Genomic DNA, 71,650 nt, shown 5'->3' on the forward strand with positions numbered 1-71,650 from the left:
ACATCCCCCCCAAGAAGCACAAACAGAGTCACTGCAGTCGAGAACTCCATTCGCAGAGGCAATTTTAAAACGTGTATCGCACAGTCGACTAATTAGAAAGACGTGTTGTTCCTTGAGCATGAACAGATATATAGGAGAAAGATAGCTGTGAGTGTGTTGATTTAGAGATGCTCAGTCTTAGTGGGATGGTGATCACTGTAGTATGTCCAAATCTCAGTAAAACGCCGGGAAAATAAAAACATAAAGGCTGTCCAGACAACTGCTTTGGGAGATTTATTTCTGTTTGTTTAATTTGCATATTTCAAACATTTAAAAAGACAGACAGAACAGACAGAGAAAACAAAATAGAAATAAATACATGTGCATATCTTAAGCTATGTCAGCGTTCTCTCATGCAGCTGACATGGCAAAAGTTTTTGAAGTTGTAGAAATCTTCATTTATATAGATGTCCAACCCCTTCAGGATTTTTGCTTTGGGAAACAGAAAGTTTCCTTACGTCTTTAGGAACTTCACTGCAATTTTCTGTGGTTAATTACTCATTGAAGCAAGTTTTCCCCAAACGAAACACGTTCTGTTTCAATATGCCGTTGACCTATTTTCATCTTCTCTATGAAGGTGGAGATGCACCAATCCAGCTGACGTATATGAACAGTGAAAGCAGGCCGTGCTGATCAAATATGATTCAAGATTTTGTTACTGTTTTGCTTATTTCTCACTTAAAATGTTTACAGAAACGCATTTTAGTGTACTGTTTAGCTGTAAAATGTTTGAGTTTGAATGAAAGTTGAGCCAAACCCAAGCACTGCCCATTAGCGAGTCAAACCACTCATTACATCCCAATCAAACTGTGTTGCTTGTGTTGCTGCATTGCATATTCCTCACCTCAATTCTCTCGCTGGCCAGGATGTTGAAAACAGTCGGCTAAAACCAGACTCCACTCTCCGCCAGCCGAAGCAAACCGTCCATCTTGCGTTCCTACATGCCCTCTAAAGTTCTCTTCTGTCTCAGCCCATTTCTCATTGGGAGATTAATCAACACGATTTCTGAAATCTCAAATGTTGTTTCGTCTTAATTGACCTCTGACAATAATTCCTTTTCTAGGAACAACCATATACTTGGTATGACTATTTTCCTGACAGGGAATCCTACATAGAGGAACACAAATATCCGTCACTAAATCATGCAAATGTATCCTTCATTGTGTCACTTGATGACACAGTATTCTCAAAACCACATTCCCATTAGTAATACAATGGGGGACAACTTCACACTGAATGCTATTTTGGCTGGTGGGAGTCAAGCCTAGCAAACTGTGTCAATCACCATTATAAAAGGAGGTGTTGAGTTAATCCTCTGCTCAGTGCAGCCAGGGGGAATTGGGTACAGATTTGTGCTCTCCATCTTGCTGACTAAAGGCTCTCATGCTAATCTCAGGGTGTTTTGGCCAAACATTGTTGCACAAAGCTACAAACCCATTAATTCCTGTTGTAGATGGGCCTGTGGGAAGCTGGGATCTCTGTGCAGAGTGTGTAAAATGAGGTCTCTGTCTTTTTTATAGAGTGCGATAGAGTTCCTCACCTCTTATTGCCATTCAATAGGATTAGTAGGTAAACCGGTTGGTGGTTACTTGTTTGGCCGTCCCCCCGTGGAGCCAATTCTCGCTCTCCCAAGATGTATGGCCACTCCAAAGCCTCAGGCTGAAATATAATCTTGAGCTCTACTGGGCAAATCACATGGGCTCTCTGGGAAACAATACACCAGGTACTGTATGGTGGGGAGGGCATGCAGGGGGGAATGCTCATAAGATAAAGTGGATGGTATGGACTGTAATAGATACATGGAAGGTTTTTGACAATTTCAGGATTGAAACAATATATCAACTCTGTCATATTGGCCTTGAAATGGGAGGAAGGATCGTATACTCATGGATCAAATGGAATTTGTTTACTATCAAACAGGGTAATAGCTTCCTGCAGTTGATACTAAAAGCAGCTCCCTCTGACAACACACCTTGAAAACTGCATTTAGTTCCACCCAGTGTGATACCGTAAATACTGCGAATGCCAAGAATAGAAACAGATAAGCACCGTCCCTGCAAAAAAAGAATTGATCTAATTACCTCAATGAATTAGTTTTAAAACAGCTGCAGAAAAGTTCTGCCAGCTAGCAAACTTGGTAGCAAAAGGCTTGTTAGAGCCACCTCCTCCTGTTTCCATTCACATATTTTATGCTCATTTTGAAATATTGCTTTAGAAAAGATGGAAATGGCAAAATTTGATATAAATCCTCAATTTGCACAAAAAAACAAAGCTGACACATAGCATGACACATGGCTAACACAACCTCTCCTTACTCTCCTCAGATTACAGCCATGCGTAGTCTATAGCACCAAGTTCTGACCAAACCACGCCCAGTTTAACCGCTCCAGTACTTTTTTTTGCAACATTTCAAGTGAATGGAGACTCAGCTATTGTTTGTCTGTTATTGTGTTTCCAAAGCAACATTAAAATGGTCTCTCAGCTCAAACTAAATATTTTTTCTTCAAACAAGTAAAATTAAATTTGAGCCCGTCCACCATAAAACCAGAAAATGCTAGCTAGCATGTGGTTCAGTGCATGTGAAAATGTCTTTTCTTTGTTTTATTAATTGCATCGACATAGATTGTATTATAGGGGTTGAAACTACAGTAGCCTTGGAACCAGACGACTCTGAAAAATCATGTTTCATTTACTCTGGCAGATATGTCTGGTCCGTCTCCCGTTCATTTCCAGCTGACCATCCGGCGATGTTAGCCTAGGTTTAAAGCATTAGCCTCTGGCGGCAATGGCCAATACTTCAGGTTTTCTGGCGTAGCCAACCGATATCAGGGCCAAGACTTCCTCTTCCGAGCGGCAGCCATTGTTTACCGTCTGATAAGCAACTTGGGATGCGAGAACGGAGTTGGAGTTGAGAGACGATAACTGCTTATGAATGCACATGAATAATAACAAAAAGCTAATGAAAAGCTAAATCTTTGTCAGATTATGGTGGATGGGTTCAGAGATTGAATTTCGGCAAATCTGTGCCTTTTGCTATCCACATGGACTGTTTACCTGCATGTGACCAAAGCCAACTCAAACGTGATTGGCCAATACTACTCGGCCTACAAACAGAAACCAGGCCGTTTCTGCTACCCTAATCTCGTCCTGTTACCTACAGATTCTACATTCCTTTGGAGAATCTTAAATTATGTTTAAACTATTCAACTTTAGTTTAAAGAGTATAAATCTTTATTATTTATTTGGATCCCCATAATCCAGGTTATAATTGAGAATGCACAACACAGATGGGATCAGACTTAAACAGCTAAGTCACAGCATCTGTGACTTCAACTAACAATAGCATTGTGATGCTTTTTAATTCACTCAGTAATGCACATTCAAACAATCACAGTGTAATATACCTCTTTGGACACTTTCCTCCTCCTCCTGTTGGGTCTTGTCTGTTTTTCTGTATAGGTTTCACATTGATCACTAACTCTTAAAAGGCTCGGAGGTGACAAACAGGTACAAACACTGAGCAACATATTTTCACAAATCACACCCCAAAGGAAGGCTTTACTTCCCTCTCAGATGAGCAGTGTGTTTTTAAGGTTTGCTATCTTACACCCAGACATCACAGGGAAACACTCTGTAGGGGGGTTAGCTACAGAAGAGAGAGATAAGTAAGAACAAAGCGCGCTGTCCCACGGTGTCAAAACAAGACCTCTCTTTTCACCCCTTTAGACGCCGCAGCCTTGAACCAGATACCAGATACTCCTCAGCCTCACAGAGATTAGGAACAGAGACTTCTTTAGACAAAACTATCACCTGCTTTGGCACCAGGCAGGGCCTTGAGGCATGTTGAGGATGTGTTTCTGTGAGTTTGCTAATATTTGGGCAAACATTTCTGGAATGCAGAGTCCTCTCACGGAAAAAAAATAAAATAAAATGGGCTGAGATTGCTGAGTTTGCAGCTCTCTGATAGCCTTACAAGAGCATCCTGACCTGCGAGCTCCATTGTATTAAACACGCAGACCAGTCTGGTAACTTGCGGTGGAGAAAATTTGAAGAAGTTTGCCAAGCGACCGAACCAATCAGCGTTGGTTTTGAGGTAAGTCGAAGTGTGATGCAGCGAGAAGAGACTGTTCAGTGTAAACAACATGGCGGCTTTCGCAGGTGAGATTAGTGCAGCTATCGAGCAAGCCGCTCGCTAAATTTTTTTTTCTCTTGGATCCTTGTGTTGGAAATATGAACCAGTCACCTGAAATTGTGCCTTTCATCCGTAAATTTGCGTTAAACAAATGGCAAATATCCTTAACCGACATTTTGTTTACTTTCCGAGCTTTGCCTCGATGCTGTTAGCACGTGATCCGCTTTGTTGATCTGATTGGTTGATTTGGCCAGTACGTTGGTGATAGTTTATCCAATCAGCAACCAGTATTTCCGCCCCTTCCCAAAAGATCTCCAGACGAGAATTCGCAGGTGGATATGCAGAGCAAATGCGAATTATGCAATCCATCTGGCCGAGTCAGGTTAGCTCTCTGATATTATGATAAACAAATTAAAGTCAAGTTATTAAAATTAAACTTTATAAGGTAACTTGGACTAAATGCTGTATCTGCACTTTTGTGAACTTTCCCTTCACGTTCTACTTCTGCAGGTTCTCAGTGATTTATTTTAGATACATAGGATCCCTTTGGTGGAAATCAGACCACACATACACATTAAGAAGTGTACAAGTTTGCTTCTGTTTTTATGCCAGGGGGAAAAAATCATTCTGTATGTTGCAGTTTTATTTTCTACCATCTTATATTTAATAAAAGGGAAATAGGAGGGTAAATGTGTGACAGTATTTGTTCCAGTTGAAGTTTGTTATAAAGTGAGTCATTTCATCATGTCTTTTATGGTTATTTCCATTCCCCCGCAGGGATCACGTCCACCGAAAGCATCTTACAGTTCTTTAATATCCATCAAGAGCACAGATATCAATACAGACATCTGTCGAGTCACAAGACTGAGACATTAACTGCGTGCTATTTAAAAACACTGAGCTGAGCTGTGGGGATTAAAGAATGAAGGTGTAACAGTGTGTGTGGAGAGCCACTGAGGAAACTATTTGATCTAAAAATACATTTTTAAAATAATGTTTTTCTTTTTTCAACAACTCTGTTTAATCTTGGCTCCACTGCCTCATTTTCTGCTGATTCACTCCACCTGCAGCGTCAATTAACCCAGTGTGGAGGTAACTTAAGTCCAATGGGTACTCCAGGTGTGGCTGATGAGCCAATCAGTGACAAGAGGAATAAAAGAGTCCCACGACCCTCACTCATGTTTGAATGCACTGACAAAAGTAAGAGGACTGAAGGAAGAGTCTATCACTTTGTAGTGTACAGATTCATTTCCATTTCACCAAATTAGCCAACTACAACCTCCAAACGCAAACGTGCGACCAGAGTTTTTAGAAAGAACCATTTTCAGAGGAGAATTTACCATTTGCATGTAAATGGAGGGCACAAATTGAGGGAAATGTCTCTGTTTTTTAAAATAACCTTGTACATGTAAATGGGGCCTTTAACTAAAAGCTCCTCTCTCATTGGCCAATACACAACAGTTAACTGGATTGGGGTTTGATGTGATGACCAAGGGGTATAAGCATACTTCAGTCAGGGAGAGTTTCATTATTCCTTGGTCATATTTATCCCACTTTCTAGTTAAATTTGAATCCTTTGTACATCATTTTTTTATGATCTACTGCACATGTGGTGTTTAAATAAAGAAAACCCTGACTCTTATGCTGTGCAGTCAAATGTCCATTAATCCAACAAAACTCCATTTTGAAGTGGAGAATTCAAAGTTCCCAATGATCTGAAATATGTCTGAATTTGGTGAACATGCACTAACAGGACTTCAGCACATTTGATATTTCCATTTGATGGTCTCATCTCATCTTCAGCCTCTTATCCGGGGTCAGGTCTCGGGGTCAGCAGCTTTAGCAGGGGACCCCAAACTTCTCTTTCCCGGGCCGCATTAACCAGCTCTAACTGGGGGATCCCGAGGCGTTCCCAGGCCAGTGTGGAGATATAATCTCTCCACCTGGTCCTGGGTCTTCCCCGAGGCCTCCTCCCAGCTGGACGTGCCTGGAACACCTCCCTAGGGAGGCGCCCAGGGTTCATCCTTACTAGATGATCCTGAACCACCTCAACTGGCTCCTTTCAACGCAAAGGAGCAGCGGCTCTACTCCGAGTTCCTCACGGATGCTGAACTTCTCCCCCTCTCTCTAAGGGAGACTCCAGCCCCCCCTCTGGAGAAAACCCATTTCGGCCGCTTGTACCCGCGACCTCGTTCTTTCGGTCATGATTTGATGGTGTTCTTTAAAAATAAGTCTCAATCCTCGATGAAAAACAAGAGCAAGATACAGAATATGAATAATACTGAGAGATGTTCAGTTGAAGCTTGACACCCTTAATAGGACATAAAAACTGAACTTGATATTTAAAGCTGTTAACCAGCTCCACGACATCTGATGTCACGTCGTCTTTAAATCTACTGCTGCCTCCAGTTGATTAAGATTTCTACACAAACTGAATTTCCGTGAAGCATACTCACCCGCCCACTTACTGTACATGTAGTGCCAATGAGTTTTGTACTCCTGCAATCTTCATGTGATGAATCAAGCTGCTTGTGTTAAAGATGCAGATGATGATGTTTTTCAGCCTATAGATACATGTAGAATGCAAATGGCAACATACTGTGATCACAAGGTTACATTCCTTAAATTCTGTGAAACATTGTGGTGTTTTTCACATGGGAGCCACCTACTTTATGTAAATGAGTTGATACGGGGAAGACTTGGAGTGTTGTTCGTGTATATTTGTTTCATTTATGATAATGTAATGTAGATTGTATAGTATGTGATTCCACTTGCCACAGTTGCAATAATTTGTTATCCGTTTACCCGTGTAGGCTATATTTATTGGCTCAAGGGCGTCCTTTCCCTAGAACGGCGGTCGGCGTCCTTTTTCCTATGAAGTGTCATTTTTGCATTTTACAATCGGTGTGCCATATCAGCGTCTACTGAGTCCTCCCGATCACTGTCATCAAACTTCACGACAGTTGTGTGGGGAATGGATTCTACTGTGCTGTTAGCACAATGTGAACATTGCAGTTCATAATTTAACAAGAAAAAAAATAAAGGTGATAGCCTATTTAAAGTCCCAGTCGACAACATTTGTTTGACCATATCCACTGAAGCCGACACTATGCTCCGATAGTGCAGTACAGCATAAATCATCCGGTCTTAGAGAAAAACCCTGCCTGTTCAGCGCAGGGACTATGTTCCACGCGGACTGTTTTTGCGGATGCACGCAACTACATCCGGAAAAGTAAGAGAATAAGTTTGGGATCATTTCACACTTAAAAAAGAAGCCAAAAATGTGTAATGCGTCCACTGCAAACTAGAATTGTTACACCACAACAGCACGGCACGATGATTCAGCGCCTGAGCTGAAAGCAGCCCGTTGTTATCACCACTTCACAAACCGCTGCTGTTACGGTTTAAGGAGTGTTGTTGCCGTAGTTACGGAGAAACAGGAAGAAAGTGCGTAACGTTAGCCACCCAAATGCCTCAATGTTTAGTTTTTCATGAACGTTAAACATAACGTTACATACCTGATCAGTCTTTACAGTTTTGTTTGAGTAAATGTGTCAGTGGCGTTTTGTACGTTGCTTGTTGTTACGGTAACAGGAAGAGAGCCACTCGCTCTTCCTGATATCTATCTCTAAATTATTTTCTTAATAAATGTATTTATCTTTTAAACCTGTCTCAGGGTGTCAGGTAGAATTTTATGCACCACTTTGAATTGTTTAAACTTATTATTGTGGTAAATTGCAAGTGTATTGCCATCGATGCACACACATCTCGTCTCTCTCTCTCTTTCCCTCATGCACACACACACACACACACACACACACCCACCCCTGTTAAGTAACCACACCAAATAGGCCTACCCCAGAAGCTCAAGCTATGCATACGCTAAATTATGATAGCAGTTGCTATCCATAAGTAAGTTAGCCAGCCTACTTCCATGTAGCGTGTACTCTATGCTGTTTATCGATAAGAGAAGAAACAGGCGCGGTCACAGAAATCTGGTGCACGTGTACTGACGAGCATTTGATGGGAGGGAGCGGAGGAGCTCAGTGGTAGCGGGCGAGGGGCGTGAGAGTTGTAAACATTCAACTCGATCTGCCAGACTTGCCGACTGCAGCTTTAAATGAGAAATAAATGAAAAATATTATCAATAAAAACAAAGGCCTTGTGGATAGAGACCTAAATAAAACTCTTGAATATGAATCTCACCGCAGCCTTCTTTAAATGTCCTAAGACACCAAACTTGTACCTGCGGCATCTTTTCAAAGCTGGTCTGTTTTACAGTGTCAGCTTAATGCCTGAAAAGGAAATGGAATGTAAAGTACGAAAACAAGGGCTATAATAAAACACAGAAGCCTTTCACAGCGATGAAAGATGGTGTTAAAAAGGACATTTTAATGTGAGGCCAGGCCGTGGGTGTGGGTTAGCTACCAGTGAAGAACAATGGAGGGTGTTTCCTGTTGGAATCAAAGCACCTCTGCTACCAGCTTCCTCTGATTGCTGGGGGAGTGTATCTGCAGCGTTTGAGTGTGTGAAATAGACTGAGGGTGGACTGCAGATGCCCCACTTTAATGTTGTAACGCTGCAGAGAGGCACTTCACACTGCCACTACGGTTACACACAGCGGGTGTATGGATGTACCTGAGAGGCAGCCGGACCGTCTCACCATCCAGATGCTTCCACATAATTGCTGCTAGGGGCCGTGAACCTATCGGCTCGCTCCCTGCCTCTGTGCGTAAATCAACAGGTGCTCCCTACGTCTGTCCTGACATCATATCCCAGAGCGCAGCACTCCAGCCAAATAAAGCAGAGTCAAGACAATGTGAGAGTGAGAGGTGAAAACCCACGTGTGGTGGTCATTAGCAGTTTGATTTCACAGGCAGAGTGCCACCATTTTGAGAGTTAGTTGGACTGGATAGCATGTGGAGCTCCTCTATTTTTGTGGTTTGTCCAACGTTTATACAGTTTTGAGACATTTTATAACAACTTGTTTTTGTTGTTACTGTTGAGGATCACGTTCCAATATTATGAACTCAAAACAGCAGAAATCTTTCAGATTTTAAGGATATAATCTGTCAGATTTTGATATAGTTAATTGTCTTTTGAAAGTGTCTTGTTTTATGAAAGCACTTGTACTTGCCCCTTTGCGTTGTATTAATCTGTGTGTCTGTGGTGACATTCCCTTTTTGAATGCGAAAAGGCCGCCATGTTGGTGACACTGCTGAAAGCAATTGAGTGTGTAGGGATTTAAGGACAGAATAGAAGTAGAGATGTTTAAATAAAATTTACAAAAGAGTAAAACCATTTTTAAAAAGTCAACACTCAAAGTGACCATGAACTTGACAAGATGGAGGGCTCTGATCAAACAGGGTCGCCTACAATTACACCTTACTGCCAAAGAGGGCGCTAGAAACAAGGTGTCTCAAATCTTATGGATTATGACTTTAAATCAACTTAGATTGTGGTAAAATAAAATAGACTGATTGCTTTTAGTTTCATTTGTTTTTTTCTCTTTTGCCGCATTCAGACCCGGTGTGATAGACCCGCTGAAATTGCAAGAAAAGTGAGTAACGCACTGCCTGATTATATTTGGATCATATTTGGAACGTCGCGCCAAACATGCCAATTGCTTCGTACATGCGATGACGAGGCCAACCTGTCTATATAAACATTTTTCACCCACTGTTTCTTTCTCACATCAACCATGGCTGAGATAGCTACCACTGCTGCATTGTACCTGTTGTGGAAGTCTGAGTCTCCTCCATTGTTGACAAGAAGTGCTTCTGCCAGTGGGGGAATCACAACGACACACTCGCACCCACTCCTCACCCCCTCTTCCCTTCTGATTGGCTGACACGCCACGCGATTCACCTGGAAAGTTCAATATTTTCAATTCGCGCGTTGGATGCGATGGACGCGAATATCGATCGATTTTCACATTGCAAGTAAAGCGCCGTCTGTCTTAGATCGCGTCTGTAGATTGACTTTGTATATAATCGTGCTGCTTCTCTCGCGTCTATCGCTTCCGGTTTGAACGCGGCATGAGTAAGTGAGATATCTTAAATCACCACTAGTAGTGCTATGGAGTAATGCCTTTTAAGAGTAGATCCCCATTTTGTATCTCATGCATGCACACAAGGACACACATGCGCATACAAGGTACATGGGGCTTAGTTATATACATTTAATCCTGACCAAAGACTTGCTAGTTAATTTGGTAATTTTTAAATCTTTGCAGCTCATTAATCCTTCACCATGGGTCTAAATGTTTTGATTCTTTGGGTGAATCAGTGAATGCACTGTTCGTTTCTATGGACCTTTTTTCTTTCTCCAACTCCTCTGAAGTACAATTTTCAATGAGCCCCAAGAGTTCATCTATTTTATCATATCCCTTATTGTTTTTCTATTGTAGGCTGCCAAATGTCTGCATGTGTGGTCTCTTTGCATCAGCTGCTATCGCTCTAGAAAGCATTATGCAATTGCAACACGTGCAATATACAGTAGTATGCAACTGGTGTCTTTTATTTATAATCTGTTTCGGTGTTTGTACACTGGCCGCATTGCAAGTATACAAAATGCATTGCAAGTATACAAAATGCAGTGTGTAGTGGACTGCAGCTTTTTGTATCAGGATAGCGAACACACACGAGTAAGCAACTTCACCTCTCTGTAAAATTGAAGGTGTTCCTTTATCAGGCTGCTCGATCAAGAGCTTTCGAACAAGGTTAATGTAAAAGTGAAAGCCAACTTCTCACTGAACAAATGGGCTTCTCTCCGGAGAGGATTAATTCATTAAGATTAGATTAATCTGTTTACTTGTCACGTTATCAGTTAGTGATTTTCATTCCAGCTTTACTTCTCCCCTCTGTCGTTGTGACAAACAGCTTTCGGGGCACTACAGTATAAGGAGATTTTATACGTTTACGTTTTCAACCTTATTGTTCACTAGCAGGCAGCTGGCTCATATTGTTCTACGGCCATGGGTGTTTGGCAATGTCAGTCCAATGTTTAAAGCCCAATGAGGCCAATGAGGAAGCGCTTACGTCTCCTGGACACTTGGCTTCGTCTACCGTAGATGGTTTTTCTCACTTTCTCCGAACTGTTTATCAAACTTCTCTAACCCTCCCCGACACTTTAGTGGCATGGTGTATCTAAAACGATATCAAATAATAAACTACTCAAAGGCCATTGAGACTTTACAGACACATTAATAGAAATGAAGCTTTTACGGAGGATCTCTTGAATGATATGTATGAAGTAAAAAAAAAGCTCAAGTGCAGTAATTGCTGTTTACTGTTGGCAGTGACCAATTTTGTGGAGCAATCAGCTTTTGCATCACGAAATAGCCCACTCTTTGTTTACTGTCTGCAGGGGGTGTTCATCTCCACTGTGAGATGGCTTCAGCAAAGTAATAATTACAATGAAAGGCTTTGACTGAAGTCCAAGGGAGTGGACGGGCAGATAATAAAGACGGTGATGTCATCGGTCCTGCGGGGGGTGGTGTTTACGACATACCACGTCTCCCTGGAGAGAGCTAATGTGACTGTCAGAGCTAATGGAAACTCTGAGCACATCACTGCATTTAAAAGGGGGGAAAAAACCCACATTCTTGCAGAGTTTCCAGGAAGAGAGAATAGATTTTTTTGTCAGGTGTCATCGTCAAGTGTGATGAAAGTCTTTTAACACATTCATGACGTTTGGTCCTTCAATTGTCCCTTGAAGGATATAAAGAATTTTTGATTTGAATGCCCCCGCTAGCTTTTTATTCACCCGGGCAATCTTTCTTTCTTTTCCTTTCTTTATGCCGTGACATCTGCTATTGCTGTGGTGTCACTGCACTTATTTTTATTCACATCTCCTGTCCTTTAAACAGTGTGGGCGGAACTGTGACTTTGGTGTAATGACGTTTTTAAGTTGAGTCAGAACCAGTGCCCTCGTCAGAACTGAGAATGAAAGGAAGTCTTATTTCTATATAATGATGCTCCATCTCGCAGGGAAAAGTATTTTCTTTCTGTGCCTCACTACACTAACCATGGGGCCTTATGGACAGAAATGCAACTTATTTTATTGTCTGTCTGACGGTTGGTTTGTCCAACACTTGTCCTCCGTGCCACATTAATACATTAAGAAACAGAACAGGACATCAGACCATCCAAATGGTCATTAACTCCACCTTGCTCAGTACTTTTAGCTTGGACTCCACCCTAAGCCGCTTATCTCTCATTTTCCAGCCTTTCAGAGTTGAACTTCTCGTCCTTGTGAGGTAATATAATTCCCTGTTGTACTTAGGTAATGTGCAGTTCAGCCCATTGTGTCAAGAACAAATGTCACAGTCCTGCTGCAGGAAATGCCATGACTGAAATAGGTTATTATTAAGGAGGATTTACACGTTCCATTTCCTCCATAACCAAACGCAGTAAGTACTGTGAATCCGCCCTGAAACAATCACCTTCACCTATGAGAATGAGCACAGCTGAAAGCATGTCAACTAGAGAGAGAGAGAGGATATTTGATCAGGAATGCAAAGGGCAAAGATCATCCGCAAATGAACATAAATCATCATGGCCTTTCTCAAACACAATGGGCATGTTGTTGACGTACTGTGATTGTCATCTGTGCTGATGTATATCCGGTGCAATCCAAACAGATAAAGTTAAAATAGTAATAGTAATCTGCACCAAAATAGAAAGTTCTAGCAAATACATCCACAATACATGCATAACTTTTGCAATGTTTAGTGCCCACAATACACGTTTTTGAACCCCTAAATCTTTTTTTTTTTTTTTTTACAGAGACCCTGACGTTCACTTCCTGTTTGGGTCTTAATCGTTCATGTTGTGTCCTTTTGGCTGGGCAAAAAAACTGACATCAGCCTTGACTACAAGTCTAACCTCAAAGCAAAAAAAAAAAATTCATGTCTTACTTTGTTGTTCTTCCTTCGTAGTATTTTCTGCATCTGTGGAAAGGAAGCAATCCGCTTTCTGTTTACACCACGTACATGCCCATTGTCTGTGATTGGTCATGTGATATGTGTTTTCAGGCATTTAAATATGGACGGAGAGATAATTTTGTGTTGTGCTAAAACGCTCAGGTGGATTGAGTTCTTTATTTTAACTCTTTAAGTCCCTTAGTTGCAAAATTACAACATCACATGTAGCCTAAAAGTGTAAAAAACAATCTGTAAATGTATATTTTTTAAAGACTACATTTACAAAGTCAGTGGGTCCTACTGTTTAATGTTAATAAGAGATCTGCATAGGCTAGACCGCAGGCTATTGTGTGAGATTAGTGCAATGTGTGTGTTTTATTGTTAATGTAACCTAAGAGTTAGCATGACATTAGTAGGTGTTGAGTTTTGGTTAGTGAGACATTTTTCTCATTTGAGTCTCAAACCCTTTCTACCCTAACCTGACTCCACCAGATGGAGTGAACTCTCGGTTGGAGATCTTTTGGGAAGAGGTGGAAATACCGGTTGCTGATTGGATAAATCATCTGTGTATCACCACCTATGTTAGTGATAGAAAGGCCAAATCAACCAAGTCAATCAGCTCAACGAAGTATATGACGTACTAAAAGAGCGTCGATGCAGAGTAAACACGTCAGTAACGGATATTTGCCGTTTCTGTAACGTGAATTTATGGACAAAAGGCACAATATCAGGTCATTCATTCATCTTCAACCGCTTATCCCGGGGGTCGGGGTCGCGGGGGTGCTGGAGCCGATCCCAGCTGACATCGGGCGCGAGGCGGGGTACACCCTGGACAGGACGCCAGACAACTATTCACACCTACGGATGATTTAGAGTCATCAATGAACCGAACACATGCATGTCTTTGGACTGTGGGAGGAAACCGGAGAACCCGGAGAAAACCCACGCAGACACGGGGAGAACATGCAAACTCCGCACAGAAAGGCCCAGGCCGGGATGCGAACCTGTAACCTTCTTGCACGGTCCAATTCCAACAGAAGGATCCAAGAGAAAAAAGCGTTAGCGAGCGGCTTGCTCCATAGCTGCGCTCATCTCATCTGCGGATGCTGCCATGTTGTTTACACTGAACAGTCTCTTCTCGTTGCGTCACACTTAAATCTGCCTCAAAACCGACACTGACTGGTCGGTCGCTTGGGCAAACGTCTCCAATTTTCTCTGCTGCAAGTTACCAGATTGATCTGCGAGGAAAACACAATGGAGCTTGTAACCTCAGGATGGTCTTGCAAGGCTATTTCTACCCTACTGCATCGTATAGATGTTGGAATTGTTTCTATGTGACCATCCAAAAACTTAAACAAACCATTGTTTTCCTTTTGTACTGAGGGGAAAGCAGCACAACACAGAAAAGAGAGCACTGCCAGTGATACGAGTTGTGATGTGATCACTACTCTGATTGATGACAGACCGTAGGAGAAAGACGAGCTAACCTGTATGATGGCATGTACGACCAGTTTAAAGATTAACAGGCCATTCTTCCTGCTGGTGTCTACAAACAGTCTGTGTCAGTTTCTGTCGTCAGTAAACATGAATTATTCATTTGCTTAAAAGCCCTTTACTTCCTGTCAATCATCTCCACAGGAAGAAAGGCTTACATTTTGATCTGCAGCATAGTTTCTCTCAAGTTTGAGGAAAAACAGTTGCAGTATATTTTTTATAAGTGAGTTTGCGAACCAAAAAGGTAAACATTTTTTCATGGACATTCTCAACAATTTTCTTTGAATACATTTGAGAGCAAACATATGATTAGTTTCAGTTTACATTCTGAAAATGAAGTTTCCCCTCTGATGAATACATCCTGTGTGTCACAGTTTAGTCTGAGCTGAGTCTTGAGACGCTTGAGACGCTGAGGCTATTGTGACCAGTCAGGGAACATTATATATGTAGAGAGATCATTTTACCACTGTATCTCTGTATCTCATTTTCTGTAAAAAAGTGTACTATGATTTCACAGAATAATGCATTCTGTAGAGGCTACCCTGGTGTGTGTGTGCGTGTGTATATAAATGGCTGATTTACAATGGGCCCCTCTCCAGACAACATATAGAGCCAGGCTCCATTGTGAGCATTGACCTCTTTCTCTGCACAAACACAGCACTTCCCTCGCTTCCTGTGCCGCCTGCTACCAGTCTCAAGGAGTTTGCCCACCCAAGTCTTCATTTTATTTCATCAGTATAAACAGTATGCATAGAAAGTTTGTTGCTTGTTATTACATTTTTTGTCCAGAGAGAAATATCTAAACAAGCACTGGATGGATTACCATTATATTCATTCAGTGGATGAATCCTACTGACGCCCCCACCACAGCGACTTCCTGGTTGATCAAATACAGAAGTGCCCAAAACTGCAGTTCTCTAAGTGTCCACTGGGGGCAGGTTTTATAATAACGCAATTTCTTATTGACCCCCATGTTAAACAGGCCGTTTTCACAGCATAATTAAACCAACGTTTAGGTCATATCTCCATGACAACACTGAGGGGTGTTGAATTTTTTTGTACAAGGCTAGTTATTATTTTATTGGAGGTTAAAGTTTATGAATAATTAGCGGTGCAGCCTCTTGAGTGACAGCTAGTCTCTGGCCCTCACTTCTCCTCGGAGGTGTATGTCAGCCAGATGAACGTATCTCCCTCCCCCAACGTCACATACGTGTCCTTTTTTGTTAAGAGAAAATTAGTTAAAGTCTGACATGATGGTGACTCCCGTAGGCGAGTACAATTGGATCACACTGACGGGTATGCTACGTCCATTTTTCATACAGTCTATGGTTGCCACACAATTTGGTACACATACAACTATACCCAGAACATAAACCCCAACAGTTGGTAATCCTATGGCATTTAATCTGCCCTATGAAGACTGCCATGAAATTTGATTCAGACGTTCATGTTCAGTCATGTCATGTTCATGACTGGATGAATGACCTAACTTTTCATCTAGCCACGTCATTGTGACAACATTAAGATGGTAATTGCTAAAGATCAGCATGTTGACATTTAGCTCAAAGCTCCACTTTGCCTACAGGCTCACAGATTCATTAGCATGGCTGTAGACTCTCGAGTCCTGTCCAGACACCATCGTATCCAGTGATTTGAGATGAATGCCTGGAAATTAAGTTTAAACTTCCTCAAGGGGATGTAATTATTATTCTTTGTTTTGGTAAGGACGATTACACACCTCTTGCACCAGTCATATCGATTATACTTACATCTGAAAGAACAACTACTCCCACTTGGCAAAAAATGACGGTCACAATTAGAGATTTTCACAATTTTGTACTGTATTTAAATGCACAGTGCGACAGTAATAGTACCACCAAGGATTCTCTACACTAAAGAACGCATTTCAGGCTGTGTCAATGAAATCAAATGGTGCACACTTCCTGTCTCCTGAATGGTCATGGCCTCATTGGAAATTGAACGCTGTGTGGATGGATAAAAAGGTTATATGTGCATAATTTATTTAGATTTTATTGACCTAACATCCACAGATAACAGCCATATTTAGCATTACTGAAGGTATTTATCTAAATTAGTGAATGTTGGCTTAGCTGTGCTGACAGATCTCGCGAGAGACGGAAACAGGTTTCAAATTAAAACGATTTTCTCCTGATTAGTCCATCTGACAAATTCCATTTTAGTGTCAAATTGTGATTTTTTAAAAAATGGTTTCCAATAAAGAATATCACATTCACTTCTCCCATTAAAATCAATTCTCTCAGTGAAGCAACACAAATGATACAGATACAGGAAATTGGTATGAGTTGCACCGTATTGCTTCTAAAACATCTCTGGCCCTTAAGTATATTGTAAAAACAAGTTTTTCAGGGTTTTTTTAAACTTCCTGGGGAAAATTTTGAAAACTGTTTGGAGTAACAGATAAACATTTACCTCTCTCTGACATTCACTACATTTCCCACAGGTTTAACACGTCTCCAGACAATAACAAACCATAAAAATGACCATGCAAATATGTGTGAGGCCCAGGTCTGTAGCCAACTCATTAGGTATCTTTCACATTCCTCCCACAAGGCCATAACTGCTGCCCTGTAAGCCGCTTTTGACAGGAAACATCACAGGAAGCCTCTACCCATGAGTGCACAGGAGGGACTGGAAAGAGACCCCAGCCTATCAAACCAGGCCAGGGCCTGCTCACTCGGTCGCCCAGAGCCGGAGGAATGCAGCTCTTTGTGTCAGAGTCAACAAAACCACAATCTCTTCTGTTAAATCCAATGCAGCCTCTCTGCCCGTCAAGATAAAGCAGCAGTGTGCAAAACAAAACACATTATCTGGACTTGACTGTTTATTTGAAACCGAGATGAAATCCATCACATCTCATCTCAGGAAAAAATATTGCATTTTTATGATAAACAGCGCTGTATTTAGAAAACAAATCTCTAACTCATGATTGACAGCATGGAGAAACTTTGGCTGCAGTGAATGTAACAGGAAACGAGGTTGCTGCTGAGCTTCTTTCCATGGGGACTGTTGCACCTTTTTAAAATACGGAGATGGGGACAACTGCCAAGGAGCTGAGTGTGCTCTCAGTTACCATGGCAACGCCTGGTGAAAGACACAATGGCTATGGTGTGAGGGTTTTACAAAGGGGTGTATGTGTGTGTTTTCTGTTTTTGTGTTTGCTTTTGCATATACTGGACTGCCTGTGTGCGTATGTGTCGTCTATGAACATCAGTGTATGCACACTAAGATACAAACACAATGACAATGACTGGACCCCTCCCAGGAAATTTGCCCCAAATCTTATTAATCTCACAAACAGAGCGGGGTCTTCAAAGTGCCAGCTCTGAAGGGGAAGTGCGTCTAGATTAGTGCTGTCATCTAGCCTTGGCACGGCACAGGAAACAAAAGAGCCTCTTGGCCAAAATCAAAGGCACGACAGATCTAAGAGAGCATGTTGGTCGTCAGTAGTCTGCCACTTCAAGCTGTCTGCACACCAAGCTTTTCTTTTTCAAAGTCTCCTTCTGAGAGACGCTATGAGAGAAATATGTCGATGTCTCTACGCTTCAATCAAGGAATGCTCGCATCATTTTTACGGCCAAGTTGCTGCAAATATGTTTGTTTTCTTTATTTGCTTCATCTTAGGCAGCTGATCCCAGCTGACGGGCGTGAGACGGGGTACACCCTGGACAGGACGCCAGTCTATCACAGGGCACATAGAGACAAACTGAGACCTACTACCATTCACATCTACGGGTGATTTAGAGTCATCAATGAACCTAACACACGCATGTCTTTGGACGAAGCCGGAGAACCTGGAGAAAACCCAAACAGACACAGGGAGAACGTGCAAACACGCAGAAGGGCCCAGCCAGGATTTGAACCAGGAACCCGGCTGGTGTGAGGCGACAGCGCTAACCACCACTCCACTTTGCCACCCCACATTTGTCTAATGAAACGACCTGATTAAAGGACAGACTTTCGATACTTTTCAATACTCATTCGTACACTTGGAACAGTGGAACAGAACACATCCCTGTAGCCATGAAACACTCAACCATGAAAAGAAATGAATAAAAGCCGTCCTCCCTTTTTATAGTGTTGGTTCAAATGAGTCAAACTACTTTAGAGAGTGGATCTTCCTTTATTGTATTTGCCTTTTTGAAGATCTAATTTTTAATGTATGTCCAGGGGACAGAGCGGACACTGCAGTGATCCTATTAGCTAGATTAACCTGACTGCACAGACTCTTCAAAGTTCAACTTACCAAATGAGGCTATCATACATGGATGGCAGTCGCTCAGTCTGTTGGGACATTGAAGGGGCCACCAGTTCAAGTCTCCAAGTACAGAGTGTGGACTGGTAACTGTAAAGGTGCCAAATCACCTCCTGGGCACTGCCAAAGTGCGCTTGAGCAAGAATCTAAACCCCCAACTGCTCACGAGCCGCCCCTCCTGACATGTCTCCATTAAAGCACGTGGATAGACCTGTTTGTGAATGTATTTCAATCGATTCAAGCAGTAGATTTAAAGTGTTATTTCTTCTTCTTTATCAAATGAATTGAATGAAAACTAGATTAGACTCCTCACTGGGGCTTTCATAAGAAGCATGTGAATTCAAGTCATGGAAATACACGTAAGCGACAAAACTGACGGCTCTCATGAGTAATCTATACGCATACAGCAGTTGTTTGTTCCCTCATGTTACAGGTGGTGGATTGTGACCCCCCAGCGAGTTTAATATCGTCACAACACGGCAAAGATAACAACTCCCCAGCTGATTACACACTGCGGTAAAGCAGTAAAGAAACTAATCAGAAATGAAGATGAGGGTGGAGAGAACGTCAGAGGAAGTGTTGAGGAGTGTAGAGGTCACGCCGCAGATCCGCGAGGTGAAGCGACAGAAACGGGTTCCATGTTTACATGAGTAGCTAATCAGAGCGCCACAGTCATTCAGTCGGGGAGAGGTGGGAGGCGACGGTCGGCTCCTCATCCTCCTCGGGGACCGCGGCGCTCAACTACCATCAAACACCATCATCTTCATGTAGCCCGCTGTGTTTAAAATTGACATCAAGGGACCTGTGTTTCACGGGAATGTAAAAGAGGTTAGCAGACGGCAGTGTGAATCATCGTTTTGGATTTATTTTCTCTTTATTTTCCTTTATACCTTAATTCTTCTTCTGGATGGTGATGTGAGGCATGCAGTGAGAGAAGAACACTTTGACAATTAAATAAAGCTGAAGAAACAAGAAAAAAAGGTTACAATTGAAGGAGCAGAGGTCCCAAATATGGGTTGAGATAATGCCACCCATAGTGCGTATTTTCCGCGCTCTAAGGCGCACCACATTATAAGGCGCACCTTCAATGAACGTCTTATTTTGAAACTTTTTTCATATATAAGGCGCACCGCATTATAAGGAGCATAGAACAGACGCTACAGTGGAGGCTGGGGTTACGTTCTGCATCCATTTGATGGAGCTGCGCTAAAGGGAACGTCAACAAAACAGTCAGGGGAGGTCGTCTTGTTGCTTCCTCCACTTCCGCACCATTGATTGGTTCATGTTAAACTCTCTGGCTGCTGCTCTATTCCCGTGTTCTACTGCTTGACTAATGGCCTTGAGTTTAAATTCTGCGTCGTAAGCGTGTCTCTTAACAGGAGCCATTTTGGGCTCTTTACACAAACACACACATGGAAATGAAACGGCACGCTTCACGCAGTCGTATATCTCAACATGCACCGCGCGTTACTTCTTCTATGGGGGAAAATAGAGTCGGCGGCTGCTCACCGTAGTTGCGAGACCCTGTTGTGGCTCAATATTGGTCCATATATAAGGAGCACCGGATTATAAGGAGCACTGTCGGCTTTTGAGACATATGAAGGTTTTTAGGTGCAACTTATAGTGCGGAAAATACGGTACTTAGATCCTCCCTGACTGCTAATCACCCATGCCTTTCAAACTCCACCCCTCCTGTGAAGAATTTCTGACAGAATGTCCAAACTGTGATAACTTCTCATTCTTTACAAAGCTCCTTCAGAGTCACGCAACACATGTAACTATTTTCACAGGCTGACTAGGACACCTTAAACTGAATTCAATTTGAGTAAAATTGGCATCAAGAACCTCTGAATGTTGGCTGAATGAGTCATCATTTGACGGAGAAGCAGGGAGACAAGTTACCATCCATCATTTAATACAAATCGACCCCCCCCCCTCCCCCGTCCCCCTCCAAATTAAACATATGCTCCACCCGGGCGCCATGGAAAATACTTTCTTTTTTCAATCAATGATGATGGCTTTTATGATACATGTAAGCCAGATAAATGTCTTCACTAAGTAGGGATTACATAGCAAGAGTGACCTTTTTAAAAGTCAACAATGCTAAACACTGTAGTTAACCTTTAAACTTGGAGGATATGCTGCCATTGATTGGGACTTTGTAAGTCTGCACAGCTGACTCACTGAATCCACAGCTTCAAGAGTGGAAGTTTTACGATCGCTCATAAAAAAAAGTTCAAAACATATACCAACGTTTTTTTAAATTCAAGATTCAAGAAGCTTTATTTATCCCGAGGGAAATTATTGTGCAACAGTTTCAATACATAGATGGGAAAGGATCAGAGTGACAATAAGCATAAAAACATAAATCGAATCAAAATAAAACTAACATAAAATAAATTGAACAACAACTAAGTGTGACAGAGTGCAACAGACATTGTGGTCAAATGTAGGTTTATACAATATACAACAATACGCAGCGTGCAGTTTAGCAGCATGTTGAAATAAGAAGTACAGACTAAATAAGTGAGAACCTTTATTGTATTTTAACGTCTTGTTTTCTCAGCTCAGGGTTGAAATACAGCAAACACAGAAGCGTGCATCAAAATAGAATAAGACGACGATCCTTTGTGAGTCAGCAATCTCACAAGATGAAACAACAGGACGCCCAACACATCCTCATACCTGTGGTTAAAGTTGTAAAATTGAACTACTCAAGATTACGCAACAAAAACATCTCGGGTTGGCTTAAAAATGAGTCACAGGCGCAACTAAACCAAAGTTGGTTAACTTAGGCAACGTTGACTTTTGATCTCAGAAGAACACTGGGTGAAGGAACCTCCCCATAGTGCAAACGAACAGCGACACAACTTTAGTACAAAACTAGCAGGTTTCAATGTATCGTCGAGGGCTGACTTTGCACTCAGTTGCACAGCTGGTGCAACCGGCTGCTGTCCTTCCTCCTTACCTGGACATTGGGGCTCTCATACTATGTCACCTCCATTTCTACTTAATTTCGTCCAACAGCGAACGCAAATATGGGTCGGGGTCTTTACGTGCTTCATGGACAATCGACGTCTCCTTTTTTTGGTGAGAACAGTATAGAATTCAATTCAATTTTATTTATAGTGCCAAATCATAACAAAAGTGATCTCAGGACACTTTACAGAGTAGGTAAAGACCACACTCTATGACTTATTTATGATTTACATAGACCCAACAATTCCCCCGTAGAGTACGGTGGCGTTGAAAACCTTCACTATAACAGACAGGAACGTCAGACAGACCCAGCTCTGTGGAGGACGGACATCTGTCTGCACCGGAGAGAGGAAGAGAAGGAGAGAGAAAAGACGGACAGATGGACAGAGAGAGACAAAGACACACTTCCAGTAACTATAATAATATCTATAGTAAGTGAATATGACTTATATGTTATGGCAGTTAATACAGCAGAATAGTAGGAACAAGCACAGCTGAGGTGATAGAATATAATAGCAGCAGGAAAGCAATAGAAAGCAAAGCAACATGTGCACATGACCAGCTATATTAAAAACAACCTCACACAGTAAGTCACATTTACTAAAGGTTATTTTAATGAGCCGAGATTTATAAAAAAAAAGAAAGTTGCTTTATGTTTTGAACGTACTTTAATAGTGAAGGCTTTATTATAAAAGCTTCCTCTGTGTTCTCATAGCCAGCTTCACCGGACATTGGCTGAATAACATTATATTATAGAAACTATGGCTCTATGTAAAGGGATAAATGAAACCGTCAAGGGCAAAGCCAGATTGTTTTGTCTCAAATGTTTATATATATTATGCATGAGTATCTTTCCCTGCTTTGTTTCGGCCTCTCTGTCCAAACCGACTGCTATGATTTATTTTTATTTTTTTAACCCTGGCGTCTTCTGACCGTCTATCAGAGTGGCGACGAGTGTCTCCACGTTCTTGTAATGGAAGGCTGCGTGAAAGAGGAGCGAGGAGCATCCGAGAACACCTGTAGAAAAGCAAACAGCCTCAAGCAGGGTTAATAAAGAGCTAAATTAAAATCCATGCCAAGATAAAAATGGCAGGGAGGGAGGTGGGGCGAGGGTTTAAGAGTGATCATTTGAAGCGTGTGCGTTAATTTGAACACATTATATTATGTACAATAATGTAAGAAACGGCACAACCCTTTCTCAAATTTCCCAACTTTAAAACAGCAGCAAGGGTTCCCCACCAACACACACACACACACACACACACACACTCTCACTTCTCCCTGTTTGCTCTCTCGTCGCTGCCTGGCAGCAGGGACAGTTTATTGCTCCTCGCGCTCTTTTATCAAATGATTCATGCCTCTTGGATGGGATGGCACTCCAAATGTGCTTTGATTGAGGCAATTTAGCCCAAGGCCCTTGAACTACTTTGACAAGTCGTGACTCGTCCAAGTTGAAAGCAAATGTGACTGAGGTTGTTTGATGGACCACTGCGTGAACTTCGTTTAACGTCGTTTAATGCCTTTTTTTGGGTCCCATTCTCCATCTCGACTCGCTGTCAACAAATTTAGTGCTGCGTTCTGAGTTTAGTAAATGTGGGTAGAGGAAGGTTGCATGAATTGAATTGAAGAATTGGAGAAAATTATTTTTGCCTTTGGCTTAATCATAAAATAATCAGATATGATTAAATGAAGTTTATTGTCAGGTGTGTTGTGGGAACGGATGAAGTGATCTTTGGCACGGCGCGGTGTGTGTCGCTCATAAAAAAAACACAACATGTGAAGAAACAAAGGAAGTGTTTGCATGCTTCTTGAGAATTTCCAACTCCACTAACAAGCTGCAGACTAAAGTTAGGAAATACAGTAGTTTGAACAAATAGTTTCTGGACTGAACATTAGCTTGGGCGGCACGGTGTTGTAGTGGTTAGCACTGTCGCCTCACAACAAGAGGGTTCCTGGTTTAATCTGTGTGGAGTTTGCATGTTCTCCCCGTGTCTGCATGGGTTCTGCGGCTTCCTCCCACAGTCCAAATACATGCACGTGTTAGATTAATTGATGACTCGGAATTGCCCGTAGAATGGTTGTCTGTCTCTGTCTCTGTGTGTAGAATGGCGTCCTGTCCAGGGTGTACCCCACCTCACGCCTTAGTTGAGATCCGCTCCAGCCCCTGTAACCCCGTCAGGCACGAGAAGGTTGCAGATGATGGATGGCTGGAACATTAGCTTGTCTCTTGTCTCACCGTCATCCATAAATCTCAATCATTTTTCATCAGATACTGATCAGCAGTTTCCCAAATGTCATGCAGCTTTTACGGAACCTAAATGTGTTTCGATTAATGGATCTTTCTGCAATAATCGTCATTTTAAACTTGAGTATTTTTAAAGAGCAAATATAAAAGCCAAAGATCTTGTTTAAATTTGAATCTCAGTTGTTAGATATGCTTATTTTACCCTTCCTGAACAGCACTGCCCAAACTTAGTATACCCATGAACAGGGACAATAATTATATTTAGTTAAACGTGTTAAAGGAACTGATTGTATGATTTTAAGACATAACATTTAAGGGTCAGACATTCTTTTCTTTTCAGTGCTGATAAGCCGATCGTAACAGAGTAAGATGGTGCTAAATAAAGGCTGCTCAAGTGGGTTGATTGCCAATTAGCTCTTGTCCCTCAGTGGTGGTGAAAGCTCCAACGAGATCAAACATGTTATTCCGTACAGAGGCCTTGACGTCACGTCTCCCTGACTCTCATCTAATTGTTTCCTATAAAGGTCTGTGCGGGGACACGCGGGTGCAGTTCAGGTTGAGAAAGACACATTTACCAATCCCTTAGAGATGAGCAATGCGTGTGGCATGAAATAATATTCTGTATAAATACTGTTTCAAATTCCAGCGTTTCATCGTCAGCACTGGAAACACAGCTGATAACAAATTATGGTTTACTCAAGTGGGCCAGTCGTCCTAACTGGGGGGGCTGAACAAAGACAGTTTCCAGTCAGTCTAATTGCCATTTTGGTCAGTGTAATTATTGTTGTCAGCAAACGCACTTGCGGGTTGGCGAGTCTTTGAATTGCTGATGTGCGGCAGAGAGGAGAAGTAAACATTACCTGCAGCCTCCGTGGAACTAGGGAGTGAAGTCACACGCTGCAGCAGGGGAACGCCAGTTTATAAGCTCAGACAAAAAGTAATGCAAATACCATACCGTGTGTTAGCGAACTGTTGTTTTAAAGGGGTCATATTCGCATTTTCAGGTTCATACTGTTGGAAGAATAAGAAAAAGAAGAATTCCTTTATTCGTCCCGCAATGGGGAAATTCAATCTTCACTCTATTTTTTCCTTTTGCACACACACACAGGCCCGAAATACACACACATGCACAAACAGGACCTATATACATGCAACTAAGGGAGAGATGTTAGAGTGAGGGGGCTGCCAGTGACCGGCGCCCCGAGCAGTTGGGGGTTCGGTGCCTTGCTCAACAGCACCTCAGCAGTGCCCAGGAGATGAACTGGCACCTCTCCAGCCACCAGTCCACACTCCATTCATGGTCCACACAGGGACTCGAACCAGCGACCCTCCGGTTCCCAGCCGAGTCACCTATGAACCGAGCTACTGCCGCCCAACTAGAACTGGGTTTCTACTAGAACTGTGGTTCTCCAACTTTGTGCACAACGTACCAACGCAGAAAATATCCGGCTCTCTCAAAGACCACCACTAAGACCAATTAGTGATGAAGCCTCTTGGATGAGAGGTGAAACGTCTTCCTAGACAAATAACCAAGTCCAGTTGCTTTTGACTGAAATTGCTTTGAGGGTAACGACGACCTGGGCAAATGAGAATATTCACAGGCCCACTAAGACCAATGTTAACATACAGTAGCTTAGGCCTGCACTGTTGCTACAGACAGGAAGCTTTATTCCTAATGAGGAGATCATTTATGGCTTACTCTCTTGCATCACAGTTTAGCTCGTAACCAATGAACGTGACAACTGATATTGAAATAACAATATTACAGGAGATGCTAAACTTGTTCTAAATTACATTTCATGGATCTTATAAGTTTAAGTAATTCCTTATTTATTTAGTAATTAACGTTTCCTCCTTTTATTATTATGGAGATTCCTTCACGTTCCACCGGAGAGAGCTTGAGTACCACAGTGTGAGAACCAGTGTAGAACATATTTCAGGCTGTTCTTATGCATTTTTCGTACATATAACAACAAAAAGTAACATGCAGTAGTTTGTGCATTCTCCACGTATTTATTAAAGGTGCATTCCACGTAATGAATGCAGGAGATATAGTATAAGACGGCAAAACTCTGCTTAAGGAGGCAGGATGGGGTGTTGGATGTGTCCCAAAACACGGGACTCCTGGATGAGCGCGGTTCATTTTGATACGGCTGGGTGCATTTCTCTGTGGTTTGAGTGTTTTGAGCTTTTTAAAAATCTTTATAAAGCCTGTAAACTGCTTCATAACCACATCTTTCTTACTTTAACCATATCGGAGTTTTAATTTAAAGGCCCAGACTCTTTCAGAGCCTCTAACACTGAATGGCGTTTTTTTAATTTTTTTATTGTTCTCTCGCCAAGGGTTGGAAATATACACCTTGTGCTTTGTTAAATGTCTTTTGGTGCCTCAGCTGCCTTAATATGAGAAAGTACAGGGATATCCTTCATCAGTTCATTTCATTACATATTATATTGACATTTGAGAACGGCAGGTGCCTGAACATGTCAATAAAATAATGAGGTGAAGTGAGCGTGACCCTGTTTTTCAAGCCCCTCCTTGAACAACAAGTATTCAACATTCCCTTTCTTTTTAAATTCTACAAAATGCCCCTTTATTCCAGCTTGGCGTGTACCTGTTTTAGAAACATGCTTGAAGTACCGTAATAAACCCCAGTTTCATCAACGAGTGTGAGGCACCAGTGCAAGATTGTTCACATTGTAAGATCTCTGGCCTTTCATGCTTGGTGGAGTTACTTAGTGGCTTGAAGCGGTGAAGGAGGACGAGAGAGGGGGGGGGGTTAAGCAATTAGTGTGTGAAATAGATACCCTCTGCTTTTGCAGCAGCCGGCCCCGCTTTGCCCCGAGTACAAAGTGCTAGTCTGTCAGCAGTGCCTTGACAAGAGGAGAGTGCTCGCTGTTGTTGGTGCTTGCCTGGCGACCATCTTGTCTGATTATATGCTGCAGTGACGGGAAGGGGGGTCTGTGCTAGCTGTGTCAGCTCTCTCTTGTGACTCAGATCTTTGAGGAATTTATAAAATTTGACACCGTGACTTGTTTTTCCTTGTGGTTTTACCATTAACACCTAGCAGTGTTTTTAACAACTTGGTGGAAATCGTTAAATCACGAGTGCTCGACAACGACAAACTCGACAACAGAGGGATTCACCTTCGTGACATTTACACAATTAGTGTTTATTAGGAGGGTTGAAATGTACATTTGACTTGATATTTCCTGTTTTTAGGCATGATTGACACAGATATAGCCCAGATACTTGTGTTTTTCATCCATAAACATGATTATTTTATTATTATTGACTCAGAGGGAAAACAGTCATAATAAAATCTCATCTGTGAAATACAATTACATGATAAATAAATATGCTTTTCTCAAATTGTGTTTACAAAGTGTGCTTGCGTAATAAGAGCAATCGCTAATATGTAACAGCAGTATATTTACAGTGTGGCCGAGAGGGATGTTACATTTTTAATAAATCTTATATTCTACATCCAAAACAGTGAACTATCTGTTTTAATATAAAACATTGTTAATAGACTCCAGTGTGTACAAAGACGTGCAGCTTCATAAATAGCTTGAACTTTGAGAAGTGAAAGCAGACTATGCATTCACCAGCAAGAAACAAAACAAGGCTTTTAAGAAACTAAGCCTGGTACACCTTAGATGTGTGTGTGTGTGTGTGTGTGTATGTTCAAAGGACTAACTGTAGCTGGGTCACACATAGGTCACGTTTTGGGCCTTGCATGTATTATCATTACATTGAAGTCACAGATTTAAGCATTAGTTTGCCTTTTATTAACCCAGGAAGTTTTTTAACAACACTTGCGGCTGGTTTTGAAGGTAATTCCAGGATCCTCAAAGACTCTTTGTTCCATCTGGATTAAAGAAAAATCTTGTTCACTGAACAAAAATGTGATTTTAAACCAGTTTCCCAAGTTGTGACTTATATCACAATCAAAAGTGATGCATCATCTTGCTCCCTTTGCACAACACAAGAAAAATATGCCAAAGAATCATAAGGGAAATAACTTTGTGGTCTGGATGAGATATACAATCAAGAAAAGTGGTATTTCACTACCAAAAACTGCAGCTTATTGAGCAATCTGTCCGTTTGGCAGCTTTCTTACAAACATACTGAAACTGATTTACTATCCCAATAATTGCTGTTTCAGCTTTAATTCAATTACCTTCATGTTTCATAAACGTTCACGAGGGATTTATCTTTAGGAAAAATAAACTGTGACGGTCGAATGTAATGATAAAACACGTGACCCAGGCACAAACTGGGGTTAAAGCAGAGGAATATAATTTGCAGGTTCAACTGGGTTGTTTTAAACGTCTGTGTCCAGGGGGGGAGGGAAGTCGAGACATGGTGACAGCGAGTCCTGACTGTGTGTGGAGCTAATCCCGGTGTCTGAGTCTGTGTCTGTAACGTCAAGAGGGGACAGGCTGTGCTTGAGTTTCACTGCCTGTGAGCTGCACTGAGTCTCACTTTTCAAAGGGACAGGACTGGACTTCTGCTCTTCCTCACTGTCCCCAATTTGCAGTGAACTCAGCTGGGCAGCCAGCTGCCAGCACTCCTGATCCTTGGAGACCAACGTAGCGTTGTAATACTTCAGCTGCTTATCTATTTCTGCAGCTTGGTTGTGAAGGGACACGCCGGTGAAGAGGCTGTGTTTCACTTCATCCTGCAACCTCTCGAGTTCAGCGGCGTAGAATGATTCGTCTGTGTCCAAGGGGATCCTGCAAGTAGCCGCAGCTCCTTCCTGTTCACTGTTCTCATACTGGCTCAGAGGGAAGTTGGCCCTCCTCAGCTCAGCGTCAATGTCCCGGGACAGCTGGAGGATGAGCTCCTGGTGCCTCTGAACCTGCAGCTCAAGCTGTTCGACTCCATCGCTGGTGTACAGGTACTCCTGCACCTGCTCTTCGCTGAGCACCTCTAAACTCTGACCACAAGCCAGAGGTAGTGAACTCTCGGACTCGGCTTCCTTCTGCTCTTGCAGCTCATTCCGCTCAATGTCCATATCCAGCTCCCTCATGCGCTGGATCTGCTCCCGGATGGTGTGGTCCTGGTTGAGAATAAGCTGCACCATCCGGTCGATCTCGTCGGCACCTGGGGAGCTCTTGCTTTCCTTGTGAAGCTTTTCAAGCTTTCGGAAAGCTTTCTTTACCATGCGCTTTTGCCTCTCCACCGGCAGTGAGTGGGTGTTCTGAGGATGACCGTGCTCCCATCGCTTTGGCTTGGCCCCCTTGGGCTTTCCGCCCTTCTTTGGGGGCTGAGGCACAAAATCGCTGGATTTGACCAGGGTAAACTGGATGAAGGGTCTCTGGTCACCCCAGGCATACCAGAGTCTCAGGATTCTGGTGAGAGGAGGCAACACTCTCTCAAAACCCTTCCACCGCTCAACGAGACAGAAGTCTTTGGGTTCCCCGTGCAGGAGACGCTTGCTCTCTGGGATGGACGTGTGATCATCCAGTAAGGCCTGAATCATATCTGCACATGTTGTGTGCTTCGTTACTCCACAGACAACCTTCTCCTCTTTGCAGACCGTAACCTGAATCTCCTTTCCTTCCACAGGGTCGGCATCTTTTGTCCTGGTGAAGACAGAAAAGTAAAGCTTATACAGCAATTGTGGCTTTGAAGTGAAACATTAGGAAGGTCTAAGCCCTTAACATAACACACAGTATATCCACAACACACAGAACTTGTGTGCAGACAAACAGTCACAAAAGTTTATAAACCGTTGTATAAAGTACACTTATGGGGTAATGTTGGTCAGTTGGTCCACAACTGTGGTCCCCACTGTACAAAATTTTGTGTGAATCCATCCAGTGATTAGAAACATCAGACATTCATGGTCCCCAGTGGATAAAGATTTCGGTACAATCCATACTTTACCTCTAATGCCATAAGCAGGTCTTACTTTTCACATATCCAGTCAAATATCTCAACATCTACTCGTTGGTTAATTACAGAATTTGTACAGACATTCATGAGCCCCTGAGGACAAATCACTACTGACTTTGGAAATGGTCTTGCATTACCTCCAGTGTGACTTAAGTTGACTTTGTGTCTACTATTGGATAGACAACGTGGTCTCATGGGAGGGCGTATAAATAGCACGCCACTTTTCATGACTTGCATGACTTTTCGCGTGCATGTCTACGCATATTAAGCTTTTTGCGTGTCATTTAACGCCCGTAGTTCCCCAGGGTTAGGGGTTAGGGGTCAGGGTCAGGGTTAGGGTTAGGGGTTAGGGTCAGGGCATTTCACGCCCGTTATTTCAGCCATCCTTCACATGAAATATTGATTTAAAAACAACCCTCTGACAGAAAGCTCCACCACTTCGTATTTCTCCGGAAAGTAGCGGAGAAATACGAACACGTGGGTTTTCCCTCAATGACATTTGTGCGTGAAATGACAACGCCATCTCTGCACTATACAAGTCAATTGAGACTACATGGCGTGAAATGACACGCAAAAAACATGACATGCGTTGAAATTATACGCGAGATGGCTTGAGAGAAATAGGGTGTCATTCACACGCCTTTTGGTGAGACCAGGCTGGGATAGATTGTCATTAAATCTGGTTCAAACACGTGTGCTCACAAAACGAATTATCACTAAAAAGGCACTCTGAGAGCACACACGAACTTTTTTAATGTAAGTAAAAATGATTTATGGATATGAGTCCTCCCTTGGCTCATGCTGCTCCTTTCTACCAAGTTTCATGGAAATTGGAGCATTAGTTTTTCCTTAATCCTGCTGAAAAACAGACAAACTAACAAACCATACTGAAAACATATCCACGATCCTTTGACTTTTTCATCTTGCACCATCATGAAGGTCAAATTTCACTCCCATCCATATGGTTTATGACTAGATATCTGCAAAACGGATTTCATTCCCATCAGCCCCTTCTGTACGTTGTTTTGTTCTAATTAGCAAATGTTAGCGTAACCAAAAAGCTTAACTAAGATGGCGAACATGCTCAACAATATACCTGCTACACAGTTCTCTATTGCAGCTCCCTCCCTAAAACTGCCGCTCACTCTCTACGTTCAAGAAATCCCTCAAATCACAACTACTTCCAACACCTAACAAACTTTTCTACTATTCCATTTCTGCTTTATTCCCCTTCCTCATGGATTATTTTATTTGTTTTTTGTTGTTGATCTTTATAAAGTGCTTTTGCGTATCCAGAAAAGCAGTATATACGTCCAATGTATTATTATTATTGGTCTTGTTTACCTTTCTTTAGACAGACAGTAGGGATATGACAGGAAATGAGCGGATACAGAAGCAGGATGGCGTGCAACAAAAGGTATCCTCTCTGGCTATCCACACCAGTGCTGTTGAGATTACATTTTCAGTGTCTTAAAATAATTATCCATTCATTTTCTTTTCAAGCAACTAAGTTTACAAAAGGTTTGGTTCACATACTTCACAAGTTTTACATCAGTAGTCAAAGAGCGTGATCACACTGTCCTCCCGGACCACGACCCGGACTTTAGGGTACTTGTCCCCCCTCCCTCTCCCCCCCGCGCCCCAGCCCCGTTTGTACTAACACTGCCTGGGCCTCGGCCAATGCTTCTTGCTGTCCATACGCCATCACGCCGTAGCACGTCACACGCATTGATCGCGTATGTGTGGCTTTGTTTACAAATCTTTCCACAGACCTCTGAGTTTTTGTGCGTCTTGTCGACTGTTTTTGAATATTTTCATCGACCAAATCTGCAGTAAACACAACGTGAACCTTTCACCACCATTGTTCTTGTTGTTGTTAAATATCCGCGCATGGTCCGTCCTTCTATTTACATGTCCGAACAGGCGGACATAACGCTACTGCCGTAGGGCTCGTGCTCGTACATGTGCAAACGGCTCCGCTAAAGCCCACCTATTTCAAGCGGGCCGTGGAGGGCCAGCTGGCCCCAGTTGAGCGCGGAGCGGGTGCGCTCACACTACTTAAAGGTACTAGACTTTAGCTGAAAAACCGGTTTTGGCCGCGGCCAAAAGGACAGTGTGATCACGCTGTCAAAGTACACTACACACACATACTCTCCTACTCATGCTTTAGAAGCCCTCTCACTATTCCAAGTAATATATTTTCTTAAAAAGATCCTTCTTTGATGGTTTTCCATTAGCTCAATGAGCAGAAAACTACATTCGCTCATTTCGTGGTCCCTGTCTTGATTCTATTAGACTGTTACTCATCGTCCATCTCATCACAGACGATCACTTAATGGTTCGTTCTGAGCTATTTCACCCCAAGGCCCTCGTTACCTTTTCATCTGGACCGTAAAACTTGACCTCTGATATTCCGATGATGATCAATTTTTTACATGCCTAATGGACTGCCGGTAATATCCAGTCATTAAATGATAGGCACCGGCATGAAGACATCCACAACATGATCAAGTAATCAAATAGATATCATTGCTAGACGTTTAAATTTGATTTCAAAGTGCAGACGGATGTATCATGTCATTATTTATATGAAAGATAAAATGTTTTGCAATCTTCTTCAATTTGTGTGATTACGTTTCGGTCTCGGTGAATTACTCAGATCAAAAGTTAAAGCCGACTCTGAGAGCATAAACAAAGCAGCAACATAGAATGGGCTTGCTCCTGTAATTTCAGACAGGGAACAGAGAAAGATTATCTATATAATATCAACAAGAGACACAAACTGGCCTCCTCCTCTTCCAGTGAACTGCAGACTAGATTCAAAACCCCAGACCAACATTCCTTAAGCCCCCAAAATCAAACAGACAGTGATAAATCCGAATAATGTGCTTTGTAATCCTGGATAATGTCAAGTTTCATCTACAGTCCATGACAGAGATTTCCCATGGAAAACTCTGGCATCAGTGAGGGAGGTTAGCTGTAGTTCAGCAGGCCGCTTTTTCAACTTAACTGACAGAAGTGGACGGAAACCACGTGTGTTGTGTTTAATCTATATTTCTATTCCTAAAGGTTTTCTTTTTCTTTTAGAGAGCTGCATTCAAGGACAGTCTTATCTACATAGACAACATGTTTGATTGAAATCCAATACTATACGTGTTAAGCCATGCTATCAAATGTAAGGTGTTGTTCTTCACCATGGTATGTAGTAATGGTTTCAGATACAAACCTTGCATCATGGAACTGCTGTGTTAATCTGACAAGATAACCTTGTCTGCATGCAGTCCACATTAACCACTGATTGGCACAAGTCAGGGTGGTAAAAATCCTCTGAAGATGAGACAGAAACATCTCACCTGCACACCAACATAAGCAAGTGAGATGTAGTTGTATGTAGTTAATTAATACCAGGACTTAAATCTTAAATGCTGTCTACAGTTTGCTGATTTTACAGTGTGATTCAACTGTGTTTTGGTTCCCACACGGCATGAAAACACACAACTGCGGCATTGTGTAAATTGGCAGTGAATAAGGTCTCAGGAATGCGATACGCATGCAACAATGCAAGAGGCTGGTTAATGGTTATGGAGACCCTTGGAGAGGAGTGAGGCAAAGCAAATACCTGAGCTATGTGCAAGCCAAACAAATCCAGCATGCCTCCGGCAATCAAAGACAACGACCACGGCGACTTTGACCTAAGAGTTTCAAGCTACCACCTACTCAGGAAACCCTGCCAATGCTACTGCTGCTCAGGAGAGATAAACAGTGGGTGGATACAGTAAAAAGTCAAACACAACAACTGTGAAACATGTTTGTCTCAAATAAATATTGAATATTTTTAGCTGTACAGTGTCAGAAATTAAAGAATTCAGAGCTCATGATTCACAACGTGGGGAGCTACAACCCCGAACAAGGTCACAAGATTAAACTAAAGGGCTCGTGAAATACTGGACAGTTCTACCTTGACATTAAACAAACTGAAGAGGTTATAAGGATGGATGAAAGAATAAGAGGTAGGAGGATAAACAGTATAGGGAAACGAAGAACATGAATACTACACAAACACTAACACTGGCCTCAACATGTGACAGATCTGCAATCATATCTGAACGTGCAGGTGAGTAAACACGCTCTACAGACAATCAGATATTTCAGAGAGGGTGACCCAAGCCCTCAGCTGTGCAGGAAGAGGGTACAGCGAGGCAGGGAAACACCTGTATTTGTCCTGGGCCACAATCACCAACGCTCACACAACATCCTGCCGACCACAGTTCAATGGACAGAGGGAGGAAGGGGAAAAATGGATTCCACACCAGTCGCTATGGTCTGTTTAACAATGTTAAAAATTAAGCAGACGTCCATGTTGAAATATGAAAACATTGAAAAGTCAGCTAGAGTAAGTGGCTAAATTTCCTGTCGCGAAAATAAACTTAAATGGCATCAAAACATGAAATAAAACACTCATACTTCAAGACAATGATTTACATGATACTGGAAAACCAGAAGGGTAACCGAAGTTAAAGTCTAATTTGGGTTTGAAAACTAAAATGGCAGCTATGTTGTTTATGTATTAGTATCTTAATGCCAGTTTAGGTTTTGAAGTGGCTCCAAGAATGCTTTATAAAATGGCTTCCATCTTAATGACTTGATGACTTTTTAATTGGCCGCTATAACTCAGCATAATAGTTTTGGTTTCACCGAGGCCTGAGTGAGAACGAGAATATTTCAGCTCTCTAAGCAGCACTTTCTACGTGTTTATAAGATAAGGTGTAGAAAAACACGGAGCACCTGTGACTTCACAAATAGAGTTGTGATGTGATGTGAGTAGTGACGTTTTGTAGCTCGGGGTTTTCTTGAAAGTTACTTTTGGGATTACCTGTAGAGAGCAACAACAATGACAGCCGACTGTAGCTGTGTTTTCATCTGTCAAGTGGAATTTATGTAAGCTTTTGAAATGCCACAAAATAAGGAATTTGCTAAAGGCTACGCAGCGCTGTGACCCGCCAGAGAACAGAGCAGACGAAGTAGAGGTCGCTAACAGGAAACACAACCTTCTGCAAGAGAAAAATACAGACAGGTCTTCAGGAATTAGTTACAGTTAGGCAAGTGTAAATTGTTCTTTCTTGTCAGCTAGTAATGGTCATGTGTCATGTGTCCAGAGACATGAACACGTTATGGGAATATCCGAGAAGACTGTTATCACTTATCGCTCCTTATCACTTATTTAGTTTGTACTTATTTTATTTCAATCTGCTGCTAAACTGCACGCTGCGTATTGTTGTATATTGTATAAACCTACGTTTAACCACAATGTCTGCTGCACTCTGTCACATTTAGTTATTGTTGACTTATTTTACGTTAGCTTTACTTTGATTTGATTTATGTTTTTATGCTTATTGTCACTCTGATCCTTTCCCATCTTTGTATTGAAGCTGTTGCACAATAATTTCCCTCGGAATAAATAAAGCTTCTTGAATCTGATCATATTAAATGTTCGCTTAGTCAGAACTACTTTGGCAAAGGTGTTTCCAGATCCTGTTTAGTGCATTATTTCAATAAAAGGCAAAAGACACCTCAGGTGAGCGTAAAAACTGTGAATCTTCAGAATGTTTATGGAAACACGGCTTCTGATACAGAATAATCAAGAAAACACAACCCGCACTTCTCTCCTCCATACCTCAGCACCTTCTTAAAGAGTAATCCCAGCACAAAATCATCCCATGGTCTTTTTTCAGCACTTACTTAAATCAAATAAGCCATCGAGACAGTTTTTTGTGTGTAACAACTATTAATGGAGAAACCCGGGAGTGACGTAACAGCCGGACGTGGCTAACACTGATGAGCTCAGGGCATTGGGGCTTCTTTAACCGCCAATACCGCTCAAAATAACACCAAACCTCTGCAGTAGCATGAGAAGAGTCCCTACACATAAAACAAAGCACCAATGGGCTCCTTCCCTTTGGATTGACTTTGGTAATTGACTTGAATGGATTTTACTATGAGAGGAGCTGGTACTGGGGCCAGTTGGTAAGTCTTTCAAAACATCTTTAAATGAGACAAATTTAACGTAGAAGAAAAAATGTTCTGTGTTTGGATTTCATGGAATATTTTCACTCTCGAGTTGTTTGTAGGTCGAAAGACTACGGAGCTGTATCACTGTCAATAGCTATTTTTTCTGGTGAGACCGGTAGGATCAGTGTCTGGGAGAACCAAAGCCCCAAACCCTCTCCAGTCATCTCTCTGCCAGGACAAACACAAATACTGCACGCACCATTGGACTGATCGCATCGTAGCCAATACATCCATAAGGGCTGTCACTTCGGGTGCCATTTTGATTTTCATATCTTTGGATTAAGCTGTGGTTCTAGACGCAACAAATGAGGGTGCCCTCATACTGTAGGTCCCAGCCGACAAAGCCGACACTGATATTGCAAAGAACTTCCGATAAGAGTTAGGACATATGATAATTAACAGAAAAATTCAAATGTAAAGTAATGGTGGATGCTGTGAAGTGAATAACACAGGATGCTCACACCTCAACCTTTCACACTTGAGTGAACCCAAGAAACCCGAGCAGACTGCCTTGACCTCAGTCTGAACTTGCGATACCAGGTAAGACTCCAGACATGCGGGAGGAAACGTGTAAATTATATGAATTTCCTGCACACGTTTCTGCGCTGGATGATTACGTTACAGCTCCACTATGGTGGCCTCACTCTCTTCCATTGTGATACTCATAATAACAGCCTTGTGGACAAGAACAATTCCCTCTGTGTAATAAATTTGCAAGCTGCAAGTCACCACAGAAGACTGCATGCAGGTGGTTTGAACAAGTCATAACAAATGACAGAATTATAGCTTTCCAGTGTCTCAGCGTGTTTCCCTCAGATCAATAGCGACATGATAAGGTGATGCAGTTATTTCCAACGGAAGAAAGCAGTGATGGCATATCCTGTAGCCATTGCTGTCAACAGTCTGATTTTCCGGCTGTGGTATGAGCCTTTCGATTCTGTTGGTGAGGAAATTACAGGTTACCCTTACACCTGAAAGACAAACAGGACTGAAATTGTATATTATAAGTGCAGCAACACCTCATGTAAACTATCATTCCTGATGGGAACTCTATTAAAAAGTTGGTGCCGCTGAATACATAAAACATATTTTCTTAGGGCGCACTCACACTGTCCTTCCGCACCGCGCCCCGGGCTTTAGGGTACTTGTCCCCCCCTCCTCTCCCCCCGCTGGCCAGGCCTGTTTGTATTCACACTACCTGGGCCTCGCGCAAATGCTTCTTGCCTGTCCATACGTCATCACGTCGTAACACGTCACACGCATTGATTGCAACATCACGATGCGTCGCTTTGATTACAAATCTTTCCATAGACCTCAGAGTTTTTGTGCGTCTTGTCGACTGTTTTTGAATATTTTCATCCGACCAAATCTGCAGTAAACACTCCACCTCCGCATCACACCAACGTGAACCTTTCGCCACCATTGTTGTCGTTGTGAAATGTCCGCGCATGGTCCGTCTTTTTTTTTTTTTCTATGTCGAACAGGTGCACATAAAATGCCGTAGGCCTCGTGCTCGTACATGTGCAAACGCGCTCTACAAAAGCCCACCTCTCTCAGACAGGCCCTGGACGGCCAGCTGGCCGCAGTTATGCACGGAGCGGTTGCACTCACACTGGTCAAACGCTCTAGGCTTGACCCGAAAAACCTGTTTTGGCCCAGTGTAGAAGGACAGTGTGAGTGCCCCCTTATTTACCTCTAGTTGTGGACATTCGTATCATTTTGGTAAATCCATCCCTCAGATTTCTCCTGCCCCCCCAAAACAGTAAAAGTAACTGGGAATTAGTTTGTGGTGCTCACAGCTATGACCTGGACCTGGGCACACTGAGTTTATTTAGGCATATGCTAACATGCTCAAAGTGCAGATAAAGCCGAGTTTTTGGGGCTGAATATCATTTTAACAGCATCAGTAAGAGTACTAGTATCCTTGAAGTGATAGTGATTTGAGTATTTTGTTGGCATGTGGGCATGTTGAACTGCCAACTTCATCAAATACACTGCACTCGACTTCACCACACCACCGATTATACGGGTTGTAGCTTCCGTGGTAGCGGGCCAATCACATGTCTTATTAAGTCAAAGAACACTTGAGGGGATTTTCTTTTTTTTCTAGATCTTGATACAAAAACGATTCAATGCCTGTATTGTTTGACTGGAGACGTTTTGAGGATTCTCATGTACCACAGTATTCATCATTCATTCATCTTCAACTGCTTGTCCCTATCGGGGTCATGGGGGGGGGGGGCTGGAGCCGATCCCAGCTGACACCAGGCCTGAGGCGCGGTACACCCTGGACAGGACGCCAGTCTATCGCAGGGCACATAACCACAGTATTGCACAAATAAAAATGTCCGTCATATGTTAGCTAATCTACTGTATGTTACATTTCATCCTGAGAGGAACAAGTGTGTTTGTACTCAATTTCACCGAAGAACACAAATGACAACATCAAGGTGACGCTACCAGAGGAAAAGTCAGGGGATCACCATTGTTGTTTTATGGCATCCATCCAATAGTTGCTGATATTTTTTAGGTGTTGACCAAAGTGGTGGACTGACTGCCATCGACAGAGGCACAAGGCCAGTGTGACATCATGTCTTTATTACCAGGTGGATCCGGGTAAACCCCAGACCTCAATGGGAGTTTTCATGAAACTACTTAAATAAAACCCTGTGAAAACTACACATGAGAGCCAAACCCTTTAAAATCAGTTGGGAGGAAATCTGCTGTGGGACGTCACATTACAGACGCACGGTGACCATTAATTTCCATATTAATGTTCAGGCTGTAAAACCATGCATTAGCATCTCCTGAACAAACTAAAGTGCGTCTGTTTTCAGACTGACCACCACGCAGCTCTCAGTTTACTTAAAGGTTTCATTTGTCCTGTCCGTCACAGAGATTATGAAACAATAGAATGCCATCACACCATTCAACTTAAGTCAAAACGAATTATTTCTTTCTCACACGCACAGATCTGTAGAAAGGGGAAGGTATATTAATAGTGCTGTATGTGTCTGGTTTGTAGAATAGTAAAAACGTACACTCAGTGGTGGACAGGAGACGCTTCCTCTCTCTTATCTGAGAGAGGATGAGGGATCAGTGAGGAAATAACATCACTTTTCTATCTCAATAGGTTGATCTCTGGGATGACTCCCACTCTGATAGGCATCTGTGAGCAGAGACACAACACACCCCTTCCCTTTTCTCCCCTTCCTCTGAGACACCACCCACCCCTCTTCTTCTTCCCCTCCCATGTCTGTGAATCACCAAATACACGTTTGCTCAGTGAGAATAAACGGCATACTCAAAATAACGATGATTTTATTGTTTTTTGCAGCAAAAATCGGGGCCAACCTAAGTATTGCAACTGCAAATTGGTCCTGCACACAATGGTGTCATGCTACTACACTTAAAGAGTGACATGTGTGGCTGGCTGGCAACTGTTTAATGTTACTTCCTTTTGAGGACCTGTATGTGCTGGTTCACTATAGCACGGCTGTTTGACGCACAGGACTCCTCGCTGACGCACTGTGATTCTTTTGATGATTAAAAAAAATGTCAACTGCAATGAACACAGCATCTATTCTGAAAGTTAGCCAAAGTTTTGTATGCTTTTAACAACTCCACATCTGCTTCATCTTGTCATTCTGTAGCAAACACTCGGCTCAGCGCGAGTCTCTGCGAATCAAGCGTTTGACATATCTACAGATCTAAACACTTGAGGTAATTATAGGTGCCCTGATGGTAATTACCACACACCATGAAAAAAACAAATAAAGACATCCACTGGAGACAGCCTCAGTCAGACTGTTTGAAGATATCAAAGATAATTAATCTCAGCTCTGTGTGTGATGTCAAAATACAGCCATTCTGCTGCGGGTGCCACTGTCAAAGAGGTTTACAGTAATTTAGTATAAAAGCTTCTTTTATTTCTGATCTTAATCCAAAGCCTTTTTTGCTGAGTTTGGTGGTAAAGGAGTCTCAATATGTTGAGGTAATGAAAACAGTTCTTTACCCATAATTAGCAGTCCCCCCCACCCCCAATAAGAATCCCGACTGCACCGTGTAAGGACTGGATCATGACCTAGATACACCAAAAGGGAAACTTTGTTTACCAACTCATCGCAACAAAAGTCTGCAGTCAACAATCCAACTAGAAGTTGTGGGCCATGAACAGAGGGTCGCTTGTGGCTCAGTAAATCTAATTTTCCCACCTTTTTTTCAAAGGCTGATGCTGGATCCCAGCTGCAACCAGGGGCACATCAAAAGGCCAAGCATATAGCCACTCAAGGAGATTGCTGAAGCAAATTATACCAGTGTTGGTGACAGGATCTCTTGACCTGAAGTACAAATGCTCTCTGACTCTGGTGTCCCAGATGTATTAAAAACAAACATTGTGTAGTATATACAGATCTGAAGAAGGTCTTTTAAACTGATGAACAGTACAGTTGACAGGGATGACACAATCACTAAAAATTAAAATAGTGGGGAATAACCTCCTTCATAACTTCCTTTGCCAGTTTCATTTAGTTACAAATGTGAAAATATAACCAAATGCATATAAAGAGTTGTTAAATGTTACATCCCCTTCTTCCTCCAAATGAGCACACACACACACATGCAATGCTGCCTTAAATATTGACCAATATACTTTTTAATCGACAATATTTTAACATATTAACCCTATGATGGCAACACACAAGAGTTAGGATTCCCCAATGTGGGTTTAGAACAATAATACATGTGTGTTAGACCCTGACAAAACAGATAAAACAACATATAAAAAAGGTGTCCTGTAATCTACTCTTTAGTTTATATTGTGGTTCTAATGGTGCGTTTGTGTGTAAGGTGTGTTTTATGTCCCATGGTGTCCCCACCACGCTGCTGTACTGAATATGTAGCTTTTTCTTTGATTGCTTCTGAACTGTAGTCTCCAGAGTCCTTTTAATAAAACTCTGATGCAGCCTAAAAACTTTACTTTGCCCCGTGCGCAGCTCACGCATTAATCCCATGCGCACTGCGTTGTGCGTAAATCTCTCTGCACAACAGTGCTTTCCACTAACAGAGCTCCGGAGAAGAAGAAGAAGAAGAAGAAGAAGAGGAGAAAAAACCCACTCAACAGGTTCCCTGTCAGGACACCTCACTCTCATCAAATTACCTGTTCTTCTGTCGAGCTTTCAGGAAGTTTTTTCCAAACGGAGCCATGACTCAGGAGCGCGCGAGGAAAATACAACCAGCAATCCGAAACGCGTTAGAGTCCCAGCATGGCAGGGCGTCGGACACTATGTGGAGTGTTTGTGAAAAGTTGAAGGTTGTTCCCACCGCAACTCTGTCCGCCCCATCCGACAAGCGGAGCGGAGGGCGGTGTTTCCCATGCAGACTGTGCTGACAGTTATTGGTGTGTCTCCGCCGCCTTCCACCTGCAGGCACAACCCGAGAAACACCACCGCCGAGACAATGCAGGAGAGAAGTAATGGCAGTTCGAACAAAGACGCAGTGTTCAGTGGAAACAGCAACACACTAACTCCAAATACCCCAAAGTAGGATACAGTCAGAATGAGGAACATTTATAAGAAAATCTGAATTTATAATCCCAGAAAATAGAGAAATCCCATAAGAATATGATGCACATATTTCCACGTATATCTAAAAATGGTAAATGGACTTCTATAGCGCCTTTCTAGTCAGAAGACTACTCAAGGCGCTTTAACAGTGTGTGTCATGTTCACACTGATGGCAGTGGACATCTACATACAATCTAATCTAATCATTCACACCACATTTACACACCCATGCACGACACAGGGAACAATTTGGGGTTCAGTGTCTTGCCCGAGGACACTTCTACGTGTGGACCAGGGGAGGTGGGGATCCAACCGCCAATCTCTCGAATGGAGGACAACCCACTGATCCACAGTCGCCCCAATGTCCACACAGTGCAGTAAATATAGAGTGTGTACATAACACGTTGGTTTTATGCATTCAAATACTTACATATACATATTTAAAAGTGCACCCATGAGGCCAAACTGATGTAAAGACACGATTACAGTGTCAGGGAGCTGCAGCACAGGACATGCATGGATCAATGTAACCTCTTTGGGTTAAGTTACTGGCTCACCCTGCTGGATTCAAATGACCAAGATGAAATGCCGACATGAGAGGAATGCAGCTTGCTTTAACTCCACTCTGACTGTTTTTCATGCTCCAAATGTATATTTTTGCAAACACGTGCTTTTGAAGCTGTTTCAACCGGGATATTTATTCTTTATCAAAAGGAAATCAGTCTCTCAGGAGCAATTAGTGTAAATACGGAGAGCTGAAACTAGGGCTTACACTGTACTGATGTTACTTTATTTGTTGACTTATCTATTTTTACTTTGGGGTTTTAAATCTAACTCAACATTAGTGTTTTTCAGCCGTGTTTTGTTATTTCATTTGAAGGCATCCACGTTAAGGATTGCTTTTATTTAGTGTTTTGAAATGGAAAAGATATAGAAATGAATAATTGCTTTAACGCAATGACCAATTAATCATAAGAGTCTATATTATTTAATTTATGTGATGGATTTCGGTTCATTTGAAGTCCAAACGACAACAATAGCACCTGGAACAGACAGCAGATAGAGCAGAATATGCAGTGAACTTTAAAGTATCTGATGTGACGTTTGCGTAATATCCATGTTTTGTTTGTCGTGCATATCAAAGTAAATGCACATCTGACATGTCGCTGTTTCCAGGATGGAAATATATCAGAGAGTGAAAAGTCAGATAAAAAACAAGAAGAGCCAGCACTGATGGAAGACCGTTGTACTTTCATTTAAGGGTCTGTTCAGTAAGAGAGAGATTCTCCCCTGTGGTGCAGGATCCAGTATCAGATGCAGACGCGATATCTAGTTTTGAATTTGGTAAAAAAAAAAAGGAACAATGGCTGTTTTCTTAACTGCTCTGTCGATTCAAGAGTCAACCTTGAACCTGAGCTTGAGCCAATAAGGACGAAGTGTCTTCAAAGTGCTCATAAAAGTGGAAATCTACAGTTTTGTAACGACTTGGCAAACGCCGTCTGCAGGTGAAGAACAATATGATCAAAGATCCAGAAGAGCTACTGAAGGTTCCTTGTGCTGAGATTTCTCTAATGTGGGTTTATTTCCAGAGAGGTGCTCTCTCATGACTGATAAAGTTTATCTAAAGGATGTTTTTTTTAAAGAAAAGCTGGTGCATAACTTCTACTGAGGAGGTTTAATATTGATACAATTCAACTTTTTAAATATAAATGCCTTTCCAGATATTAATAACTGACTACGATCGCTAGGATTCATGTCTTTAACAGGCACTCATTTGTTTTTAAAGCAATTATCAGTTGCTTTTAAAAGACACAATACATTATAAAAATTAAAAAAGCAGATGTAGGGGACATAGCTTCTTCCAATAGTGACATAGAGTGAATCGTTGTCAGGCGTCCTCCCACATCACCAGAACAAACCTCATGTGTGCATTCATGAGGTGAAATAACCAAATCTTCCAAAGCTTGACGCAAAACCCTTTTCGCCTCGTGGTGCCGATGTGACGTCTGCTGAAACGATGACAAAGGAGGGAAGGGACCGTACGACTGATGGGTGGATGGATGGATGGATGGATTGGGGCGGGGGGGCATTAGTGGGTGGGGGAAGGTGGGGGTGGAGATGAGGAGAGAGACCGGTCCTCTGACATCACATTGGCTCTTATAAACTGAGGGAATGGAGCCCACTGCACAACCAGAGGACTGTCAGGAAAGGGGGAGTGTGTTTGGAGCTGGAAGAGAAGAAGAGGAGCATCACTGCGAATCCCCCTCTCCAGCCTCTTTTTTTAGCAGAGTCTGACCTTTAGACCTTATGGACTAGATTCCTCCTCAGGTGAATTCTTCTGTGTGGGATCCTTTTTGTTTTTGTGTGTGTTTTCTCATCAAGATGCGGGCACAGCTGGTGTGTGTGCTTCTCCTCTGTTTCACATGCGGTGGACTTTGTACAGGTAAGCATTTATAGGTTTTTGCATTTATTCGTCGTGATATGATTTTAAGATCCAGCGCAGATTTTTAATTTCAGTGAGAAAATAAGGGAAAAGTCACGACACACACGTGAAGTATGACACAAAACTTACTGTGTGCAACAGGTGCATCGTTTGGAAGATGCTGCTGCAGGTGTTGAAAAACTGCATATTCTAAAAAAATGTTTTTGTAAATAATAATTTGAACGTCAAAGCTTCGTCATTACATTTTGGTTTTCCGAGTTTATTATTATATCTGAGGATTATATACTCGAATACCCTGGCTGTCAAATTGATTATTATTATTATTATTATTATTCTTAAACGTAGATACACATTTTTATCCACAGTTTTTTAACCTGACTTCAGGAGGCTAATAACTTTGAAAAATGAGTAAATTCCTTCTGGTAAAAATAACATTCATGCATGAAATGATGTTCTCCTTGTTTTTATTTCCTGTCGTGAGTTGTGACTTATTATATTATTATTATTATTCAGGATTTCATCTCTTTTAAGCTCCTATAAAAAAAAACTTTCCCTCAAAAAAAGTCATTCCTTATTCAAATGTTTTGAACTCACATTTATATATTAAAAAAGAACCTCTAAAGAAACGACAGCAGAGTATAACATATCTTTTTTCTATTCCAAATGATTTATCTTTAAATAATAAATAAATAAATAAATTCATCTGCAGCCTCTTGTCCCTGTCGAGGTCATGGGGGGGCTGGAGCTGATCCCAGCTGACATCGGGCGTGAGGCGGGGTCCACCCTGGACAGGACGCCAGTCTATCACAAATTGATTCCCATAAATATATTCATTAAATACAGTAAAATTGGAACAATGTTAAGAGTCTAAACCGATGGTGGATCAGATTACAAAGTCACTTTTAGTCCAGGGAACCAACGTGCAGTGAGTCTGTCAGATGGAAAAACACAATCTAATGTATCTAATCTGAAGCCTTAAAATCAATAACGCATGTTGGATTGACAGAGTTTTATTGGGAAATGTGTGTTTTGCTTCACTGTTTGTCACCTGTTGAACATTTAAAAGTGTTGAAAGAGAAATGGTAAATGGTCTTGTACTTATATAGTGCCTTTCTAGTCTCGTGACTACTCAAGGCGCTTCACAGTGTTTGTCACATTCACCCATTCACACAGACATTCACACTGATGGCAGTGGACATCTACACACCATCTAATCTGATCTAACCATTCACACCACATTTACACACCCATGCGCAGCACGGGGAGCAATTCGGGGTTCAGTGTCTTGCCCAAGGACACTTCGACATGTGGACCGGGGGGAGATGGGGATCGAACCACCAATCTCTCGAACAGAGGACGACCCACTCTGCCACCAAGCCACAGCCGCCTCCGAAATAAGAACGTAAACTGAGTTTTGGCTCAGCATGATTTGCCTTCACACAGTGCTCGAGATATAAATGTTGCAAACAGCTCACGAAGAAGCTGAAACGCCAGTAGACAAATTGACACAGACCGTGCTATACTAATACACCTCATTGACATTAATAATGCAGCAGTCCCTCAGGGATTCATGTAACTCCTGCTTGGATTTGGTCGAAGGTTATATTCCTGTTTCTTTTCTACCTGACAGACGTCGACCAGGATCAGCGAGCGCTGGAAGAGGAGCTACTTAGCGGTCTCTTCACTTCCAAGGTACGTGGGTCTCCTCTTTCCTGCACCTGTGGCATCAGAGACTGGGTGTGCAAAATGCTACAACCCACCCGGTCGGCAAGTGCCCCCTTCACATCTCTCCAGCTGACCCCAACACAGAAGCTGCCCACAGGTGTCCTTTCATGAAATCTGGATCTGGATGCTTCAGTCGCAGCCTCAGCTTTTGGTTTGCGTTCGTGCTGAGCTGGAGATGAATCGTCTACAACAAGAGGCCTCTTTGTGTCAAGTTACATTAATACTGACCTTAGTTTGATTAGAAAAATAAAAGGAGATTCTTTTATACAATTCGAATGTGCAGAGCGCAGTAAATAAAATCAACACACTCCAACTGCTGCGCTTGTGGGCGAGACCTTTGAGATGAAAATAAGGGAGGTTATTCAGTTGAAACTCGATGAATTTTGACGAGTTCATCAGGTGTTGTGAGCTCAGGGCCAGGCGAGACTGAGGGATGAATTGGTGAGAGTGAAAGAGGTACTGTATGGCCCAACCTAATAGGATTCAGATGGTCCTGACAGCATCATAATGACACGTCTTCCACCTCTCTCTCTCTCTCTTTGATAAATAACCCCGGAGCTTGTACGGAGACGTGACGGGGACAAATCAGCCGTGATTCATTGCTGATGCTCAAAAAGGCTGCTCAGGGGTGATGATTGTAATAATAACTTGCTGGAAGACTGATAGAGTGCTCAAGAGGCCGGAAAGTGCAGGCGGCATAGTCGAGGATACTCGTGCGGCTCTGTCTTCGCTATATACATGTAGATTTTGAATGTGACAGCTAAAGTGATTGACCTGCATGTCCACTCTTCTGTTTATCTGATTGGATCCAGGGGGTAGATTTTCTCTCTGTGGCTTGCATGTCTTTATTGAACATCATAGCATTATTATTTATAGCATTCATTATTATTATTCTGACTGATTCAACATATGCCCTGTAGTGCTCCCTCTGTAACAGAACCAGCAGCAGACAGTAAAGCATGACACTGGATTTTGGCCGCAGTAGTTTAAGGTTGGTGGTCACTAAACCGTTCACTGACTGAAAAATCAATCGTCACAGAGACGGGGCTGGTTTTGTTCACAACAAAGGGTCCACATGGGGATTGCTTGACTATTGGATCCCCGCATCGACTCTCACCCCCCCCTCAAAGTGGTTTAAGTAGCATTACGGGAGAAGATCCTGATGAAGCTCCATAAGAAACCCATAATTGAGACCACACCTGACCCCACTCACACAGTTAATTTTAAAACTCTGAAAGAGTCGACGCGTGATTGATTTGTGAAATGTCAGTGGCTGCTTAAGTTCGGTCCCTGGCGTGTTGTTCTTGTGACGTCTCTGAAGCTTTCATTAAATGCCCCCCCACCCCCGGCTCCAGTCTTTATACCTTCAGAGGAGGCTATTTTCCACTGATGCTCAAACAATGTGACCAAAGTGAGTTTTGGAGGATTTGCCGCCAATTACAATAACTTAGGAGGGACAACTTCCCCCGCGCCCCCTGAATCTCTCTCCATCATCCTCAGTGACACCCAGAGGTTTGGCCCGTGGAAACAGGGCTCTGGGGCCCTTCCCCCTGTCTTTAAAGCACTCAAACTAGATTATAACACAACAGGCGGCAGCTGGATGACGTTAGCGGTGACTGGAATATCTACTTAAGTGTTTGGTGCTCGGGAAAGGTTTGAGAAATATCACGCATATATCTTAACAGGTGTCTTAACATGCGGCGGTCTGAATCACGAGGAAGGGAAATTAAAAATGCATCCTCTGTGCAAATGCCAAAAGCTTTTATTGCCTCAACTGTAAAACCAGGATCGTTCTGAATGTGTAAAACCTCCAAAGTAGCATTTAGAGCACAGTGGTGCTGTGAAATATTGAAATGTAACACAAACAATTAAAGCTTAAGATGCAAAACATGAGATTTAACATCCATGATGGGTCAGATTCACAGAACATAACAAAAATGAGATAAAAAATAACATTTGTAAGGGTTACCAAATACGTGGCTACATTGTGAAAGAAGGATCAATCATGATTTGTCTGAAATAAGAATCAGGGCGTGATTGATGTAGGATTTTTAACATCCAAACTGATTTAAAAAGATTTAAAATGCACTGATTACTGATAAAGTACAATTCTTCAGATGTAATTAAAAAGTCTTTTCTTTGTGGATTTTGCACCGATATGACTCAGAAGGTGGCTTCCCCTTAACAATTAACCTTCCTAAAGAATATTGAACATTATTATACATTGTTAATACAATGTATTACATCATCAACTAATTCTAAATGACACTGAGAATAAAGAATAAATACAAATAAAATAAACAGCCAAATAGTGCTGTATGTTCAGTATCAGATATTTTCTCAACACTTATATAGAAAACATACACGTCCATATATGATGGATTCATATTTGTCAGTCATACAGTAAAAACTTAATAATAGCACACATAATAGTACTAGTATACTACTAAAATATAATATAAAGCAGTGCTTCCACTAACCACACAATCACTAGTTAATAGCTCCTTGAGTTGTATAATTTCAGTCATAACCAAACATGAGCACAGCAGTAAGATTATGCAGATTACAGCAGGACTGTTGAATTAGTTTGCAATAACTTATAGGCCTATAGGTGTTCTTATTATTGTGTCCACCCTATGTTTGTGTTCATACGCATCCATAACTTAAGACGAAAGCCTATATTTAATTTTGTGCAGAAAAGTTTAATGTTGAATATAAAAAAAGCAATAAATAGACAAAACTATTGAAAGGGGACTGTACTCAACATGCACAGCATTATTATAGTAGTAGATTACAATGTAATCTGAGTGTCTCTGTTCTTTGTTTTGACAGTCACTCCAGCAGTGTGTGCTTGTTAATGCATGTGGTCTGGAAATATATTTCATTATTTCATGCACAGGGTCTGTCAGAGCCGTGCGGTGGTGATCCAGACCCCCCTGTATTCTGAGTCCAGCTCCTTTTTAAGATGAACAGAAAAGAAGTTAATCATGGTCTTCGGTTGTTTATTAACTGTGTCTGTGTCCTCTGTGGTCCCTCTCCCTCTGGGGTCAACTCAATTTCCACTTCCCCTCAGTTCACAACGTTAATTGAAACGCCAATTAAATCCCCTCCTCACCACACGGGTCAAATTTATTGCCGAGCTTTTGAATTTAGAAAACCAATCGCTTCCTGTGTTCAATTTGAAACAGTATCCTTGTCAAACCAACACCTCCGCCTTCCTCCCTACTTCCCTTTTTCTCAGATGAAACAGAATAAGCAGAGTGCCCCCTACTGGCGCGTGTCGCTGGCCAACCTGTGCAGGATGGTGAATGGCCTGAGGCATGAGGCGTGGAGCGGTGAGGAGGAGGGGGAGGGTGGCGAGATGAGGGAGGGAAGCCTCCAGGTGCTGGAGGAGCTGTACAACCTGCAACTCATCTGCAGAGTGCTGCAAAGCAGAGAGGAGAGGGTGAGTTACGCACGCACGCACACACACACACACACACACACACACACACACACACACACACAGTAGTTGAAGAAGCTCTCATCCTTTGCTTTGAAGATGTGCGTATTGTTCTTTGTTTTTTCCCCTGCTGCCATACAAATATCTTCAATACCACAGTGGAAATACGTTGCACACATCTCCCCCAATATTCAAATATGCTCAAAATACTAGACCTTGTTTTCTTGGCAATATATCTACATTTAAAAGATCCAACAGTTTGGGGATTTGTTCACGTCTCAGTGTCCTGATCTCAAGGTGGACCAGGTCCAGAGCCTCGTCAGATGACGTGATCATCACATGCGATTGGACGATGTGTAAATGCAAGTTCCAAATATTGTTCTGAACACACGAAGTCTGAATAATGGGATGCTTTTTTATTAAGTCACAGGTTTTTATTAATATTGAAACACACACACACAGGCCTGCATTGTTAACTGTTTTACCCTGATCAAGAAGCATGTGATAAGGCCTTGTAACGCCTAACATAACATGTGACATTAATTAAATCATCTAAGATTGTTGTTTCGGAAATGCTTTAAAATGATCAGTTTAGCTGTTAAGTTTCTAATTTTTTGCCCCTAAACACACATCTTGGAGCAAACATCCATCATTTTGTGGATTTCCATGCTCTCAGACTGGTTGAATAATTACATGCTGCTCAATTAATTGAGAAAACTCTTAAAATATAATTAAAACTTTCTTTTTTTAGCTCTATTTTTTTATCCAACAGCAGCATCGTTTTAGCCTTGTGAGACCATCCCGATCTCACAAGCTCCATTGTATTTGACTCACAGATCAGTCTGGTAATGTGTGACAGAGACAAAATGTAGCTTTTGCCAAGCGAACGTCCAATCAGGGTTGGTTTTGAGGTAGTTTAAGTGTGACGCAACGCATGCAAACTCGACCTGATCTAGACACATTTTCAGACAGCGATAGCCCTAATTCTGTTAGCCGCTTGCTAACACTTTTTTCTCTTGGACCGGGCACCTGAAATTGTGCCTTTTATCCTTTAATTTGCGTAAAATAAAATATTTATATAAAATGTATACATTTTACGGCAACTATCCTTTACCGACATGTTGTTTACTTTCTGAGCTTTGCCTTGACGCTCTGTTAGCATGTCATATGCTTCTTCGATCTGATTGGTAGATTTGGCCCGATAGACAGATGGTTTATCCAATCAGCAACCAGTATTTTCGCCCCTTCCCAAAAGATCTCCAAAGGAGAGTTCCCAGATGGATCTGCTGAGAATCATGCAAATCAAAGCATCTGGCGGAGTCTAGAAGGAAGTGAGCCTCTCTGTCAAATGCATCGGAGAAAGAAAATATACCAAAAGCTAACAGCTAACAGTAGCCTACCAATATGTTGTACTTTTACTCACTTCTACTAACCAAAACAAAAATAAACCAGTGCAGCCAATGATGGCATGTCTTGGCCAATGTGAATCCTTAAAAAATACACACTCACAAACACAGACACACACACAGGCTCGCTCTCAATCTGAGGCACATCTCACAAATACATGCACACAAGCCTCCTCCGTCCTCTCCCGCGGTAAACACACCTCATTAAACGCCTCGCTCTCTCACCCCTCCTCCTTGTCTGTTCCTCCCTGTCCTCCATCATTCTCCTTTCACTCTAAGCTTCTCATACGACAGCCTTTAAAAAAAGAAATCTTAACACAGCGACTGCAGATTAGCACCTGTTTTGCCATGCATGAAAGCACAGAGGAGAAGCACTCGTTTAATCACAGCTACACCGGCGTAGCCTCCCATTACCCCGCCACTCAGCAACAAAACACGTGTTTGCCATTTCCTCCTCGATGTGTGACACTCGCCCTCTGTTGTGTCTCTTTCTCTGCCCCTACAGCTACTCCACGACTCTCAAGAATATTTAGAGGAGAACAGTGACGGCCCGCTGAAACGAAAATCACCCTACATTCTGAAGAGGCAAGCGGCGCACACCACCAAGTCCCGGAGGCCTTATATCTTGAAACGAAGTACAATTTACTGACAACCATCCCAGAGAGTCCGAGGTGACGTTTCAGGGGACCAGACCATATACTTTCTGTGAAGATGATGTGATTGTGTTTTTGTCTCTCTTCTTGTAGCTGCAATGTTTCTTTTTCTTTTCCTGTTGTTGTTTTTATCCACTCCGACCCTTCGATTGTACGTCCAGCATCGAGGCCTGCCTGTATTACCGCTCCTTTCTTAAAAGTATAGGTCCTGATAATAAAATCCTGAGCATCAAGCAAATTGTGTATTTCTGAGAAACTATATTTATTTACTGTATTTCTTCACTTCACACTATTTTATCTATTTTGTTTCAGGATATGATATTAAAGGATTCATGATACAAAACCAGTGTGATGTGACCCATCTTTTCTTTCATGTCTCTAGCTCTCTTAACCTCAACTCTGAGCCACTTCATGCTTACACACAGGGCTGGAGCAAATATTGAGGCCAGCGAGGTATATACCACATACACCAAATATTCACAAGAACACCAAATGTGTGTCAATCTGCTGCTGAATTTAGCCCTCAACAAATGCACTAAATTCATAAAAGTTTGCTAAAAATAACCAGCTGTTTCGAGGTATTTGCTGAGCTTTTTTCATGTAGGACAATAAGAGAAATGTAAAATAAAACCAGACATATTTAAAGTTGTACTCCATAAGATTTGAGATACGTTGTTTCTAGCGGCCTCTGTGGCGGTAAGGTGCAATGCAGGCGAGCCTGTTCTTTAAGAGCCTCCATCTTGTCACGTTCACGGTCACTGTGTGTGTCCATGGACATAGAAAAAAAGACTGGACTACGGACCAACAATGGCGTCCCATTCATTCCTATGGAAAGCTGGTCAGTGACGCAGGCTCCCCTAAGGACACAGACATTTTTTGCTTCTCGTGAATGCGGGAGGACTTGCCGGATGCAGAAATCATTGTGTTCCCGACGTCCATGCTGGAGCGACGAGCACGAGCGAGTCTTTTACTGTGTCCATGAGATAAACTATAGAAAAGACATCGCTGCCTGTGCCTTGAACTGGACCTTTATGGAGACAGGAACTAAGCTGCTGGATGTGTTTCACTGCAGCTCTTTTAAGCCGCGCACCCTCCTTTTCATGCCCATAACATCATTTTGGTAGGGGCTAAAATTATGAATACATACATTTTTTTAGTAGAGGGTCTGAAGATAATTATGAACCTTTCGATCTATCTAAAAATATTGTCGGTGGAGATCTCCTCTTCCCGGCCTTGAATCCACAGGAGTAAATGGGCAAATATGCTTCGGGGCAGAGGACCGCCACTTACACAGGCGAGTTCTGTAGTACTGCGCTTGGCTACTAAGCCCATGGTGGCATATGATGAGAGCGCCTGTCCTGGGGACCTGTGTGTGTTGACTCTTTTTTCTTTTGTAAACTTTATTGAAACAAATTCACCTCTCTACTTCCAGTCCGTCCCCTCAATGTTACTCTCTTAAATACATAGACACACACATGTGCCTTTTACATTACTGCCCTTATTACAAGCCTGACTCAGAAGTTGGAAGTTAGAATAGAAACTTCCAACTTCTGAGTCAGGCTTGTAATAAGGGCAGTAGAAGTTCCCATCACATGTGAACGCAGCATGACCGTTGGTGACGATCTGGGCCGACAGACCAACCACTGTCAGCAGCGTCACTAGGGAGGGAACAAACATGGATATTGTAATACTTGGCAAAAAAGGCAACAAGAGCTTTCATTAGTTGGTCATTTGATCCGTCACCATTGTTTTAACTCACTATTTGATAGATAATAAATTAAAAGACAATTAATAAATTGTTATTTGTTGCCTGCCATTCAGAATCAGTTGGAATTAATATGCATGCATATATCTCCCTTTTAAAATGATTTAGAAATGCCCTTTGGTTATAACCCCAAAGCAATTTCAGTCAAAAGCAACTGGACTTGGTTATTTGTCTAGGAAGACGTTTCAACTCTCATCCAAGAGGCTTCATCAGTTCATGTACGCATCTGACCAGGCTGGGACTGGACCAGGACCAGGACCAGGCTGGGACTGGACCAGGACCAGGACCAGGCTGGGACTGGGACTGGTCCAACTAACTGGTGTGGAGATCCAGGTATTTAACTGATGGCCGATGATGTCACTGGGACCCTTTGTGCTCCACCAATGACCGTCGTTAGAGTGACAGTCGTTGGTGCAAGTAGGTCTGGACTTGGTTAGTGCTCTATTGGGTCTGAACGACAGTCGTTGGGGTCACAGGAGGCCATGTGTGAACATGTGTTCTTTGGGGTTAGATTGTTGAATCTCCTAAAGGGATTAAAGGGCAGCATTGTAAATTGGAGATAAGTGGTGTCTCAGACCTCCTCCTCTCTTTAGCGATGGTTTCTCTACTTTTGCATAGATGCTTCTTTTAGTCCTCTTTCAAACCATCTGTCCTCTCTGTCCAGGATGTGGACTTTGTTGTCATCAAAGGAGTGGGCTTTTCTCCTTGAGATGTAGGAGGACAGCAGAGTCCAGGCCTGAGGAGTTAGCTCTCCTGTGTTGGACCAGATTGCTTTTGTGGGTGTGTGGTGTTCTGTCCTTGTACTAGTCTCTGTCTGTCTGAGTGTGTTGCTGGGTCTGAAATACACAGGGATGCAGTCTTTGTTGAAGCCCTTAGGTTAGGCTCTTTTTTGTATTTCAGTATAATAAGATTATGACTGCGGATGTTTGGTAGCCTTTAACTATTGTTTTATTTTTTACATTGCTGACTCTTCTACAGTATTTCTTTATGACAGTGATTATTTAAGAGCAGACAAATTCCTCATTAAAATGAGATGCTGCCAGACTTTCTGGACGTTAATGGCACATTTTAGTACCAACACGGTACAGTAGGCATTGGGTCAGTGTGTGCTCTTATTAGTATGTGCTGTGTTGAACATTTTTCAAAGGGGCCACCAGGCACGTTGATTCCAGCAGATAAAACAGACTTTGAGTATGGGGAACGAGAGTCTTGGCCTCAATAAATGTCAGTTTCATCTCCAAATCAAAGTGCTTCTTTGAAACTCGGCTCTTAACCCTGACAGCCGAGGAGCCTGGATGAAGCGCAGCACACAAAGAAACACTCTTTTGCTCCATGTTCAGTTTTACTTGAATTCACACATGCGCCTTCAACACTTCGCAGATGAGCTCGAATGGTTGGATTTGAGTTTTTATGGAAAACACTTTTCCCTCAGCAGACGATTTACTGTGTTTAATTAAAACACTACATCTTCTGTGATTGTATTGGTGTTTGGTTATCTCTCCCTGAAGCCCACTCATCTTACAAGCTGATTCGTGTCACAGGAAAAACGTATTTTGTTTTACCTATAAAGCTGCAGTAACACTTACCGAGATGGGCCAAGTGATGAATCAGACGGGCACAAAAACTGGATTTCTCTCTGTGATCGGGCCTCCAAAGCCAGGTGTAGATGTAGAGTTTGTGAATCTCTAGGTGTTAACATAATACTGAATCAGAATAGTTGTATCTCATTCATTCATCTTCCACCGCTTGTCCCTGTCGGGGTCGCGTGGCGCTGGAGCCGATCCCAGCTGACATCGGGCGTGAGGCGGGGTCCACCCTGGACAGGACGCCAGTCTATCGCGGGGCACATAGAGACGAACAGAGACAGACAACCATTCACACCTACGGGCAATTTTAAAGTCATCAATTAAGCTAACACGTGCATGTCTTTGGACTGTTGGAGGGGGCCGGAGAACCTGGAGAAAACCCACATTTGAAAATCTTTTAATGTGTGCACAGACCCCTGGAAATAAGATCGGATCCCCTTGAATCAGAGATTACCTCGGCTTTCCTCTGTTTGTATTTGGGTATTCTTTAAATGAAGTGGTGAAACCCCTTAACTGTAACACAAGAACAGAGAGAAGCTGCAGTGAAGGGACATTAAGGGCTTTGCTCTGTGTTTTAAAGGATCAAAGTCAGTTTTGTTACCCACTAAAGTTAATATCACACATTCATCTCATAGGGTCAGTAATCCCATATGACATCTTCTCAGTGCAATCAAGTCGTGCCGGCAGCTTTGGAGGAGCCCACTGAGGTTTCCCGTCCCCAGAAAAAGTGTTAGTGTTACAGTTACTGTGAATAATCCACAGACCTCACTTTGAACTGATTTCAGTGAGACTATTTCTTTGGTTTAGAAAAAGGTTACAATGAAAACGCCAACCGTAATTTTTCAATTCACAAAAGAACATTACATTCACCTCCGCTGTGCTGGGGTGAAATCTCCCAGACGGATGATTTAAAGCATCGGCAGATAAAACTTAATCTAACAGCGCTGCCAGATGCCATTGGATTTGAAGTAAATCACCCCTTTCATATGAAAAGATTAAGGAGCTTTCGAGGGACAAATTAATGTCAAATTAATCAATTCTGTTTTGATGTGAATATTAAACATAGTGACCTTAAACGATAAAGCATGATAGAGTGGCAAAGGTCCATTCAGACACATGATAATAAGCAATATTCAGGTCTGCAAGTGTCGACACAGCAAAAACTGGACATACTTACACAAATAAAAATTCAAGTGTGCATAAACTACACATGAAACATATATGGTATCTCATTTAATGCAGTCTTCAGGACCCCATACTTGAATTATACTGATATAATAACATTATATGTAACCCTTAAGGTTGTAGACTTTGATTCACTTAAGGTAGATATTTACCCACTCAGGTCGCAAAAGCTAAACTTCAAAGCTGCCTGTTTAAATTTCCCATCAGCTATTACTGCTAAGGTGTCTTTGAGTGAGACACTAAACACTAAAATGCTTTGCAGAAATAAAGGTAACACAAACAGCCAGCCTCCTTCATTAAACCTTTCCATGTCCACCAACATGTATGTGCTCGTCACAGGCAGCGGATGGCAGTGTTGTTTAACTGTTCTGATGGCCTGAGTCATGGTGGGAACGACTGCAAAGTGTCACAGAAACACAAATACCCCTTCAGGCAGAAGAAGAGCTTATTGAAAGAACAAAACAGGCACGCCAACCGAATCAGAAGAAAGCAAGTGAAGATTAAATCTCCTTAAATAACAGCAGAAAAGCAGAACTCTGTTTCTTTTGGTCCATCCTCAAAGGTAACAGTACGATAGAGTAGCGTTGGCATTGTCCATCTTCTGTGGCAAGATAAAAAAAAAAAAAAAATCTACACATTCTCTATTTTTTTAAATTCTACCTTTTGTTATTGAGCAACTTCCTGCATCGACCTGAACCAAAGTAAACACCAGGAAATAATCCGTCCTTTAATGTGGATTTCAAATTCAGGGAAAAGGTCATTGTAATCTGTAGCTGCATGGTGTCTTTCTGTGGCCTTTGATTGAGGATGTGTTGAACGATTGAACCCTTTTGACTAACTCTTCTCATGCTCATCCAATCAGAGACAAAGGAACCCTGTTTGTTGAGTAAATCTAGTTGTGGTTAATGCAAGGCCATCAGTCCAAAAACCTTTCTGCAGGTTTTCAGTCGCTTCCATTCATAAAGGGAGACCATCCGATACATCTCTATACGCCCACCTAACATCATGCAGCAAAGAAAGGTCCGAAGAAGTAATGGCAATGATTATTTGTTCAAAGATTTTCCTTTAGAGCTCACATCCTCAAAGCAATTTCAGTCAAAAGCATCTGGACTGGTTATTTGTCTAGGAAGACGTTTCACCTCTCATCCAAGAGGCTTCATCAGTACATGTACGCATCTGACCAGGACCAGGACCAGGCTGGGACTGGTCCAACTAACTGGTGTGAGATCCAGGTATTTAACCTCTCACAAGGCCGATGATGTCACTGAAACCTTTTGTGATCCAAGTGCCAACGCCCGTTGTTAGAGTGGCAGTCGGTTTCGACTTCGTTAGTGCTCTATTGAGTCTTAACGACAGTCGTGGGGGTCACAGGAGGCCATTTGTGAACAGTTGTTCTTTAAGGTTAGATTGTTGAATCTCCTGGGAAGGGATGAAAGGGCAGCATTGTAAATTGGAGAGGTTAAATACCTGGATCTCACACCAGTTCGTTGGACCAGTCCCAGCCTGGTCAGATGCGTACATGAACTGATGAAGCCTCTTGGATGAAACGTCTTCCTAGACAAATAACCAAGTCCACTGTAATTGCTTTGAGGATAACGACGACCTGGACAAATGAGAACATTCACAGCTTTTGGAGCTCACAGTTAACCGCCCAAAGTCATTTATTATATTTTTAAAAAGTCAAAAAGTCTTTGAATACTTGAAAATCTAAAAAAAAAAAAACTCACCTTAAAGCAATGAAACCTGGCAAAAGCAGACATAGATAATGCAGTTTCATTGTCAGTCCAGGGAGTTACTTTTCATAAATTAATTTAGCCTTTTCTGACCTTCAGATTAAAGCCAACAATAGGCCTCCAGAATAAAAGCACTGAATCACAGTGGGGACAACCGATCCCCATGGCAGCAGATACTGGAGGTCTCTTGAATACCTATGAAGATGTGTGTATGTGGTTCACAGAGAAAATATCCTGCCATGTGGTGAAATATTACTTTAATAAAAGTTCAACTTCTCCCTCCCAACATAACTACTTCTCCTTTCTCTTCCTCGTGTTACACATGTGGGGTATATACCAGCAGGTGGCAGTACAGTACAACACTAATCCAGACTTTGGGAACTGTATATCTTCCAAGAATAAGCTATTTTGATTTTTCTCCACCAAAATAAATCTGAAACATCCCCCTGTATTCTGCCTAAATAGTACCCAGTCACAATACACATATTTGGCCCTGACCTTAATTTGATTAGACAGTGACGTATTCCTGTTCCAGTGTTTTATACAACTGGTTCATTTTAATCACGTTCTGCCATGTAATGTGCTCAGATTGTCTACTGTAAAGTGACAGTATGAGGCCTCAGGCTATTTCAGTCTAGTTACATTGTCAAGATGAACTACAGTGACTTTACACAGACCCAGAGCTTTCAGCGTCTTTAATGGAGCTGCAGACACTTTAATGTGACGGTATTGGGCGAAAACGGTTAAAATGACCATGTAGATGAAAGGTTTGTGCCCAGAAATAACCACGTTTACAGGTTTGCTAATGAATGCAGATGAAGCCAAATAGTTAATGGTAAAATTAATTAATCATAGCACTGTCGCCTCACAGCGAGAAGGCTCCAGGTTCGCATCCCGGCTGGGGCCCTTCTGTGTGGAGTTTGCATGTTCTCCCTGTGTCTGCGTGGGTTTTCTGCGGGTTCTCCGGTTTCCTCCCACAATCCAAAAGACATGCACGTGTTCGGTTACTTGATGACTCTAAATTGCCCGTAGGTGTGAATGGTTGTCTGTCTTTGTTCGTCTCTATGTGCCCCGCAATAGACTGGCGTCCTGTCCAGGGTGTACCCCGCCTCACGCCCGATGTCAGCTGGGATCGGCTCCAACCCCCCGTGACCCTGACAGGGACAAGCGGTTGAAGATGAATGAATGAATGTCTCACTGTCCTAAATCTGAACCCTGATTGGTCAGCAGCTTCTCTAATTCTAAAACAAATCTACCAGGTAAATGGCTGTTCTGACGTGAGGATTTTAGCTTTTAGTGATGCCATCTATAGTCGTGTAGGCACAACCCCTGAGGCAGATGTAAACAACAACAACAACAAAGGTTACCTTCACCACCAGCATTCGGAAAAAACAAGATTGGAACCTGCTCTCACTCTCAAATTGATTGACAGATCTATAAACACACAGACCAGCTCCTGCCTGTCAGAGCTTTGTAGCTGGCATTAAGAACAGGGACATCTAAAGCTGGCAAAACAGCCACTGATAAATTGCCCCCCTGAGATAGACACAGCTGAGCAGGTTGTTGTAAATCAACGGACAGAAATAGCAACTCTTTGGATGCCATATTTTGTTAATTTTATGGACAAACTTTTTAAATTAGCTGCTTCTAGTTACCTACTAAAGTATCCATGTTGAAATTCACTTCAAGAGGACATCCCAGATGAATTGTTTGTTTGAAAGTGGCTATGAAATGGCAATTTAGTCTGATTAACAGGCGGGTATATCTAAGTTAATAATGTTTGTTTGTTAAAATCAACCAAAATTTATATCACACTCTTTATAGGAATATATCTCAAATGTATGTAAACAGATACTGAACACATGTTAGCATGTACTTCCAATAACTGGAGCAATTTACGTTTGGAAAATGAACTAGAAGAGTACATAAGTAGTTATTTACTTATTGAGCACTTTAATGCTTTCCATTACCAGACTCTTGGTCAAACATATGTGAGAAGACGTGCCTCACATCGGAGGATTGCAATTTATCATTATCTCAACATCAGAGCAGATCTGTCAGTTTTTGCAAATTAGCGGACCGCCTCAGCAGATGCCTATCAATATAACGACTCTTGTGACCCTGAAAAAGTCCAGGCTTAGTAAGCCTCCCACATCCACAGGACAAATTACACCCTGCGTGAATTAATTCAACTCCATTAAAAACCTTCATCGACATCTGCCGCTGCAAGCGATGCTGGATGTCTTGGCCTTTCTCCAGCCGGACGCCTCTTCAATTTAACTCCAATTTCGAGTTGGTGGAGGGGTTGGCTGACAGTTTGAAAGTTCTCCGTATGATGCTGATGAACGTCTTCACTCCTGCTAAAGGAAAGTCATCCTCTCTCATCTGGACGCTGTTGCAAATTGCGTAAAAAAAGCCAGTCCGATCAAGATAATGGCTTATGAAGGAATGAGATTAGCTCCCTTTGTGAGAAATCTGATTGTGTGGATGGGACAGTAGCATAACAAGTGCAGCATTGTGGCAGGGGCCGGCTGAGAAAGTAATTAGACCTCTCGTATGCGGCATTGCCAAAGCCTTCAGCAATGGCAGTGAAAGGACAAGCCACGTCGGAGCTGTTTATTATCACAGGTTTGGCTTTCAATGTCATTTGGTTATTAAGAATTAGACAGAAGATAAAGATACAAAAATAGATTTGAGACTTCACTCAAGGGGTTTTAACTCTAAAATGAGTCAGCGTTAGTGTTAGCCACCCGACAACTGACCCTATTATCAGCTAAGACGACACGATATCCTGGTTTCATACCACTGAACGGCTAACAGCTAACGGCTAACAGCTTCAGTTTTTGCTTTAGCTGTGTTTCCATTCAATCGTGAAGCAGAATTTAAGCAAACTTTTGAAATTTCACCAAAAAAGAAATGCGATATTGGGCACATTTCCATCAACTGGTCCGCAGTGAATGAACTGGGTTAACGGCGTAGTTTGGTGCTATAGGCTGTGTAGGAACCCTAACCCTGATATCCAAACCTAACCATTCCATTTAAAAGCCTAAACCTAAGTAACATTAATAGTTTTATTTGAGTTCACAACATCAAACAGGTTTCAAACTGCAACAGTGGAGCATCAGAAGTGTCAATGATGACGGGCAGCAGCAGTTCAGAAATGTTGATGTTCAACATTATCTGTTGTTTGCAGAAATGTACAATGTCAGCGACTGGGTTAATTAGGCCTGTTTTCATAAACTGATTTGGAGTGAATAAACAGGCTAACAGCACAGTTTGGTCAGAAGTTGACTTTAAAGAATCGACATGGCTGTAATCCACCGGTAAACAGTAGCGCATCAACTCTTGTGTATGCCAAAAAATAGATGGATGGAAACACAGCGATTGATTCGGAGATCTTTAAACATGACCCCCTTCAAATCAGGACCCTAATCATATTTGATGATATCGACCGTATTCCATGTCCTGGAGCTTGTATCTCTCCTTGAGTTCAGGTGGATTTGGTTGTTTGGTAAAGTAAGCTTTGGTCGTTCCCAGTAAGACAGCGTCACACTACCAGGGTCAAGCAGGTACTGTCTTCAATAAATTGTCTTGTTTATTTGTCTTAGGTTAATTAAACACAGTGTCTCCTTTGTTTCTTTAGTAATTGTCAATATTGAAACAGTGATAATTCCCTCTGAGGCATCCCGATGCAGCAAAACACTGGACTTTGTTTTTCATTGTGGAAACCATCTACTATAGTGGGCGGCAGTAGCTCCATCCATAGGTGACTCGGCTGGGAACCGGAGAGTTGCCGCACCGAACCCCCAACTGCTCGGGGCGCCGATCCACTGGCAGCCCACTGGCAGCCCCCTGACATCTCTGTTAATTGCATGTATATAGGTCCTGTTTGTGCATGTGTGTGTATTTCGGGCCTGTGTGTGTAACATGTATAATAACAGAGTGAAAAAATAGAATTTCCCCTTGCGGGATTAATAAAGTAATTCTTATTATTATTATTTTCTTACATCACAACACAATGTTAATGCTCATTAAACAGGTATATTGTCATTTTACATACTTTGACTGCTATTCTCTGCACACTGGTAATGCTAACAGTCTCAATGTTGACTGGAGATGACGTCTGACACGTCAGCCACTGTAAAAGAAGGCAAAATCAATCCTGCACCCAAAGAAAAGCGCTAACGAGAAGGCAAAACTGGACTGAATCAATGACTAAAACTGACAGAAGATCAGGCTAGAGATATCTGTTATTTCCTGGCCTGGTGGATATTCGGGGTGTGCTTGTTTTTCATCAGTGTGGGGCTCCTTCACATTTGTTATTTAGAGTATACCACAGTGGAGGTGTACAGAAAGAGCTATATGTGGCCTTTCAAGATCATCAAAGCGGCGTCCTTCATCTCTCTGCAATGCTCTGTCACTACGAGATGTTATCATATTGATTGTGAACATGGATGCTGATTTTTTTTTTTTTGTGGTTAATATGCCACTGACTGAGAAACAGCCTTCACAAGCACTGTTACAGCACGGCTGCCACTCCACTGGAGTTGGTCAGATCTCATCTGTATCTATTTGAAACTGTTGACAAAAAGGGGAACACACATGCATACACATGATTGACTGGCTCTGTCTGTACAAACACACCATGCATCCACACCTCCATTGTGTGGAGAGGCATATAAAGCGAGGCCGACTCCCACCGACAGATCCCCCACTCTGTGGCATGCCCTGACATTATAAACAGGCTTCATGAAGAAGACGAGCACCAGTAATTGCTGCGAGGGGTGGAGGGACAAGCAGTCGGTGCAGCAGGCCTTCAACTGGCTGATTGTGTCTCTTTGCCTGCCTGTGATAATTAAAATGACTCAACCTCCCCCTGTTGCAGTCACAGTGGTGGCATCGCAAAAGGCAGCAGCAGAGCTGTTATTGCTTGTCCTTCAGCTGAAAGGATCGTGTTGGCCAGAGAGCTGAGGGCTTTTGTTCTGAAAGCTGAAAAATCTGGTGTCCAGCCTGGGCGGCTTTTAGCAATGCACCCGGGGAAACGAGTTATCTAAACAGCGCATGCAAGAAACCCTGACATTAATCTTTAATTAAGGCCTTTACAATTTCAGACGACATGCCCGGGAGTATGAGAGTTACTGTAGGGGATAGATATGAGCAGTGGGCAGTGGGGAGGGCCAAGCAACACATTATATCTCGTGATGAGCTAATTTTTTCTCATCAAAGTCAAGGATCCGTTGATCTGCAAAGACGCTGCCTGGCTTTTTCTTTTTCAGCTGTCTGGATCATAAGACACACGTTAAGGTAAGCTTGGCATTGAGAGCGTCCTGTTTTTTTTTTTCTTTTCCTTTTTCCGGAAAATGAATAACAATCCCCCCGAGGTAGCGAGAGTAGAACATGTGCAGTGAGGCTGCTTTGTTTTCTACACAATGATCCAGATTGTTATATACGCCACAGTTCTGATGAGAGGAAGTCTTCTGATAACTGTCTGTGTGCACATATCAAGGTGATTGCTTTTACTTCACACATTGTTTTTCACACTCTTTTTTGTGGGGGGGGGGGGGGGGGGGGTAATTGGTTGTGGATCTCTTGCTGAAAGAACCCACTGATAAACCTGCTGGTGGAAACAGCATGGAACCGAAGCTTTTCTTGTCTTGTGACAGCTGCTGCCTTTGTGATGTTCCACAAAAAGCCCCAAGACACAACCTGTTTCATTCTGGCTGAAGATTCACATGAAAAAAAAAACAGACAAGTCTCCTATGAAACAAAATGAGACTTAGGTAATTGTTTTGATTACTTCTTTCCTTGTTCCCAGCAGGATGAAGGCATTACAAAGCTGAAAGTGGAGGTTTAGGGACAAAGGGACTGAGGGAAAGTCGCAGTACATCTCCCCGTGGCAAGATTTGTTCGCTGGCATGAATGAGAGACAGATGGGAGGCTAGTGGTGATGGTGGTGGTGGTGATGGTGGGGGGGTCACACCTTTTCTGAGGCGAAGCAATTGGGAGCGATTAAACCCTCATTTGCCGTAGGGACTATCTACTCTGAGGAAGGAGCCGGCTCCAACATCGCCTGCAGCACTGTTCCTTTTATCTCCACTCCTCATGAATGCCCTGTAAATGCCATGGGAGTAGTTAAAGTGAAGCACACAGTGTTCTGCTGGGCTGGTTCACTGTTAATGTTTAACATCATGACAGCAAATGAAAGGAATTTCTTAGGTTGTCTGCACCACTGCAATGGATCATCTATGCCAAAAGAGTGTAGCTTAACCTGTGCAATTAAACTTGTGACCTACACAGTTACACCTCGTCCCTTTTTACCATGTGGTACGGCTTAATCCTCCATTCTGCACTCCATTCTGTGCAGACTCCACTTTGCTTAGCTTTGATTCGCCACCACCTGGAAAAAAAAATGATGATTGAACGCTTAACACGCTTTCATCCTCAACCTCGGCCATTTTCATCCCAGATTTGGCAGATAAGAATACATCCTTTTTTCTTTCCCCATCATAAAACTGGTTCAATACCGAGCAGTGCCGGCTGGCTCAGGCCCTTTGGTATCCACCGTAACTGGCTGCTCATCAGCCAGAGAGCACCTGAACACTGAGAGGCCCCTCCATCACCGGTAGACACACAATCACAAGTTCCATGCCAGGTTATTACGAGTCATTCATCACATCCACCTGCTTCATTTTTGCCTGCCTTCGGCTTCGCTTCGACTTCAATACTTTTAAATCCCCGTACTTACCCATTCGTCTGTTCAATACCCTCCTTTTCAGCTTTTCCAACATGACTTTTATCTCCCCCACCTCCATTTCCACAGCTTAGCCTCACCTCAGCTGGCGCACCTGGCTCATGTGGGTCTGTGCTGGAAATGCTCCATGAAACACAGCACAAAATGCTGAAATTATTGACGGGCTTTGATGCTACACCGGTGTGTGCTTGGAAACATATTGCACATGTACCTTGAGAGAAGAAAATCAAATCAAACAGACCGTTGTCATTGTTCTTTTGCTGCACACGTTGCCGCTTCTTCTTAATAAACGGACAGAGAGAGTGTGAGGGGGAATTAAAATCCCACCCCAGAGGTGGATTCCCGGAGGCGCAGAGAGCCGGACAGATCAAAAGCCAAACGAGGGAAACCTCACCATCTACCAGCGTAGTATCATGTGGGGTTTGGCCCCTGCGTAGGTGCATGCTGGCGGCACCATGGCAACCAATTCATTGGCTGATGTCTACCGCTGTGCACATTGCAGGTCTTGTTATGGGGGATATTGGTTTTTTACTTGCTGCCCTGTCTCCTTCATAACATGCATTAGCTGTGGTTTCTCAGGTGCCTGGCTGTCATGTACGCTTACCTTCCGTTTGGTTCTGGTTGACTTTGAAGGACAGGAGATGGGGAGAGCTGGGGGAGAGGGGGGTCAACTGTGACAAAAATGTTCCAGGTCTCTGCAATGGCATTGGAACTGTGAAAGCCTGAAGGTGTTACGTTAAAGGAGACTTTATCAGACATTTCATAAAACCTTTAGAAACTGCTACTCTGATTACAGATCCGATACTATTTTTACATACTAATTTCTCTTTGTTCTGCATTTTGTCCCTCTTGAATGTATAAGCATGCTGTGAATTGCAATATCCCAAATACTCTTTATGAAGCACCCAACTGGCTAATAGCACAGAACTGGGAATGTTCAATTAACAGATTATATTCTCCTCTGAGCGGAGAGAATGATCTAAATCTCCTGGCTTAGTGGAACCTTGAAACACCTTACAGCAAGAACGGCATTGTTTATTTTAGTTTGGGGAAGTATTTGTTTTTATTGTGATGCGAGTTTTGCTCCTCAAGCACAAGCTAGAACAATAGAAGTGATTCTTGTCGGTGTGTTTCCATCTAATTGCAATAAAACTAATACATACCATTTAACCCCAGGCTGTTAATTGATGACCCTAAAATCACCCGTAGCTGTGAATGGTTGTCTGTCTCTATGTGTCCTGTGATACACTGGCGTCCTGTCCAGGGTGTACCCCGCCTCACGTCCGATGTCAGCTGGGATCGGCTCCAGCCCCCCGCGACCCCGACAGGGACAAGCAGTTGAAGATGAATAAATGAATGTTTCTGTTTGGTTTTCACCCTTTTACCTTGTCTGACAGGTTTCTGGTGTCACTAAATGTCTTAGCTCGGCACACCATTTATATTTGTAGGGAAATGTATTCTTAAATCTTGGCAATATAACAAAGCCTGCATACGAAGATCTCAGAGCTCTTGAAAGTGTGAAAGTCATCAACCAAGAGTAAGGAGACAGCGAGAGAATGATCAAAGAGGCTATACATACCTAACGTCAAGTTCTTGTAAAAGGACCTGTATGCTTAGATTATTTTGTGACATTTGCTGTGCGTTATTAGATGTTGTAGGGAAAATTTAATACAAAATGGATTCATGCAAAACGACAGTCTAGGTGAACTGCCAAGGTCTCTAAAAAAAAAAAAAATGACCGTTGTTTTTAACGTTGTGAAACGATCACGCAACTTGTGACCATTCAGTTTAATGACACACGGTCAACATTTGGAAACAGAACTACATACGTTTATTTATATACTTGGTTAGGGTTAGGAGAAGATCATTGATTGGCTTAAAATAACAATAGATGTCTGTAACAAGTTGGTAAACTTAAAAAAAGTCAACACTGACTTTTGGTTTGACACTACCACCCTTTGGGGATTTTATTCTACGTAACCTTACTTCCTTGTTTGCTTCCGCAATATTATACTATGGCCATTAGGTCGCCGCCTAACATCAAATGTAAATATGGGTCAGCATGCTTAAACAAACAACCTATGTGGCAATTTTACTAACCGCCATCACTGTCATCACTGTCGTCACATCATGCTTTTTGTGATACAAGATCTGAAGTTACAATAAAAGGAGTGCTTTTTTCACATTTTCCAAATGGATGTTTGTCCTCTGTGGACATTGGAAGACTGTGAAGACCAAGTAATACTGAACTCAGCATTCTGTATATGTGAATGATGTCTGTGTATTAACTAATATTAATGACCATGGACAGTATACAAAATGGACGTAGCCTCTCCGTTGAGGTCCGTTCTCTCAACTTGATCCAATTGCACTCGCCTCTGGGAGCCGCCATCTTGTCAGATTTTGACTCCTCCTCATTTCCTCTTACCAAAAAAGGCATTGATGTGACGTTGACGGGCAGGAGATACGGCCATGTAGCTGATGTTTAAAGAATTAGCCACATTAGGTCCAGCCTAAGCTCTTAGCCTAGCTCAGGCTAACGTGTCCTGTTAGCCTGAGCTAGGCTAACAGGACACGTTACTAGATAAACGGGGTGTGGGAGTCAATGTTGAGATTATTTTCCGGGACCAGGAGTAATTATTTTTTTTATTTTGTAAAGGGACCAGGATTTTTCAGAGACACATGGCACTCTGTGTTTCTAGTGGAGACACACCGGCTGTGCGAGTCGAGTGCAGGCACTCCCTTATCAGTCTAGTGGAAAACACACCGGCTCCAGGAGTGAATCACAGGCAGCCAGCTTTTATGATCTATGATTTAAACTGATATTCAACACAGTACGATCCCCATAGACTGTACAACCCCAACCCTCACAGCCCGACTCCTTCCGGTGCTCCACATTAGCATCTGTTGTATGTGTCATAACAGAACTAACGTTAACACGGTGTGTTCCTAAACCATCTCTTTGAACAGTTGGTCGAAGAAAAAAACATCTTGTCACTCATGGTAACACCACCACACGAATGATCACAGTCCATGTCGAGATGACGGTGTTAGCATGCTAATTCTGACAACAAGCCTCCGAGGAGAAGTAAGGGCCAGGGGCTAGCTGTCACTCAAAGGGCCACGCCCCTAATTATTCATAAACTTTAATCTACAATAAAATAAAAACTAGCCTGGTACAAAAATAATTCACCCCACTAGGTTGTCATGGATATATGACCTAAACATACAGACTAGAATGATTATTTGTACCAGGTCTTAAATAAGTTTAATTATGCTGTGAAAACAGCCTGTATGACATGGGGGTCAATGAGAAACTGCTCTATTGTGCAAACTACTCCCAGTGGCCATTTGGAGAACTGCAATTTTTGGCACTTTTGTATTGGATCAACCAGGAAGTCGCTGTGGTGGGGGCTTGTTAATGACACTTAGAAGAAGTTAATGACACTCAGAAGTGCTATGCATGTGTCAAAAATGTGTTTTTTTGACACACGCGTAGCACCTAGCACTGGAGGTTAAACAAACACTTACCGAATACCGAGCCTCATGTGTCTCTTTACGAAGGCAATACAAATATACAGTAGCTAGTTTATCAGCTGCACTACAGAATCCAGACAGACTGGCGTCCTGTCCAGGTTGTACCCCGCCTCACGGCCGATGTCAGCTGGGATCGGCTCCAGCCCCCCCCCCCCCCCCGCGATCCCGATAGGGACAAGCGGTTGAAGATGAGTGAGTGAGTGACTCCAGACTCATTTTTTGTCCGTTATCCTTGTCCCAGGTATCTGACAGTGTGCTTCATATCAGAAATAACCTATCTTGACAAATACACAAAGAGCATGTTGCTTCAAACAGTACAGTATCCCCTCAAGCGCCATCTCCACACCTTCATTAAGTATGCAGTTAAAAAAAAGCAGAAAGCATATGAATACTGAAATGAATAATGCATGGATTTTGCTTTTGGCTACGACAAGATCTGAGTGAGACAGGCTTGCTCTCGCTGCAAGTTTCCAGGAACTGCAAATGCCGGTGATGTTTCTTTTTCTTAAAATTTCAAATATACGCCTTATTTTCTACTTTTATTCATAAACATTTTAACAGTGAAACCAAACATGTTCAGGCAAAGACAGGGGGGACAACATTTTTTTGATTCAGGGTCATCTAAATAGTGTTTTGTTTTTCCCAAGGCAAACCAATATTCAAGCCCTGATACTGCAGACACACATTTAATATTTTGTGCACTCACGCTCTCTTGCGCACACTGTCAGCCGTCGATTCACCACAAAGATGGCATTCACTCATTTTATCTAAGTTCATCTTAAATACAATATGTACAATATAACATTTGAAATGATACATGTAAAAAAATATATGTCATCTTACGATACAGTACCATTTAGAGAACAATGGAAAGTAAAACAGACACAGAAACAACATCTTAACACACTCGCTCCACTTAACAATATACAGCATATGAACTCTGAACCTGTTGTAAGGTAGTTTCGGTACGCTTACGTACACACCCAGTACTATTTCATTAGCAGAAGCCGAACAATAATTCATAGATCCTGACGTATAAAAGGAGTCGTTTTTATCCACTGAAAAATGATTTTGTTCATGCACTTTGTACATGCTTCACTGGAAGAGAACTCACATTTCAAATAACTCAGGATCTGAACATCATATTCACATTCATCACTTGCTCAGAGCTTCGGGGATCGAACCCTCGCAGCCGATATAATTAAACAAACTTAGACAGTTACCTGTCTGCAAGTGATTCACGAACCTCTGCCCTTTTTCTCACAGAGATCCGCCGATACGGTTAGTGTGTAATTCTTGACAATTGAACAGCGAAGATGGTCGTTTATTAGCTGTAAGTATAACAAGAGGAGAGGACATCCTTCAGTGTTAAGTGAAATGTACAGTACAACTGATCCTGTACACACTGTTCACTCAAGGCCCTAGTATAGATTGTGGTTTGCAGACATGCTGCCAATAGCAAAGAATGCAGAGCGCAGCAGTTTGCTGACATCCAGTTGAGGAATTTATGCAGCTTTTGTTGTTATCCCCAAGATGTGAATATGTCCATAAATCTGCAGCGTGCAGCTAGTTTTGGCTGGCATCTTATTTCAAATAAAAGATCAGACAGCAATTTCTCCTCCGAAAATATCCGCCCCACAACACGATTGCTCTACTTGGGCATGAGGCGCATCAAAGCCATCCATTACACTTGTAAAACAGCTAACTGCCCTGCAGTGACATCGTGTGTTTATAGCTCATCAGCAGGTAATACCGGGCTGAATTGGCACCATGGCGTGCATCATAAAGAACACCACACGCGCAGCACAATGTGGATTGTGTTTCTGAGCATCATCTATTCAAACAAGACACCCCCCCCCCCCCCCACACCCTCCTCAAAAGAGCTAATCCATGCAGGTCACGAAATCATTCACCAAGAGTGACTTTCCCAGGAAAATGCTGAAGAAAAACAATAAGCTGTATTGTGGTGGTGGGCTTTCTAATTTCATTTCAGCACACGGGGGATTTACCGAGGAAGGATTTTGAGGTGGCGTTACAAGCCAATCTGTGAAAGGTCTCGATCTGTGACACTGAACAAGACCTTGAGGGAAAACACAGAACAGGTGGCTACCGCAACAGCACAACAAAGCTTGAGATAACTCTTGGCGCATACTTAATGACGATCTGCTCCCACCTCATGTTCCTAAAGAACGTCAGTGTTATGTAAACATTAACCTCTATATTGCATTGTTGAGCGATTTCTTGACGCCTAATCTGCCACTGAACACTGCTCACCGACAGGTTTATACATAAGCATGGAAAACGACACGGCTATTTTCAAAGATCAGTTGAAATGTGCTGCGTTAATTTTAGCAAATGTTTGCTTCCGAACAACATAAAGCAAGGTGGAGAATTTGAAATGGATCTTCAAGGGAAAGCCGAGCAAGTTTGCCTAAAGCAGCAGCAGATTGCGTGAAGGGAGGGCAAAGATCATAGAGAGGCAACCATGTAGGAGCAGAAACATTGGAGTTGTAAGAGCACAACATTGGGGAAAGAGCGAATTGAGATCCTATAGCTTCAGGGGAGATGTTGTTTTGCTGGTGTAGAGAGTGAGGCAAACACAGACCAATTTACTGGAGGAAAATTGTGCTGCGGTGGAGAAAAAAGAGCGACCTAAGAGCGGACCTGGCCCATTCTTCACTGTGCAATCTAATCTCAGCTCTTGGAGAAGATGGGTGAAAACAAACATTGTTCTCCTGTCAGCAGCCCTGATGGAACAGACGGCGCCAGTAAAAGAGCTCACACACTCGCCTCGAACACCGTGAGGAAGATGATTAAACCGGGAAAGAATATTTGAAACGGAAAGACTTAGGTGTGACATAATGAATATTCAAGGCAACAATGACCTCTGATACTTTGCTGGTGGGTTTTTTCAAGAAGGAAAATAATTAAGGGGACGTTCTTAAAGAGAAACCTAATTGGACGGCATTTTCAAGGAGAATATGTATCTAAAAAGGACTTAGTTTCACTTCATAATAACCTTATAGATAGATACTGTAATTAGTGGTTCATAATATTTAGACAAGTAACAGCGGTCCATTATAATAAGATTAACAAAACTATAGTTTACTGTTCCCCAAGTGAGATTTGTCTTCATTCCTCAATTAAAGGAAGCACCTTTCTAAATAACCTTCAGAAACATTCATACGCGTTGGTTTAATGCATCATCAACTATTGACTTACAAATATGTTTCCAAGGTACTGTAGGGCTGGTACGACACGGCTGAAACAAATATCCTGATATTGATATATTGATACTGATGAAATGAATGTTCAGTGCAATGAAACGTTTCACTGTTAAGCTTCACACCGGACTAAACCTTCTTAACTTTGATTACATTTTGCCCAAAACCATTGAATGACGAGGCTGGTGTGATTCTATGTATTTGTTTGAGTTGACAAATCCCATGAGAAGACAAACATGTATTAGTCCATCTCGCTGTAGTTTCTGACTTCCCTTTGTGTCTATGGGTCTCATGGCACTTTCCCACGGCGCGATACGGCTCGACTTGACTCACTCTTATTTGGTTTTTCATTCGCAAAAGTGGTCATAGTACTTGGTACTTGTTACTTTTTTTACTACCACCTCAGTTGAGGTTCCAAGTGTGTGTTATGAGGCAACAGAGAAAGATGTTTTAAAAGTATTGAGTTACTGTTGATGGAAAAAAAAAACCTCAATGTTACCTGATTTAGCTGCTTTGTCATAAAATAAAGGTTAATAATAAAATGTTTTAAATA

At 42.3% G+C, this 71,650-nt stretch overlaps 2 protein-coding genes across 2 annotated transcripts; one reads left to right on the forward strand and one right to left on the reverse strand.

Moving 5' to 3' along the window:
- Nucleotides 1–27,416: 27,416 nt before the first annotated feature.
- Nucleotides 27,417–41,363, reverse strand: rassf9 (Ras association domain family member 9). Its single transcript, XM_083916243.1, has 2 exons — nucleotides 41,242–41,363; nucleotides 27,417–29,701 (listed from the first exon to the last, which is right to left on the reverse strand). Exons 1-2 carry the CDS (start codon nucleotides 41,286–41,288, stop codon nucleotides 28,438–28,440), a joined length of 1,311 nt encoding a protein of 436 aa, XP_083772369.1. The 5' UTR covers nucleotides 41,289–41,363; the 3' UTR covers nucleotides 27,417–28,437.
- A 2,666-nt stretch (nucleotides 41,364–44,029) lies between these two features.
- nts (neurotensin) lies at nucleotides 44,030–51,312 on the forward strand (the record flags this gene model as incomplete). The annotated part of the gene is made up of 4 exons (XM_083916065.1): nucleotides 44,030–44,090; nucleotides 45,721–45,782; nucleotides 49,057–49,260; nucleotides 51,169–51,312. The coding sequence occupies 4 exons, from the start codon at nucleotides 44,030–44,032 to the stop codon at nucleotides 51,310–51,312; spliced, it is 471 nt and encodes a 156-aa protein (XP_083772191.1).
- Between the last annotated feature and the right edge of the window lie 20,338 nt (nucleotides 51,313–71,650).

This window comes from Echiichthys vipera (assembly GCF_963691815.1).
Source record: "Echiichthys vipera genome assembly, chromosome: 7".
Taxonomy (NCBI): domain Eukaryota; kingdom Metazoa; phylum Chordata; class Actinopteri; order Perciformes; family Trachinidae; genus Echiichthys; species Echiichthys vipera.

What these genes read in the sequence shown, in the direction of transcription:
- rassf9 (XM_083916243.1), bottom strand. Translation starts at nt 41,288, where the DNA reads ATGGCTCCGTTTGGAAAAAACTTCCTGAAAGCTCGACAGAAGAACAG. An exon ending in AAAGCTCGACAGAAGAACAG is followed by an intron (nt 29,702 to 41,241) that starts GTAATTTGATGA and finishes TGTCTTCACCAG; the next exon opens with GACAAAAGATGCCGACCCTG.